Source organism: Melospiza melodia, chromosome 2 (genome assembly GCF_035770615.1).
Source record: "Melospiza melodia melodia isolate bMelMel2 chromosome 2, bMelMel2.pri, whole genome shotgun sequence".
Lineage (NCBI taxonomy): Eukaryota > Metazoa > Chordata > Aves > Passeriformes > Passerellidae > Melospiza > Melospiza melodia.
The window spans coordinates 43,251,901-43,323,790 of NC_086195.1; positions in this window are offsets into that span (position 1 = coordinate 43,251,901).

The following is a 71,890-nucleotide window of genomic DNA, read 5'->3' on the forward strand; positions in this document are numbered from 1 at the left end:
AACAAACCTCGCCTGCCAAATTTTGATGGCAGATTGCCGGAGCCACTTGGTACTATCAAACCAGCCCAACTTGACACTGGTGCCACCATGGGTCTGGTCACCATCCTGCCTATCGTAGCTTTTCAGGAGCCAGCAGGTCACTCCCAGCCATAGGCCCCCAGACAAAAACCTTGGCCCGTTTCCCTGGCAAACAAAAGTAAGTTATCCCGCTTCTGGATGGCAGATTGCAGGAGCCACTTTTCACCATCAAACCAGCCCGACTTGGCACTGGTGCCACCTCTGGTCTGGGAACCATCCTGCGTATCGTGGATTCTAAGGAGCCAGCCGGCCACTCCCAGCCACAGGCCCCCAAACACAAACCACAGCGCTTTTCCCTGGAAAACAAAACTCGCCTGCCAACTTTTTGATGGCAGATTGCAGGAGCCACTTGGTACTATCAAACCAGCCCAACTTGGCACTGGTGCCACCATGGATCTGGTCACCATCCTGCCTATCGTAGCTTTTCAGGACCTAGCCGGTCACTCCAAGCCATAGGCCCCCAGAGAAAAACCTCGGCCCTTTTCCCTGGCAAACAAAAGTAAGTCATCCCGCTTCTGGATGGCAGATTGCAGGAACCACTTGGTACTATCAAACCAGCCCAACTTGGCACTGGTGCCACCATGGGTCTGGTCACCATCCTGCCTATCGTAGCTTTTCAGGAGCCAGCCGGTCCCTCCCTGCCATAGGCCCCCAGAGAAAAACCTCGGCCCGTTTCCCTGGCAAACAAAAGTAAGCTACCCCGCTTCTGGATGGCAGATTGCAGGAGCCACTTTGCACCATCAAACTAGCCCGACTTGGCACTGGTGCCACCTCAGGTCTGGGAACCATCCTGCGTATCGTTCATTGTAAGGAGCCAGCCGGCCACTCCCAGCCACAGGCCCCCAGACACAAACAACGGCGCTTTTCCCTGGAAAATAAAAACTCGCCTGCCAACTTTTTGATGGCAGATTGCAGGAGCCACTTGGTACTATCAAATCAGCCCAACTTGGCACTGGTACCACCATGGGTCTGGTCACCATCCTGCCTATCGTAGCTTTTCAGGAGCCAGCCGGTCACTCGCAGCCATAGGCCCCCAGACACAAACCTCGGCCCGTTTCCCTGGCAAACAAAAGTAAGCTACCCCGCTTCTGGATGGCAGATTGCAGGAGCCACTTTGCACCATCAAACTGGCCCGACTTGGCACTGGTGCGACCTCTGGTCTGGGAACCATCCTGCGTATCGTGGATTCTAAGGAGCCAGCCGGTCACTCCCACCCACAGGCCCCCAAACACAAACAACGGCACTTTTCCCTGGAAAACAAAACTCGCCTGCCAACATTTTGATGGCAGATTGCAGGAGCCACTTGGTACTATCAAACCAGCCCAACTTGGCACTGGTGCCACCATGGGTCTGGTCACCATCCTGCCTATCGTAGCTTTTCAGGAGCCAGCCGGTCACTCCCAGCCATAGGCCCCCAGACAAAAACCTCGGCCCGTTTCCCTGGCAAACAAAAGTAAGTTATCCCGCTTCTGGATGGCAGATTGCAGGAGCCACTTTTCACCATCAAACCAGCCCGACTTGGCACTGGTGCCACCTCTGGTCTGGGAACCATCCTGCGTATCGTGGATTCTAAGGAGCCAGCCGGCCACTCCCAGCCACAGGCCCCCAAACACAAACAACGGCGCTTTTCCCTGGATAACAAACTCGCCTGCCAACTTTTTGATGGCAGATTGCAGGAGCCACTTGGTACTATCAAACCAGCCCAACTTGGCACTGGTGCCACCATGGGTCTGGTCACCATCCTGCCTATCGTAGCTTTTCAGGAGCGAGGCGGTCACTCCCAGCCATAGGCCCCCAGACACAAACCTCGGCCCGTTTCCCTGGCAAACAAAAGTAAGCTGCCCCGCTTCTGGATGGCAGATTGCAGGACGCACTTGGTACTATCAAACCAGCCCAACTTGGCACTGGTGCCACCTCTGGTCTGGGAACCATGCCGCGTATCGTGGATTCTAAGGAGCCAGCCGTCCACTCCCAACCACAGGCCCCCAAATAAAAACAACGGCGCTTTTCCCTGGAAAACAAAACTCGCCTGCCAACATTTTCATGGCAGATTGCAGGAGCCACTTGGTACTATCAAATCAGCCCAACTTGGCACTGGTGCCACCATGGGTCTGGTCACCATCCTGCCTATCGTAGCTTTTCAGGAGCCAGCCGGTCACTCCCAGCCATAGGCCCCCAGACACAAACCTCGGCCCGTTTCCCTGGCAAACAAAAGTAAGCTGCCCCGCTTCTGGATGGCAGATTGCAGGAGCCACTTGGTACTATCAAACCAGCCCAACTTGGCACTGGTGCCACCTCTGGTCTGGGAACCATCCTGCGTAACACAGATTCTAAGGCGCCAGTCGGCCACTCCCAGCCACAAGCCCCCAAACACAAACAACGGCGCTATTCTCTGGCAAACAAAACTCCACTGCCCCTCTTCTGTATGGCAAATTGCAGGACGCACTTGGTACTATAAAAACAGCCCGACTTGGCACTGGTGCCACCTTGGGTCTGGGAACCATCCTGCGTATCGATCTTTTTAATGAGACAGCCGGCCACTCCCAGCCATATGCCCCCAAACACAACCCACGGCCCTTTTCTCTGGCAAACAAAACTCAACTGCACCGCTTCTGGATGGCAGATTGCAGGAGCCACTTGGTACTATCAAACCAGCCCGACTTGGCACTGGTGCCACCTTGGGTCTGGGAACCATCCTGCGTATGGTGGATTCTAAGGAGCCAGCCGGCCACTCCCAGCCACAGGCCCCCAACAAAAACCACGGCCCTTTCCCTGGCAAACAAAAGTAAGCTGCCTCACTTCTGGATGGCAGATTGCAGGAGCCACTTGGTGTAATCAAACCAGCCCGACTTGGCACTGGTGCCACCTTGGGTCTGGGAACCATCCTGCGTATCGTGGATTCTAAGGAGCCAGCCGGCCACTCCCAGCCACAGGCCCCCAAACAAAATCAACGGCGCTGTTCCCTGGAAAACAAAACACGCCTGCCAACTTTTTGATGGAGTTTGCAGGAGCCACTTGGTACTATCAAACCAGCCCGACTTGGCACTGGTGCCACCTTGGGTCTGGGAAACATCCTGCCTATCGTGGATTCTTAGGAGCCAGCCGGCCACTCCTAGCCACAGGCCCCCAGACAAAAACCTAGGCCTATTTCTCTGGCAAACAAAAGTAAGCTGCCCCGCTTCTGGATGGCAGATTGCAGGAGACACTTGGTACTATCAAACCAGCCCAACTTGGCACTGGTGCCACCTTGGATCTGGGAACCATGCTGTGTATCGTGGATATTCAGGGGCCAGCCGGCCACTCTCAGCCATATGTCCCCAAACAGAAACCTCGGCCCGTTTCTCTGGCAAACAAAACTCAACTGCCCCTCTTCTGGATGGCAAATTGCAGGATGAACTTGATACTAAAACCGCAGGCCGACTTGGTAGTGGTGACACCTTGGACCTGGGAACCATCATGCGTATCGAGCATTTTAAGGAGCCAGCCGGCCACTCCCAGCAATATGCCCCCAAAAACAATCCACGGAATTTTTCTCTGGCAAACAAAAATCAGCTGCCCCGCTTCTGGATGGCAGATTGCAGGAGCCACTTTGCACCATCAAACCAGCCCGACTTGGCACTGGTGCCACCTTGCATCTGGGAACCATGCTGCCTAGCGTGGATTTTCAGGAGCCAGCCGGCCACTCTCAGCCATAGGCGCCCAAACAAAACCCACGGCCCGTTTCCCTGGCAAACAAAATTAAGCTGCCCCGCTTCTGGATGGCAGATTGCAGGACGCACTTGGTAGTATCAAACCAGCCCGACTTGGCACTGGTGCCACCTTGGGTCTGGGAACCATCCTGCGTATCGTGGGTTCAAATGAGCCAGCCGGCCACTCCCAGCCACAGGCCCCCAAATACAAACAACGGCGCTTTTCCCTGGAAAACAAAACTCGCCTGACAACTTTTTGATGGCAGATTGCAGGAGCCACTTGGTACTATCAAACCAGCCCAACTTGGCACTGGTGCCACCATGGGTCTGGTCACCATCCTGCCTATCGTAGCTTTTCAGGAGCCAGCCAGCCACCCCCAGCCAGAGGCCCCTAGACAAATATTTCGGCCCGTTTCCCTGGCAAACAAAAGTAAGCTACCCCGCTTCTGGATGGCAGATTGCAGGAGCCACTTTGCACCATCAAACTAGCCCGACTTGGCACTGGTGCCACCTCAGCTCTGGGAACCATCCTGCGTATCGTTCATTGTAAGGAGCCAGCCGGCCACTCCAGCCACAGGCCCCCAGACACAAACAACGGCGCTTTTCCCTGGAAAACAAAACTCGCCTGCCAACTTTTTGATGGCAGATTGCAGGAGCCACTTGCTACTATCAAATCAGCCCAACTTGGCACTGGTGCCACCATGGGTCTGGTCACCATCCTGCCTATCGTAGCTTTTCAGGAGCCAGCCGGTCACTCGCAGCCATAGGCCCCCAGACACAAAACTCGGCCCGTTTCCCTGGCAAACAAAAGTAAGCTGCCCCGCTTCTGGATGGCAGATTGCAGGAGCCACTTTGCACCATCAAACTAGCCCGACTTGGCACTGGTGCCACCTCTGGTCTGGGAACCATCCTGCGTATCGTGGATTCTAAGGAGCCAGCCGGTCACTCCCACCCACAGGCCCCCAAACACAAACAACGGCACTTTTCCCTGGAAAACAAAACTCGCCTGCCAACTTTTTGATGGCAGATTGCAGGAGCCACTTGGTACTATCAAACCAGCCCAACTTGGCACTGGTGCCACCATGGGTCTGGTCACCATCCTGCCTATCGTAGCTTTTCAGGAGCCAGCCGGTCACTCCCAGCCATAGGCCCCCAGACAAAAACCTCGGCCCGTTTCCCTGGCAAACAAAAGTAAGTTATCCCGCTTCTGGATGGCAGATTGCAGGAGCCACTTTTCACCATCAAACCAGCCCGACTTGGCACTGGTGCCACCTCTGGTCTGGGAACCATCCTGCGTATCATGGATTCTAAGGAGCCAGCCGGCCACTCCCAGCCAGAGGCCTCCAAACACAAACAACGACGCTTTTCCCTGGATAACAAACTCGCCTGCCAACTTTTTGATGGCAGATTGCAGGAGCCACTTGGTACTATCAAACCAGCCCAACTTGGCACTGGTGCCACCATGGGTCTGGTCACCATCCTGCCTATCGTAGCTTTTCAGGAGCCAGCCGGTCACTCCAAGCCATAGGCCCTGAGACACAAACCTCGGCCCGTTTCCCTGGCAAACAAAAGTAAGCTGCCCCGCTTCTGGATGGCAGATTGCAGGACGCACTTGGTACTATCAAACCAGCCCAACTTGGCACTGGTGCCACCTCTGGTCTGGGAACCATCCTGCGTATCGTGGATTCTAAGGAGCCAGCCGTCCACTCCCAGCCACAGGCCCCCAAACACAAACAACGGCGCTTTTCCCTGGAAAACAAAACTCGCCTGCCAACATTTAGATGGCAGATTGCAGGAGCCACTTGGTACTATCAAATCAGCCCAACTTGGCACTGGTGCCACCATGGGTCTGGTAAACATCCTGCCTATCGTAGCTTTTCAGGAGCCAGCCGGTCACTCCCAGCCATAGGCCCCCAGACACAAACCTCGGCCCGTTTCCCTGGCAAACAAAAGTAAGCTGCCCCGCTTCTGGATGGCAGATTGCAGGAACCACTTTGCACCATCAAACTAGCCCGACTTGGCACTGGTGCCACCTCTGGTCTGGGAACCATGCTGTGTATCGTGGATTCTAAGGAGCCATCCGTCCACTCCCAGCCACAGGCCCCCAAACACAAACAACGGCGCTTTTCCCTGGAAAACAAAACTCGCCTGCCAACTTTTAGATGGCAGATTGCAGGAGCCACTTGGTACTATCAAACCAGCCCAACTTGGCACTGGTGCCACCATGGGTCTGGTCACCATCCTGCCTATCGTAGCTTTTCAGGAGCCAGCCGGTCACTCCCAGCCATAGGCCCCCAGACACAAACCTCGGCCCGTTTCCCTGGCAAACAAAAGTAAGCTGCCCCGCTTCTGGATGGCAGATTGCAGGACGCACTTGGTAGTATCAAACCAGCCCGACTTGGCACTGGTGCCACCTCTGGTCTGGGAACCATCCTGCGTATCGTGGATTCTAAGCAGCCAGCCGGCCACTCCCAGCCACAGGCCCCCAAACACAAACAACGGCGCTTTTCCCTGGAAAACAAAACTCGCCTGCCAACATTTTGATGGCAGATTGCAGGAGCCACTTGGTACTATCAAATCAGCCCAACTTGGCACTGGTGCCACCATGCGTTTGGTCACCATCCTGCCTATCGTAGCTTTTCAGGAGCCAGCCGGTCACTCCCAGCTATAGGCCCCCAGACAAAAACCTCGGCCCGTTTCCCTGGCATACAAAAGTAAGCTGCCCCGCTTCTGGATGGCAGATTGCAGGAGACACTTGGTACTATCAAACCAGCCCGACTTGGCACTGGTGCCACCTCTGGTCTGGGAACCATCCTGCGTATCGTGGTTCTAAGGAGCCATCCGTCCACTCCCAGCCACAGGCCCCCAAACACAAACAACGGCGCTTTTCCCTGGAAAACAAAACTCGCCTGCCAACTTTTTGATGGCAGATTGCAGGAGCCACTTGGTACTATCAAATCAGCCCAACTTGGCACTGGTGCCACCATGGGTCTGGTCACCATCCTGCCTATCGTAGCTTTTCAGGAGCCAGCCGGTCACTCCCAGCCATAGGCCCCCAGACAAAAACCTTGGCCCGTTTCCCTGGCAAACAAAAGTAAGTTATCCCGCTTCTGGATGGCAGATTGCAGGAGCCACTTTTCACCATCAAACTAGCCCGACTTGGCACTGGTGCCACCTCTGGTCTGGGAACCATCCTGCGTATCGTGGATTCTAAGGAGCCAGCCGGCCACTCCCAGCCACAGGCCCCCAGACACAAACAACGGCGCTTTTCCCTGGAAAACAAAACTCGCCTGCCAAAATTTTGATGGCAGATTGCAGGAGCCACTTGGTACTATCAAACCAGCCCAACTTGGCACTGGTGCCACCATGGATCTGGTCACCATCCTGCCTATCGTAGCTTTTCAGGACCTAGCCGGTCACTCCAAGCCATAGGCCCGCAGAGAAAAACCTCGGCCCGTTTCCCTGGCAAACAAAAGTAAGCTGCCCCGCTTCTGGATGGCAGATTGCAGGAACCACTTGGTACTATCAAACCAGCCCAACTTGGCACTGGTGCCACCTTGGGTCTGGGAACCATCCTGCGTATCGTGGATTCTAAGGAGCCAGCCGGTCACTCCCAGCCACAGGCCACCAAACACAAACAACGGCGCTTTACCCTGGAAAACAAAACTCGCCTGCCAACATTTAGATGGCAGATTGCAGGAGCCACTTGCTACTATCAAATCAGCCCAACTTGGCACTGGTGCCACCATGGGTCTGGTCACCATCCTGCCTATCGTAGCTTTTCAGGAGCCAGCCGGTCACTCCCTGCCATAGGCCCCCTGAGAAAAACCTCGGCCCGTTTCCCTGGCAAACAAAAGTAAGCTACCCCGCTTCTGGATGGCAGATTGCAGGAGCCACTTTGCACCATCAAACTAGCCTGACTTGGCACTGGTGCCACCTCAGGTCTGGGAACCATCCTGCGTATCGTTCATTGTAAAGGAGCCAGCCGGCCACTCCCAGCCACAGGCCCCCAGACACAAACAACGGCGCTTTTCCCTGGAAAACAAAACTCGCCTGCCAACATTTTGATGGCAGATTGCAGGAGCCACTTGGTACTATCAAATCAGCCCAACTTGGCACTGGTGCCACCATGGGTCTGGTCACCATCCTGCCTATCGTAGCTTTTCAGGAGCCAGCCGGTCACTCGCAGCCATAGGACCCCAGACACAAAACTCGGCCCGTTTCCCTGGCAAACAAAAGTAAGCTACCCCGCTTCTGGATGGCAGATTGCAGGAGCCACTTTGCACCATCAAACTGGCCCGACTTGGCACTGGTGCGACCTCTGGTCTGGGAACCATCCTGCGTATCGTGGATTCTAAGGAGCCAGCCGGTCACTCCCACCCACAGGCCCCCAAACACAAACAACGGCACTTTTCCCTGGAAAACAAAACTCGCCTGCCAACATTTTGATGGCAGATTGCAGGAGCCACTTGGTACTATCAAACCAGCCCAACTTGGCACTGGTGCCACCATGGGTCTGGTCACCATCCTGCCTATCGTAGCTTTTCAGGAGCCAGCCGGTCACTCCCAGCCATAGGCCCCCAGACAAAAACCTCGGCCCGTTTCCCTGGCAAACAAAAGTAAGTCATCCCGCTTCTGGATGGCAGATTGCAGGAGCCACTTTTCACCATCAAACCAGCCCGACTTGGCACTGGTGCCACCTCTGGTCTGGGAACCATCCTGCGTATCATGGATTCTAAGGAGCCAGCCGGCCACTCCCAGCCAGAGGCCCCCAAACACAAACAACGGCGCTTTTCCCTGGATAACAAACTCGCCTGCCAACTTTTTGATGGCAGATTGCAGGAGCCACTTGGTACTATCAAACCAGCCCAACTTGGCACTGGTGCCACCATGGGTCTGGTCACCATCCTGCCTATCGTAGCTTTTCAGGAGCCAGCCGGTCACTCCCAGCCATAGGCCCTGAGACACAAACCTCGGCCCGTTTCCCTGGCAAACAAAAGTAAGCTGCCCCGCTTCTGGATGGTAGATTGCAGGACGCACTTGGTACTATCAAACCAGCCCAACTTGGCACTGGTGCCACCTCTGGTCTGGGAACCATCCTGCGTATCGTGGATTCTAAGGAGCCAGCCGTCCACTCCCAGCCACAGGCCCCCAAACACAAACAACGGCGCTTTTCCCTGGAAACCAAAACTCGCCTGACAACTTTTTGATGGCAGATTGCAGGAGCCACTTGGTACTATCAAATCAGCCCAACTTGGCACTGGTGCCACCATGGGTCTGGTCACCATCCTGCCTATCGTAGCTTTTCAGGAGCCAGGCGGTCACTCCCAGCCATAGGCCCCCAGACACAAACCTCGGCCCGTTTCCCTGGCAAACAAAAGTAAGCTGCCCCGCTTCTGGATGGCAGATTGCAGGAACCACTTTGCACCATCAAACTAGCCCGACTTGTCACTGGTGCCACCTCTGGTCTGGGAACCATGCTGTGTATCGTGGATTCTAAGGAGCCATCCATCCACTCCCAGCCACAGGCCCCCAAACACAAACAACGGCGCTTTTCCCTGGAAAACAAAACTCGCCTGCCAACATTTTGATGGCAGATTGCAGGAGCCACTTGGTACTATCAAACCAGCCCAACTTGGCACTGGTGCCACCATGGGTCTGGTCACCATCCTGCCTATCGTAGCTTTTCAGGAGCCAGCCGGTCACTCCCAGCCATAGGCCCCCAGACACAAACCTCGGCCCGTTTCCCTGGCAAACAAAAGTAAGCTGCCCCGCTTCTGGATGGCAGATTGCAGGACGCACTTGGTAGTATCAAACCAGCCCGACTTGGCACTGGTGCCACCTCTGGTCTGGGAACCATCCTGCGTATCGTGGTTCTAAGGAGCCATCCGTCCACTCCCAGCCACAGGCCCCCAAACACAAACAACGGCGCTTTTCCCTGGAAAACAAAACTCGCCTGCCAAATTTTTGATGGCAGATTGCAGGAGCCACTTGGTACTATCAAATCAGCCCAACTTGGCACTGGTGCCACCATGGGTCTGGTCACCATCCTGCCTATCGTAGCTTTTCAGGAGCCAGCCGGTCACTCGCAGCCGTAGGCCCCCAGAAACAATACTCGGCCCGTTTCCCTGGCAAACAAAAGTAAGCTGCCCCGCTTCTGGATGGCAGATTGCAGGAGCCACTTTGCACCATCAAACTAGCCCGACTTGGCACTGGTGCCACCTCTGGTCTGGGAACCATCCTGCGTATCGTGGATTCTAAGGAGCCAGCCGGCCACTCCCACCCACAGGCCCCCAAACAAAAACAACGGCGCTTTTCCCTGGAAAACAAAACTCGCCTGCCAATTTTTTGATGGCAGATTGCAGGAGCCACTTGGTACTATCAAACCAGCCCAACTTGGCACTGGTGCCACCATGGGTCTGGTCACCATCCTGCCTATCGTAGCTTTTCAGGAGCCAGCCGGTCACTCCCAGCCATAGGCCCCCAGACACAAACCTCGGCCCGTTTCCCTGGCAAACAAAAGTAAGCTACCCCGCTTCTGGATGGCAGATTGCAGGACGCACTTGATAGTATCAAACTAGCCCGACTTGGCACTGGTGCCACCTCAGGTCTGGGAACCATGCTGCGTATCGTGGATTCTAATTAGCCATCTGGCCACTCCCACCCACAGGCCCCCAAACAAAAACAACGGCGCTTTTCCCTGGAAAACAAACCTCGCCTGCCAAATTTTGATGGCAGATTGCCGGAGCCACTTGGTACTATCAAACCAGCCCAACTTGACACTGGTGCCACCATGGGTCTGGTCACCATCCTGCCTATCGTAGCTTTTCAGGAGCCAGCCGGTCACTCCCAGCCATAGGCCCCCAGACAAAAACCCTGGCCCGTTTCCCTGGCAAACAAAAGTAAGTTATCCCGCTTCTGGATGGCAGATTGCAGGAGCCACTTTTCACCATCAAACCAGCCCGACTTGGCACTGGTGCCACCTCTGGTCTGGGAACCATCCTGCGTATCGTGGATTCTAAGGAGCCAGCCGGCCACTCCCAGCCACAGGCCCCCAGACACAAACAACGGCGCTTTTCCCTGGAAAACAAAACTCGCCTGCCAAAATTTTGATGGCAGATTGCAGGAGCCACTTGGTACTATCAAACCAGCCCAACTTGGCACTGGTGCCACCATGGATCTGGTCACCATCCTGCCTATCGTAGCTTTTCAGGACCTAGCCGGTCACTCCAAGCCATAGGCCCCCAGAGAAAAACCTCGGCCCGTTTCCCTGGCAAACAAAAGTAAGCTGCCCCGCTTCTGGATGGCAGATTGCAGGAACCACTTGGTACTATCAAACCAGCCCAACTTGGCACTGGTGCCACCTTGGGTCTGGGAACCATCCTGCGTATCCTGTGTTCTAAGGAGCCAGCCGGTCACTCCCAGCCACAGGCCACCAAACACAAACAACGGCGCTTTACCCTGGAAAACAAAACTCGCCTGCCAACATTTAGATGGCAGATTGCAGGAGCCACTTGCTACTATCAAATCAGCCCAACTTGGCACTGGTGCCACCATGGGTCTGGTCACCATCCTGCCTATCGTAGCTTTTCAGGAGCCAGCCGGTCACTCCCTGCCATAGGCCCCCAGAGAAAAACCTCGGCCCGTTTCCCTGGCAAACAAAAGTAAGCTACCCCGCTTCTGGATGGCAGATTGCAGGAGCCACTTTGCACCATCAAACTAGCCCGACTTGGCACTGGTGCCACCTCAGGTCTGGGAACCATCCTGCGTATCGTTCATTGTAAAGGAGCCAGCCGGCCACTCCCAGCCACAGGCCCCCAGACACAAACAACGGCGCTTTTCCCTGGAAAACAAAACTCGCCTGCCAACATTTTGATGGCAGATTGCAGGAGCCACTTGGTACTATCAAATCAGCCCAACTTGGCACTGGTGCCACCATGGGTCTGGTCACCATCCTGCCTATCGTAGCTTTTCAGGAGCCAGCCGGTCACTCGCAGCCATAGGACCCCAGACACAAAACTCGGCCCGTTTCCCTGGCAAACAAAAGTAAGCTACCCCGCTTCTGGATGGCAGATTGCAGGAGCCACTTTGCACCATCAAACTGGCCCGACTTGGCACTGGTGCGACCTCTGGTCTGGGAACCATCCTGCGTATCGTGGATTCTAAGGAGCCAGCCGGTCACTCCCACCCACAGGCCCCCAAACACAAACAACGGCACTTTTCCCTGGAAAACAAAACTCGCCTGCCAACATTTTGATGGCAGATTGCAGGAGCCACTTGGTACTATCAAACCAGCCCAACTTGGCACTGGTGCCACCATGGGTCTGGTCACCATCCTGCCTATCGTAGCTTTTCAGGAGCCAGCCGGTCACTCCCAGCCATAGGCCCCCAGAGAAAAACCTCGGCCCGTTTCCCTGGCAAACAAAAGTAAGTCATCCCGCTTCTGGATGGCAGATTGCAGGAGCCACTTTTCACCATCAAACCAGCCCGACTTGGCACTGGTGCCACCTCTGGTCTGGGAACCATCCTGCGTATCATGGATTCTAAGGAGCCAGCCGGCCACTCCCAGCCAGAGGCCCCCAAACACAAACAACAGCGCTTTTCCCTGGATAACAAACTCGCCTGCCAACTTTTTGATGGCAGATTGCAGGAGCCACTTGGTACTATCAAACCAGCCCAACTTGGCACTGGTGCCACCATGGGTCTGGTCACCATCCTGCCTATCGTAGCTTTTCAGGAGCCAGCCGGTCACTCCCAGCCATAGGCCCTGAGACACAAACCTCGGCCCGTTTCCCTGGCAAACAAAAGTAAGCTGCCCCGCTTCTGGATGGTAGATTGCAGGACGCACTTGGTACTATCAAACCAGCCCAACTTGGCACTGGTGCCACCTCTGGTCTGGGAACCATCCTGCGTATCGTGGATTCTAAGGAGCCAGCCGTCCACTCCCAGCCACAGGCCCCCAAACACAAACAACGGCGCTTTTCCCTGGAAACCAAAACTCGCCTGCCAAAATTTTGATGGCAGATTGCAGGAGCCACTTGGTACTATCAAACCAGCCCAACTTGGCACTGGTGCCACCATGGATCTGGTCACCATCCTGCCTATCGTAGCTTTTCAGGACCTAGCCGGTCACTCCAAGCCATAGGCCCCCAGAGAAAAACCTCGGCCCGTTTCCCTGGCAAACAAAAGTAAGCTGCCCCGCTTCTGGATGGCAGATTGCAGGAACCACTTGGTACTATCAAACCAGCCCAACTTGGCACTGGTGCCACCTTGGGTCTGGGAACCATCCTGCGTATCCTGTGTTCTAAGGAGCCAGCCGGTCACTCCCAGCCACAGGCCACCAAACACAAACAACGGCGCTTTACCCTGGAAAACAAAACTCGCCTGCCAACATTTAGATGGCAGATTGCAGGAGCCACTTGCTACTATCAAATCAGCCCAACTTGGCACTGGTGCCACCATGGGTCTGGTCACCATCCTGCCTATCGTAGCTTTTCAGGAGCCAGCCGGTCACTCCCTGCCATAGGCCCCCAGAGAAAAACCTCGGCCCGTTTCCCTGGCAAACAAAAGTAAGCTACCCCGCTTCTGGATGGCAGATTGCAGGAGCCACTTTGCACCATCAAACTAGCCCGACTTGGCACTGGTGCCACCTCAGGTCTGGGAACCATCCTGCGTATCGTTCATTGTAAAGGAGCCAGCCGGCCACTCCCAGCCACAGGCCCCCAGACACAAACAACGGCGCTTTTCCCTGGAAAACAAAACTCGCCTGCCAACATTTTGATGGCAGATTGCAGGAGCCACTTGGTACTATCAAATCAGCCCAACTTGGCACTGGTGCCACCATGGGTCTGGTCACCATCCTGCCTATCGTAGCTTTTCAGGAGCCAGCCGGTCACTCGCAGCCATAGGACCCCAGACACAAAACTCGGCCCGTTTCCCTGGCAAACAAAAGTAAGCTACCCCGCTTCTGGATGGCAGATTGCAGGAGCCACTTTGCACCATCAAACTGGCCCGACTTGGCACTGGTGCGACCTCTGGTCTGGGAACCATCCTGCGTATCGTGGATTCTAAGGAGCCAGCCGGTCACTCCCACCCACAGGCCCCCAAACACAAACAACGGCACTTTTCCCTGGAAAACAAAACTCGCCTGCCAACATTTTGATGGCAGATTGCAGGAGCCACTTGGTACTATCAAACCAGCCCAACTTGGCACTGGTGCCACCATGGGTCTGGTCACCATCCTGCCTATCGTAGCTTTTCAGGAGCCAGCCGGTCACTCCCAGCCATAGGCCCCCAGAGAAAAACCTCGGCCCGTTTCCCTGGCAAACAAAAGTAAGTCATCCCGCTTCTGGATGGCAGATTGCAGGAGCCACTTTTCACCATCAAACCAGCCCGACTTGGCACTGGTGCCACCTCTGGTCTGGGAACCATCCTGCGTATCATGGATTCTAAGGAGCCAGCCGGCCACTCCCAGCCAGAGGCCCCCAAACACAAACAACAGCGCTTTTCCCTGGATAACAAACTCGCCTGCCAACTTTTTGATGGCAGATTGCAGGAGCCACTTGGTACTATCAAACCAGCCCAACTTGGCACTGGTGCCACCATGGGTCTGGTCACCATCCTGCCTATCGTAGCTTTTCAGGAGCCAGCCGGTCACTCCCAGCCATAGGCCCTGAGACACAAACCTCGGCCCGTTTCCCTGGCAAACAAAAGTAAGCTGCCCCGCTTCTGGATGGTAGATTGCAGGACGCACTTGGTACTATCAAACCAGCCCAACTTGGCACTGGTGCCACCTCTGGTCTGGGAACCATCCTGCGTATCGTGGATTCTAAGGAGCCAGCCGTCCACTCCCAGCCACAGGCCCCCAAACACAAACAACGGCGCTTTTCCCTGGAAACCAAAACTCGCCTGACAACTTTTTGATGGCAGATTGCAGGAGCCACTTGGTACTATCAAATCAGCCCAACTTGGCACTGGTGCCACCATGGGTCTGGTCACCATCCTGCCTATCGTAGCTTTTCAGGAGCCAGCCGGTCACTCCCAGCCATAGGCCCCCAGACACAAACCTCGGCCCGTTTCCCTGGCAAACAAAAGTAAGCTGCCCCGCTTCTGGATGGCAGATTGCAGGAACCACTTTGCACCATCAAACTAGCCCGACTTGTCACTGGTGCCACCTCTGGTCTGGGAACCATGCTGTGTATCGTGGATTCTAAGGAGCCATCCATCCACTCCCAGCCACAGGCCCCCAAACACAAACAACGGCGCTTTTCCCTGGAAAACAAAACTCGCCTGCCAACATTTTGATGGCAGATTGCAGGAGCCACTTGGTACTATCAAACCAGCCCAACTTGGCACTGGTGCCACCATGGGTCTGGTCACCATCCTGCCTATCGTAGCTTTTCAGGAGCCAGCCGGTCACTCCCAGCCATAGGCCCCCAGACACAAACCTCGGCCCGTTTCCCTGGCAAACAAAAGTAAGCTGCCCCGCTTCTGGATGGCAGATTGCAGGACGCACTTGGTAGTATCAAACCAGCCCGACTTGGCACTGGTGCCACCTCTGGTCTGGGAACCATCCTGCGTATCGTGGTTCTAAGGAGCCATCCGTCCACTCCCAGCCACAGGCCCCCAAACACAAACCACAGCGCTTTTCCCTGGAAAACAAAACTCGCCTGCCAAATTTTTGATGGCAGATTGCAGGAGCCACTTGGTACTATCAAATCAGCCCAACTTGGCACTGGTGCCACCATGGGTCTGGTCACCATCCTGCCTATCGTAGCTTTTCAGGAGCCAGCCGGTCACTCGCAGCCGTAGGCCCCCAGAAACAATACTCGGCCCGTTTCCCTGGCAAACAAAAGTAAGCTGCCCCGCTTCTGGATGGCAGATTGCAGGAGCCACTTTGCACCATCAAACTAGCCCGACTTGGCACTGGTGCCACCTCTGGTCTGGGAACCATCCTGCGTATCGTGGATTCTAAGGAGCCAGCCGGCCACTCCCACCCACAGGCCCCCAAACAAAAACAACGGCGCTTTTCCCTGGAAAACAAAACTCGCCTGCCAATTTTTTGATGGCAGATTGCAGGAGCCACTTGGTACTATCAAACCAGCCCAACTTGGCACTGGTGCCACCATGGGTCTGGTCACCATCCTGCCTATCGTAGCTTTTCAGGAGCCAGCCGGTCACTCCCAGCCATAGGCCCCCAGACACAAACCTCGGCCCGTTTCCCTGGCAAACAAAAGTAAGCTACCCCGCTTCTGGATGGCAGATTGCAGGACGCACTTGATAGTATCAAACCAGCCCGACTTGGCACTGGTGCCACCTCAGGTCTGGGAACCATGCTGCGTATCGTGGATTCTAATTAGCCATCTGGCCACTCCCACCCACAGGCCCCCAAACAAAAACAACGGCGCTTTTCCCTGGAAAACAAACCTCGCCTGCCAAATTTTGATGGCAGATTGCCGGAGCCACTTGGTACTATCAAACCAGCCCAACTTGACACTGGTGCCACCATGGGTCTGGTCACCATCCTGCCTATCGTAGCTTTTCAGGAGCCAGCCGGTCACTCCCAGCCATAGGCCCCCAGACAAAAACCCTGGCCCGTTTCCCTGGCAAACAAAAGTAAGTTATCCCGCTTCTGGATGGCAGATTGCAGGAGCCACTTTTCACCATCAAACCAGCCCGACTTGGCACTGGTGCCACCTCTGGTCTGGGAACCATCCTGCGTATCGTGGATTCTAAGGAGCCAGCCGGCCACTCCCAGCCACAGGCCCCCAAACACAAACCACAGCGCTTTTCCCTGGAAAACAAAACTCGCCTGCCAACTTTTTGATGGCAGATTGCAGGAGCCACTTGGTACTATCAAACCAGCCCAACTTGGCACTGGTGCCACCATGGATCTGGTCACCATCCTGCCTATCGTAGCTTTTCAGGACCTAGCCGGTCACTCCAAGCCATAGGCCCCCAGAGAAAAACCTCGGCCCGTTTCCCTGGCAAACAAAAGTAAGCTGCCCCGCTTCTGGATGGCAGATTGCAGGAGCCACTTGGTACTATCAAACCAGCCCAACTTGGCACTGGTGCCACCTCAGGTCTGGGAACCATCCTGCGTATCGTGGATTCTAAGGAGCCAGCCGGTCACTCCCAGCCACAGGCCACCAAACACAAACAACGGCGCTTTTCCCTGGAAAACAAAACTCGCCTGCCAACATTTTGATGGCAGATTGCAGGAGCCACTTGCTACTATCAAATCAGCCCAACTTGGCACTGGTGCCACCATGGGTCTGGTCACCATCCTGCCTATCGTAGCTTTTCAGGAGCCAGCCGGTCCCTCCCTGCCATAGGCCCCCAGAGAAAAACCTCGGCACGTTTCCCTGGCAAACAAAAGTAAGCTGCCCCGCTTCTGGATGGCAGATTGCAGGAGCCACTTTGCACCATCAAACTAGCCCGACTTGGCACTGGTGCCACCTCAGGTCTGGGAACCATCCTGCGTATCGTTCATTGTAAGGAGCCAGCCGGCCACTCCCAGCCACCGGCCCCCAGACACAAACAACGGCGCTTTTCCCTGGAAAACAAAACTCGCCTGCCAACTTTTTGATGGCAGATTGCAGGAGCCACTTGGTACTATCAAATCAGCCCAACTTGGCACTGGTGCCACCATGGGTCTGGTCACCATCCTGCCTATCATAGCTTTTCAGGAGCCAGCCGGTCACTCCCAGCCATAGGCCCCCAGACAAAAACCTCGGCCCGTTTCCCTGGCAAACAAAAGTAAGTTATCCCGCTTCTGGATGGCAGATTGCAGGAGCCACTTTTCACCATCAAACCAGCCCGACTTGGCACTGGTGCCACCTCTGGTCTGGGAACCATCCTGCGTATCGTGGATTCTAAGCAGCCAGCCGGCCACTCCCAGCCACAGGCCCCCAAACACAAACAACGGCGCTTTTCCCTGGATAACAAACTCGCCTGCCAACTTTTTGATGGCAGATTGGAGGAGCCACTTGGTACTATCAAACCAGCCCAACTTGGCACTGGTGCCACCATGGGTCTGGTTACCATCCTGCCTATCGTAGCTTTTCAGGAGCCAGGCGGTCACTCCCAGCCATAGGCCGCCAGACACAAACCTCGGCCCGTTTCCCTGGCAAACAAAAGTAAGCTGCCCCGCTTCTGGATGGCAGATTGCAGGAACCACTTCGTAGTATCAAACCAGCCCGACTTGGCACTGGTGCCACCTCTGGTCTGGGAACCATCCTGCGTATCGTGGTTCTAAGGAGCCATCCGTCCACTCCCAGCCACAGGCCCCCAAACACAAACAACGGCGCTTTTCCCTGGAAAACAAAACTCGCCTGCCAACTTTTTGATGGCAGATTGCAGGAGCCACTTGGTACTATCAAATCAGCCCAACTTGGCACTGGTGCCACCATGGGTCTGGTCACCATCCTGCCTATCGTAGCTTTTCAGGAGCCAGCCGGTCACTCACAGCCATAGGCCCCCAGAAACAATACTCGGCCCGTTTCCCTGGCAAACAAAAGTAAGCTGCCCCGCTTCTGGAGGGCAGATTGCAGGAGCCACTTTGCACCATCAAACTAGCCCGACTTGGCACTGGTGCCACCTCAGCTCTGGGAACCATCCTGCGTATCGTGGATTCTAAGGAGCCAGCCGGCCACTCCCCCCCACAGGCCCCCAAACAAAAACAACGGCGCTTTTCCCTGGAAAACAAAACTCGCCTGCCAATTGTTTGATGGCAGATTGCAGGAGCCACTTGGTACTATCAAACCAGCCCAACTTGGCACTGGTGCCACCATGGGTCTGGTCACCATCCTGCCTATCGTAGCTTTTCAGGAGCCAGCCGGTCACTCCCAGCCATAGGCCCCCAGACACAAACCTCGGCCCGTTTCCCTGGCAAACAAAAGTAAGTTATCCCGCTTCTGGATGGCAGATTGCAGGAGCCACTTTTCACCATCAAACCAGCCCGACTTGGCACTGGTGCCACCTCTGGTCTGGGAACCATCCTGCGTATCGTGGATTCTAAGGAGCCATCCGTCCACTCCCAGCCACAGGCCCCCAAACAAAAACCACAGCGCTTTTCCCTGGAAAACAAAACTCGCCTGCCAACTTTTTGATGGCAGATTGCAGGAGCCACTTGGTACTATCAAACCAGCCCAACTTGGCACTGGTGCCACCATGGATCTGGTCACCATCCTGCCTATCGTAGCTTTTCAGGACCTAGCCGGTCACTCCAAGCCATAGGCCCCCAGAGAAAAACCTCGGCCCGTTTCCCTGGCAAACAAAAGTAAGCTGCCCTGCTTCTGGATGGCAGATTGCAGGACGCACTTGGTAGTATCAAACCAGCCCGACTTGGCACTGGTGCCACCTCTGGTCTGGGAACCATCCTGCGTATCGTGGATTCTAAGCAGCCAGCCGGCCACTCCCAGCCACAGGCCCCCAAACACAAACAACGGCGCTTTTCCCTGGAAAACAAAACTCGCCTGCCAACATTTTGATGGCAGATTGCAGGAGCCACTTGGTACTATCAAATCAGCCCAACTTGGCACTGGTGCCACCATGCGTTTGGTCACCATCCTGCCTATCGTAGCTTTTCAGGAGCCAGCCGGTCACTCCCAGCTATAGGCCCCCAGACAAAAACCTCGGCCCGTTTCCCTGGCATACAAAAGTAAGCTGCCCCGCTTCTGGATGGCAGATTGCAGGAACCACTTGGTACTATCAAACCAGCCCGACTTGGCACTGGTGCCACCTCTGGTCTGGGAACCATCCTGCGTATCGTGGTTCTAAGGAGCCATCCGTCCACTCCCAGCCACAGGCCCCCAAACACAAACAACGGCGCTTTTCCCTGGAAAACAAAACTCGCCTGCCAAATTTTTGATGGCAGATTGCAGGAGCCACTTGGTACTATCAAATCAGCCCAACTTGGCACTGGTGCCACCATGGGTCTGGTCACCATCCTGCCTATCGTAGCTTTTCAGGAGCCAGCCGGTCACTCGCAGCCGTAGGCCCCCAGAAACAATACTCGGCCCGTTTCCCTGGCAAACAAAAGTAAGCTGCCCCGCTTCTGGATGGCAGATTGCAGGAGCCACTTTGCACCATCAAACTAGCCCGACTTGGCACTGGTGCCACCTCTGGTCTGGGAACCATCCTGCGTATCGTGGATTCTAAGGAGCCAGCCGGCCACTCCCACCCACAGGCCCCCAAACAAAAACAACGGCGCTTTTCCCTGGAAAACAAAACTCGCCTGCCAATTTTTTGATGGCAGATTGCAGGAGCCACTTGGTACTATCAAACCAGCCCAACTTGGCACTGGTGCCACCATGGGTCTGGTCACCATCCTGCCTATCGTAGCTTTTCAGGAGCCAGCCGGTCACTCCCAGCCATAGGCCCCCAGACACAAACCTCGGCCCGTTTCCCTGGCAAACAAAAGTAAGCTATCCCGCTTCTGGATGGCAGATTGCAGGACGCACTTGATAGTATCAAACCAGCCCGACTTGGCACTGGTGCCACCTCAGGTCTGGGAACCATGCTGCGTATCGTGGATTCTAATTAGCCATCTGGCCACTCCCACCCACAGGCCCCCAAACAAAAACAACGGCGCTTTTCCCTGGAAAACAAACCTCGCCTGCCAAATTTTGATGGCAGATTGCCGGAGCCACTTGGTACTATCAAACCAGCCCAACTTGACACTGGTGCCACCATGGGTCTGGTCACCATCCTGCCTATCGTAGCTTTTCAGGAGCCAGCCGGTCACTCCCAGCCATAGGCCCCCAGACAAAAACCCTGGCCCGTTTCCCTGGCAAACAAAAGTAAGTTATCCCGCTTCTGGATGGCAGATTGCAGGAGCCACTTTTCACCATCAAACCAGCCCGACTTGGCACTGGTGCCACCTCTGGTCTGGGAACCATCCTGCGTATCGTGGATTCTAAGGAGCCAGCCGGCCACTCCCAGCCACAGGCCCCCAAACACAAACCACAGCGCTTTTCCCTGGAAAACAAAACTCGCCTGCCAACTTTTTGATGGCAGATTGCAGGAGCCACTTGGTACTATCAAACCAGCCCAACTTGGCACTGGTGCCACCATGGGTCTGGTTACCATCCTGCCTATCGTAGCTTTTCAGGAGCCAGGCGGTCACTCCCAGCCATAGGCCCCCAGACACAAACCTCGGCCCGTTTCCCTGGCAAACAAAAGTAAGCTGCCCCGCTTCTGGATGGCAGATTGCAGGAACCACTTTGCACCATCAAACCAGCCCAACTTGGCACTGGTGCCACCTCAGGTCTGGGAACCATCCTGCGTATCGTGGATTCTAAGGAGCCAGCCGGTCACTCCCAGCCACAGGCCACCAAACACAAACAACGGCGCTTTTCCCTGGAAAACAAAACTCGCCTGCCAACATTTTGATGGCAGATTGCAGGAGCCACTTGCTACTATCAAATCAGCCCAACTTGGCACTGGTGCCACCATGGGTCTGGTCACCATCCTGCCTATCGTAGCTTTTCAGGAGCCAGCCGGTCCCTCCCTGCCATAGGCCCCCAGAGAAAAACCTCGGCCCGTTTCCCTGGCAAACAAAAGTAAGCTGCCCCGCTTCTGGATGGCAGATTGCAGGAGCCACTTTGCACCATCAAACTAGCCCGACATGGCACTGGTGCCACCTCAGGTCTGGGAACCATCCTGCGTATCGTTCATTGTAAGGAGCCAGCCGGCCACTCCCAGCCACCGGCCCCCAGACACAAACAACGGCGCTTTTCCCTGGAAAACAAAACTCGCCTGCCAACTTTTTGATGGCAGATTGCAGGAGCCACTTGGTACTATCAAATCAGCCCAACTTGGCACTGGTGCCACCATGGGTCTGGTCACCATCCTGCCTATCATAGCTTTTCAGGAGCCAGCCGGTCACTCCCAGCCATAGGCCCCCAGACAAAAAGCTCGGCCCGTTTCCCTGGCAAACAAAAGTAAGTTATCCCGCTTCTGGATGGCAGATTGCAGGAGCCACTTTTCACCATCAAACCAGCCCGACTTGGCACTGGTGCCACCTCTGGTCTGGGAACCATCCTGCGTATCGTGGATTCTAAGGAGCCAGCCGGCCACTCCCAGCCACAGGCCCCCAAACACAAACAACGGCGCTTTTCCCTGGATAACAAACTCGCCTGCCAACTTTTTGATGGCAGATTGGAGGAGCCACTTGGTACTATCAAACCAGCCCAACTTGGCACTGGTGCCACCATGGGTCTGGTTACCATCCTGCCTATCGTAGCTTTTCAGGAGCCAGGCGGTCACTCCCAGCCATAGGCCCCCAGACACAAACCTCGGCCCGTTTCCCTGGCAAACAAAAGTAAGCTGCCCCGCTTCTGGATGGCAGATTGCAGCAACCACTTCGTAGTATCAAACCAGCCCGACTTGGCACTGGTGCCACCTCTGGTCTGGGAACCATCCTGCGTATCGTGGTTCTAAGGAGCCATCCGTCCACTCCCAGCCACAGGCCCCCAAACACAAACAACGGCGCTTTTCCCTGGAAAACAAAACTCGCCTGCCAACTTTTTGATGGCAGATTGCAGGAGCCACTTGGTACTATCAAATCAGCCCAACTTGGCACTGGTGCCACCATGGGTCTGGTCACCATCCTGCCTATCGTAGCTTTTCAGGAGCCAGCCGGTCACTCACAGCCATAGGCCCCCAGAAACAATACTCGGCCCGTTTCCCTGGCAAACAAAAGTAAGCTGCCCCGCTTCTGGATGGCAGATTGCAGGAGCCACTTTGCACCATCAAACTAGCCCGACTTGGCACTGGTGCCACCTCAGGTCTGGGAACCATCCTGCGTATCGTGGATTCTAAGGAGCCAGCCGGCCACTCCCCCCCACAGGCCCCCAAACAAAAACAACGGCGCTTTTCCCTGGAAAACAAAACTCGCCTGCCAATTGTTTGATTGCAGATTGCAGGAGCCACTTGGTACTATCAAACCAGCCCAACTTGGCACTGGTGCCACCATGGGTCTGGTCACCATCCTGCCTATCGTAGCTTTTCAGGAGCCAGCCGGTCACTCCCAGCCATAGGCCCCCAGACACAAACCTCGGCCCGTTTCCCTGGCAAACAAAAGTAAGTTATCCCGCTTCTGGATGGCAGATTGCAGGAGCCACTTTTCACCATCAAACCAGCCCGACTTGGCACTGGTGCCACCTCTGGTCTGGGAACCATCCTGCGTATCGTGGATTCTAAGGAGCCAGCCGGCCACTCCCAGCCACAGGCCCCCAAACACAAACCACAGCGCTTTTCCCTGGAAAACAAAACTCGCCTGCCAACTTTTTGATGGCAGATTGCAGGAGCCACTTGGTACTATCAAACCAGCCCAACTTGGCACTGGTGCCACCATGGATCTGGTCACCATCCTGCCTATCGTAGCTTTTCAGGAGCCAGACGGTCACTCCAAGCCATAGGCCCCCAGAGAAAAACCTCGGCCCGTTTCCCTGACAAACAAAAGAAAGCTGCCCCGCTTCTGGATGGCAGATTGCAGGAACCACTTGGTACTATCAAACCAGCCCAACTTGGCACTGGTGCCACCTTGGGTCTGGGAACCATCCTGCGTATCGTGGATTCTAAGGAGCCAGCCGGTCACTCCCACCCACAGGCCCCCAAACACAAACAACGGCACTTTTCCCTGGAAAACAAAACTCGCCTGCCAACATTTTGATGGCAGATTGCAGGAGCCACTTGGTACTATCAAACCAGCCCAACTTGGCACTGGTGCCACCATGGGTCTGGTCACCATCCTGCCTATCGTAGCTTTTCAGGAGCCAGCCGGTCACTCCCAGCCATAGGCCCCCAGACAAAAACCTCGGCCCGTTTCCCTGGCAAACAAAAGTAAGTTATCCCGCTTCTGGATGGCAGATTGCAGGAGCCACTTTTCACCATCAAACCAGCCCGACTTGGCACTGGTGCCACCTCTGGTCTGGGAACCATCCTGCGTATCGTGGATTCTAAGGAGCCAGCCGGCCACTCCCTGCCACAGGCCCCCAAACACAAACAACGGCGCTTTTCCCTGGATAACAAACTCGCCTGACAACTTTTTGATGGCAGATTGCAGGAGCCACTTGGTACTATCAAACCAGCCCAACTTGGCACTGGTGCCACCATGGGTCTGGTCACCATCCTGCCTATCGTAGCTTTTCAGGAGCCAGGCGGTCACTCCCAGCCATAGGCCCTGAGACACAAACCTCGGCCCGTATCCCTGGCAAACAAAAGTAAGCTGCCCCGCTTCTGGATGGCAGATTGCAGGACGCACTTGGTACTATCAAACCAGCCCAACTTGGCACTGGTGCCACCTCTGGTCTGGGAACCATGCCGCGTATCGTGGATTCTAAGGAGCCAGCCGGCCACTCCCCCCCACAGGCCCCCAAACAGAAACAACGGCGCTTTTCCCTGGAAAACAAAACTCGCCTGCCAACATTTTCATGGCAGATTGCAGGAGACACTTGGTACTATCAAATCAGCCCAACTTGGCACTGGTGCCACCATGGGTCTGGTCACCATCCTGCCTATCGTAGCTTTTCAGGAGCCAGCCGGTCACTCCCAGCCATAGGCCCCCAGACACAAACCTCGGCCCGTTTCCCTGGCAAACAAAAGTAAGCTACCCCGCTTCTGGATGGCAGATTGCAGGAACAACTTGGTACTATCAAACCAGCCCGACTTGGCACTGGTGCCACCTCTGGTCTGGGAACCATCCTGCGTATCGTGGTTCTAAGGAGCCATCCGTCCACTCCCAGCCACAGGCCCCCAAACACAAACAACGGCGCTTTTCCCTGGAAAACAAAACTCGCCTGCCAACATTTTGATGGCAGATTGCAGGAGCCACTTGGTACTATCAAACCAGCCCAACTTGGCACTGGTGCCACCATGGATCTGGTCACCATCCTGCCTATCGTAGCTTTTCAGGACCTAGCCGGTCACTCCAAGCCATAGGCGCCCAGACAAAAAGCTCGGCCCGTTTCCCTGGCAAACAAAGTAAGCTGCCCCGCTTCTGGATGGCAGATTGCAGGAACCACTTGGTACTATCAAACCAGCCCGACTTGGCACTGGTGCCACCTTGGGTCTGGGAACCATCCTGCGTATCGTGGATTCTAAGGAGCCAGCCGGTCACTCCCAGCCACAGGCCCCCAAACACAAACAACGGCGCTTTTCCCTGGAAAACAAAACTCGCCTGCCAATATTTTGATGGCAGATTGCAGGAGCCACTTGCTACTATCAAATCAGCCCAACTTGGCACTGGTGCCACCATGGGTCTGGTCACCATCCTGCCTATCGTAGCTTTTCAGGAGCCAGCCGGTCACTCACAGCCATAGGCCCCCAGAGAAAAACCTCGGCCAGTTTCCCTGGCAAACAAAAGTAAGCTACCCCGCTTCTGGATGGCAGATTGCAGGAGCCACTTTGCACCATCAAACTAGCCCGACTTGGCACTGGTGCCACCTCAGGTCTGGGAACCATCCTGCGTATCGTTCATTCTAAGGAGCCAGCCGGCCACTCCAGCCACAGGCCCCCAGACACAAACAACGGCGCTTTTCCCTGGAAAACAAAACTCGCCTGCCAACTTTTAGATGGCAGATTGCAGGAGCCACTTGGTACTGTCAAATCAGCCCAACTTGGCACTGGTGCCACCATGGGTCTGGTCACCATCCTGCCTATCGTAGCTTTTCAGGACCTAGACGGTCACTCCCAGCCATAGGCGCCCAGACACAAAGCTCGGCCCGTTTCCCTGGCAAACAAAAGTAAGCTGCCCCGCTTCTGGATGGCAGATTTCCGGAGCCACTTGGTACTATCAAACCAGCCCAACTTGGCACTGGTGCCACCTCTGGTCTGGGAACCATGCTGCGTATCGTGGATTCTAAGGAGCCATCCGTCCACTCCCAGCCACAGGCCCCCAAACACAAACAACGGCGCTTTTCCCTGGAAAACAAAACTCGCCTGCCAACATTTTGATGGCAGATTGCAGGAGCCGCTTGCTACTATCAAATCAGCCCATCTTGGCACTGGTGCCACCATGGCTCTGGTCACCATCCTGCCTATGGTAGGTGTTCAGGCGCCAGCCGGTCACTCCCAGCCATAGGCCCCCAGAGAAAAACCTCGGCCCGTTTCCCTGGCAAACAAAAGTAAGCTGCCCCGCTTCTGGATGGCAGATTGCAGGAGCCACTTTGCACAATCAAACCAGCCCAACTTGGCACTGGTGCCACCTCTGGTCTGGGAACCATGCTGTGTATCGTGGATTCCAATTAGCAAGCCGGCCACTCCCAGCCACAGGCCTCCAAACACAAACAACGGCGCTTTTCCCTGGAAAACAAAACTCGCCTGCCAACTTTTTGATGGCAGATTGCAGGAGCCACTTGGTACTATCAAACCAGCCCAACTTGGCACTGGTGCCACCATGGGTCTGGTCACCATCCTGCCTATCGTAGCTTTTCAGGACCTAGACGGTCACTCCCAGCCATAGGCCCCGTGACACAAAGCTCGGCCCGTTTCCCTGGCAAACAAAAGTAAGCTGTCCCGCTTCTGGATGGCAGATTGCAGGATCCACTAGGTATTACCAAACCAGCCCGACTTGGCACTGGTGCCACCTCTGGTCTGGGAACCATGCTGCGTATCGTGGATTCTAAGCAGCCAGCCGTCCACTCCCAGCCACAGGCCCCCAAACACAAACAACGGCGCTTTTCCCTGGAAAACAAAACTCGCCTGCCAACATTTTGATGGCAGATTGCAGGAGCCACTTGGTACTATCAAACCAGCCCAACTTGGCACTGGTGCCACCATGGGTCTGGTCACCATCCTGCCTATCGTAGCTTTTCAGGAGCCAGCCGGTCACTCCAAGCCATAGGCCCCCAGACAAAAACCTCGGCCCGTTTCCCTGGCAAAGAAAAATAAGCTACCCCGCTTCTGGATGGCACATTGCAGGAGCCACTTTGCACCATCAAACCAGCCCGACTTGGCACTGGTGCCACCTCTGGTCTGGGAACCATCCTGCGTATCGTGGATTCTAATTAGCCATCCGTCCACTCCCAGCCACAGGCCCCCAAACAAAATCAACGGCGCTTTTCCCTGGAAAACAAAACTCGCCTGCCAAATTTTGATGGCAGATTGCCGGAGCCACTGGGTACTATCAAATCAGCCCAACTTGACACTGGTGCCACCATGGGTCTGGTCACCATCCTGCCTATCGTAGCTTTTCAGGAGCCAGCCGGTCACTCCCAGCCATAGGCCCCCAGACAAAAAGCTCGGACCGTTTCCCTGGCAAACAAAAGTAAGTTATTCCGCTACTGGATGGCAGATTGCAGGAGCCACTTTTCACCATCAAACCAGCCCGACTTGGCACTGGTGCCACCTCTGGTCTGGGAACCATCCTGCGTATCGTGGATTCTAAGCAGCCAGCCGGCCACTCCCAGCCACAGGCCCCCAAACACAAACAACGGCGCATTTCCCTGGATAACAAACTCGCCTGCCAACTTTTTGATGGCAGATTGCAGGAGCCACTTGGTACTATCAAACCAGCCCAACTTGGCACTGGTGCCACCATGGGTCTGGTCACCATCCTGCCTATCGTAGCTTTTCAGGAGCCAGCCGGTCACTCCCAGCCATAGGCCCCGAGACACAAACCTCGGCCCGTTTCCCTGGCAAACAAAAGTAAGCTACCCCGCTTCTGGATGGCAGATTGCAGGACGCACTTGGTACTATCAAACCAGCCCAACTTGGCACTGGTGCCACCTCTGGTCTGGGAACTATGGTGCGTATCGTGGATTCTAAGGAGCCAGCCGGCCACTCCCAGCCACAGGCCCCCAAACAAAAACAACGGCGCTTTTCCCTGGAAAACAAAACTCGCCTGCCAACATTTTGATGGCAGATTGCAGGAGCCACTTGGTACTATCAAATCAGCCCAACTTGGCACTGGTGCCACCATGGGTCTGGTCACCATCCTGCCTATCTTAGCTTTTCAGGAGCCAGCCGGTCACTCCCAGCCATAGGCCCCCAGACACAAACCTCGGCCCGTTTCCCTGGCAAACAAAAGTAAGCTGCCCCGCTTCTGGATGGCAGATTGCAGGAACCACTTGGTACTATCAAACCAGCCCAACTTGGCACTGGTGCCACCTCAGGTCTGGGAACCATCCTGCGTATCGTGGATTCTAAGGAGCCAGCCGGTCACTCCCAGCCACAGGCCCCCAAACACAAACCACAGCGCTTTTCCCTGGAAAACAAAACCCGCCTGCCGACATTTTGATGGCAGATTGCAGGAGCCACTTGCTACTATCAAATCAGCCCAACTTGGCACTGGTGCCACCATGGGTCTGGTCACCATCCTGCCTATCGTAGCTTTTCAGGAGCCAGCCGGTCGCTCGCAGCCATAGGCCCCCAGACACAAAGCTCGGCCCGTTTCCCTGGCAAACAAAAGTAAGCTGCCCCGCTTCTGGATGGCAGATTGTAGGACGCACTTGGTACTATCAAACCAGCCCGACTTGGCACTGGTGCCACCTCTGGTCTGGGAACCATGGTGCGTATCGTGAATTCTAAGGAGCCAGCCGGCCACTCCCAGCCATAGGCACCCAAACACAAACAACGGCGCTTTTCCCTGGAAAACAAAACTCGCCTGCCAACTTTTTGATGGCAGATTGCAGGAGCCACTTGGTACTATCAAACCAGCTCAACTTGGCACTGGTGCCACCATGGGTCTGCTCACCATCCTGCCTATCGTAGCTTTTCAGGAGCCAGACGGTCACTCGCAGCCATAGGCCCCCAGACACAAACCTCGGCCCGTTACCCTGGCAAACAAAAGTAAGCTGCCCCGCTTCTGCATGGCAGATTGCAGGAGCTATTTAGTACTATCAAACCAGCCCGACTTGGCACTGGTGCCACCTCAGGTCTGGGAACCATCCTGCGTATCGTGGATTCTAAGGAGCCAGCCGGCCACTCCCATCCACAGGCGCCCAAACACAAACAACGGCGCTTTTCCCTGGAAAACAAAACTCGCCTGCCAAATTTTGACGGCAGATTGCAGGAGCCACTTGGTACTATCAAATCAGCCCAACTTGGGACTGGTGCCACCATGGGTCTGGTCACCATCCTGCCTATCGTAGCTTTTCAGGAGCCAGCCGGTCACTCCCAGCCATAGGCCCCCAGACACAAACCTCGGCCCGTTTCCCTGGCAAACAAAAGTAAGCTACCCCGCTTCTGGATGGCAGATTGCAGGACGCACTTGATAGTGTCAAACCAGCCCGACTTGGCACTGGTGCCACCTCAGGTCTGGGAACCATGCTGCGTATCGTGGATTCTAATTAGCCATCTGGCCACTCCCACCCACAGGCCCCCAAACAAAAACAACGGCGCTTTTCCCTGGAAAACAAACCTCGCCTGCCAAATTTTGATGGCAGATTGCCGGAGCCACTTGGTACTATCAAACCAGCCCAACTTGACACTGGTGCCACCATGGGTCTGGTCACCATCCTGCCTATCGTAGCTTTTCAGGAGCCAGCCGGTCACTCCCAGCCATAGGCCCCCAGACAAAAACCTTGGCCCGTTTCCCTGGCAAACAAAAGTAAGTTATCCCGCTTCTGGATGGCAGATTGCAGGAGCCACTTTTCACCATCAAACCAGCCCGACTTGGCACTGGTGCCACCTCTGGTCTGGGAACCATCCTGCGTATCGTGGATTCTAAGGAGCCAGCCGGCCACTCCCAGCCACAGGCCCCCAAACACAAACCACAGCGCTTTTCCCTGGAAAACAAAACTCGCCTGACAACATTTAGATGGCAGATTGCAGGAGCCACTTGGTACTATCAAACCAGCCCAACTTGGCACTGGTGCCACCATGGATCTGGTCACCATCCTGCCTATCGTAGCTTTTCAGGACCTAGCCGGTCACTCCAAGCCATAGGCCCCCAGTCACAAACCTCGGCCCGTTTCCCTGGCAAACAAAAGTAAGCTGCCCCGCTTCTGGATGGCAGATTGCAGGAACCACTTGGTACTATCAAACCAGCCCAACTTGGCACTGGTGCCACCTTGGGTCTGGGAACCATCCTGCGTATCGTGGATTCTAAGGAGCCAGCCGGTCACTCCCAGCCACAGGCCACCAAACACAAACAACGGCGCTTTTCCCTGGAAAACAAAACTCGCCTGCCAACATTTTGATGGCAGATTGCAGGAGCCACTTGCTACTATCAAATCAGCCCAACTTGGCACTGGTGCCACCATGGGTCTGGTCACCATCCTGCCTATCGTAGCTTTTCAGGAGCCAGCCGGTCCCTCCCTGCCATAGGCCCCCAGAGAAAAACCTCGGCCCGTTTCCCTGGCAAAAAAAAGTAAGCTACCCCGCTTCTGGATGGCAGATTGCAGGAGCCACTTTGCACCATCAAACTAGCCCGACTTGGCACTGGTGCCACCTCAGGTCTGGGAACCATCCTGCGTATCGTTCATTGTAAGGAGCCAGCCGGCCACTCCAGCCACAGGCCCCCAGACACAAACAACGGCGCTTTTCCCTGGAAAACAAAACTCGCCTGCCAACTTTTTGATGGCAGATTGCAGGAGCCACTTGGTACTATCAAATCAGCCCAACTTGGCACTGGTGCCACCATGGGTCTGGTCACCATCCTGCCTATCGTAGCTTTTCAGGAGCCAGCCGGTCACTCCCAGCCATAGGCCCCCAGACACAAACCTCGGCCCGTTTCCCTGGCAAACAAAAGTAAGCTGCCCCGCTTCTAGATGGCAGATTGCAGGAACCACTTTGCACCATCAAACTAGCCCGACTTGGCACTGGTGCCACCTCTGGTCTGGGAACCATCCTGCGTATCGTGGATTCTAAGGAGCCATCCGTCCACTCCTAGCCACAGGCCCCCAAACACAAACAACGGCGCTTTTCCCTGGAAAACAAAACTCGCCTGCCAACTTTTTGATGGCAGATTGCAGGAGCCACTTGGTACTATCAAACCAGCCCAACTTGGCACTGGTGCCACCATGGGTCTGGTCACCATCCTGCCTATCGTAGCTTTTCAGGAGCCAGCCGGTCACTCCCAGCCATAGGCCCCCAGACACAAACCTCGGCCCGTTTCCCTGGCAAACAAAAGTAAGCTGCCCCGCTTCTGGATGGCAGATTGCAGGACGCACTTGGTAGTATCAAACCAGCCCGACTTGGCACTGGTGCCACCTCTGGTCTGGGAACCATCCTGCGTATCGTGGATTCTAAGCAGCCAGCCGGCCACTCCCAGCCACAGGCCCCCAAACACAAACAACGGCGCTTTTCCCTGGATAACAAACTCGCCTGCCAACATTTTGATGGCAGATTGCAGGAGCCACTTGGTACTATCAAACCAGCCCAACTTGGCACTGGTGCCACCATGGGTCTGGTCACCATCCTGCCTATCGTAGCTTTTCAGGAGCCAGGCGGTCACTCCCAGCCATAGGCCCCCAGACACAAACCTCGGCCCGTTTCCCTGGCAAACAAAAGTAAGCTGCCCCGCTTCTGGATGGCAGATTGCAGGAACCACTTGGTAGTATCAAACCAGCCCGACTTGGCACTGGTGCCACCTCTGGTCTGGGAACCATCCTGCGTATCGTGGATTCTAAGGAGCCAGCCGGCCACTCCCAGCCACAGGCCCCCAAACACAAACAACGGCGCTTTTCCCTGGATAACAAACTCGCCTGCCAACTTTTTGATGGCAGATTGCAGGAGCCACTTGGTACTATCAAACCAGCCCAACTTGGCACTGGTGCCACCATGGGTCTGGTCACCATCCTGCCTATCGTAGCTTTTCAGGAGCCAGCCGGTCACTCCCAGCCATAGGCCCTGAGACACAAACCTCGGCCCGTTTCCCTGGCAAACAAAAGTAAGCTGCCCCGCTTCTGGATGGCAGATTGCAGGACGCACTTGGTACTATCAAACCAGCCCAACTTGGCACTGGCGCCACCTTGGGTCTGGGAACCATCCTGCGTATCGTGGATTCTAAGGAGCCAGCCGGCCACTCCCAGCCACAGGCCCCCAAACCGAAACAACGGCGCTTTTCCCTGGAAAACAAAACTCGCCTGCCAACTATTTGATGGCAGATTGCAGGAGCCACTTGGTACTATCAAACCAGCCCAACTTGGCACTGGTGCCACCATGGGTCTGGTCACCATCCTGCCTATCGTAGCTTTTCAGGAGCCAGCCGGTCACTCCCAGCCATAGGCCCCCAGACACAAACCTCGGCACGTTTCCCTGGCAAACAAAAGTAAGTTACCCCGCTTCTGGATGGCAGATTGCAGGAACCACTTTGCACAATCAAACTAGCCCGACTTGGCACTGGTGCCACCTCTGGTCTGGGAACCATGCTGCGTATCGTGGATTCTAAGGAGCCATCCGTCCACTCCCAGACACAGGCCCCCAAACACAAACAACGGCGCTTTTCCCTGGAAAACAAAACTCGCCTGCCAACTTTTTGATGGCAGATTGCAGGAGCCACTTGGTACTATCAAACCAGCCCAACTTGGCACTGGTGCCAGCATGGGTCTGGTCACCATCCTGCCTATCGTAGCTTTTCAGGAGCCAGCCGGTCACTCGCAGCCATAGGCCCCCAGACACAAAGCTCGGCCCGTTTCCCTGGCAAACAAAAGTAAGCTGCCCCGCTTCTGGATGGCAGATTGCAGGACGCACTTGGTAGTATCAAACCAGCCCGACTTGGCACTGGTGCCACCTCTGGTCTGGGAACCATCCTGCGTATCGTGGATTCTAAGCAGCCAGCCGGCCACTCCCAGCCACAGGCCCCCAAACACAAACAACGGCGCTTTTCCCTGGAAAACAAAACTCGCCTGACAACTTTTTGATGGCAGATTGCAGGAGCCACTTGGTACTATCAAATCAGCCCAACTTGGCACTGGTGCCACCATGCGTTTGGTCACCATCCTGCCTATCGTAGCTTTTCAGGAGCCAGACGGTCACTCCCAGCTATAAGGCCCCAGACAAAAACCTCGGCCCGTTTCCCTGGCATACAAAAGTAAGCTGCCCCGCTTCTGGATGGCAGATTGCAGGAACAACTTGGTACTATCAAACCAGCCCGACTTGGCACTGGTGCCACCTCTGGTCTGGGAACCATCCTGCGTATCGTGGTTCTAAGGAGCCATCCGTCCACTCCCAGCCACAGGCCCCCAAACAAAAACAACGGCGCTTTTCCCTGGAAAACAAAACTCGCCTGCCAACTTTTTGATGGCAGATTGCAGGAGCCACTTGGTACTATCAAACCAGCCCAACTTGGCACTGGTGCCACCATGGATCTGGTCACCATCCTGCCTATCGTAGCTTTTCAGGACCTAGCTGGTCACTCCAAGCCATAGGCGCCCAGACAAAAAGCTCGGCCCGTTTCCCTGGCAAACAAAGTAAGATGCCCCGCTTCTGGATGGCAGATTGCAGGAACCACTTGGTACTATCAAACCAGCCCGACTTGGAACTGGTGCCACCTTGGGTCTGGGAACCATCCTGCGTATCGTGGATTCTAAGGAGCCAGCCGGTCACTCCCAGCCACAGGCCCCCAAACACAAACAACGGCGCTTTTCCCTGGAAAACAAAACTCGCCTGCCAACATTTTGATGGCAGATTGCAGGAGCCACTTGGTACTATCAAATCAGCCCAACTTGGCACTGGTGCCACCATGGGTCTGGTCACCATCCTGCCTATCGTAGCTTTTCAGGAGCCAGCCGGTCCCTCCCTGCCATAGGCCCCCAGAGAAAAACCTCGGCCCGTTTCCCTGGCAAACAAAAGTAAGCTACCCCGCTTCTGGATGGCAGATTGCAGGAGCCACTTTGCACCATCAAACTAGCCCGACTTGGCACTGGTGCCACCTCAGGTCTGGGAACCATCCTGCGTATCGTTCATTCTAAGGAGCCAGCCGGCCACTCCAGCCACAGGCCCCCAGACACAAACAACGGCGCTTTTCCCTGGAAAACAAAACTCGCCTGCCAACTTTTTGATGGCAGATTGCAGGAGCCACTTGGTACTATCAAATCAGCCCAACTTGGCACTGGTGCCACCATGGGTCTGGTCACCATCCTGCCTATCGTAGCTTTTCAGGACCTAGCAGGTCACTCCCAGCCATAGGCGCCCAGACACAAAGCTCGGCCCGTTTCCCTGGCAAACAAAAGTAAGCTGCCCCGCTTCTGGATGGCAGATTGCAGGAGCCACTTTGCACCATCAAACCAGCCCGACTTGGCACTGGTGCCACCTCTGGTCTGGGAACCATGCTGCGTATCGTGGATTCTAAGGAGCCATCCGTCCACTCCCAGCCACAGGCCCCCAAACACAAACAACGGCGCTTTTCCCTGGAAAACAAAACTCGCCTGCCAACATTTTGATGGCAGATTGCAGGAGCCACTTGCTACTATCAAATCAGCCCATCTTGGCACTGGTGCCACCATGGGTCTGGTCACCATCCTGCCTATCGTAGCTGTTCAGGCGCCAGCCGGTCACTCCCAGCCATAGGCCCCCAGAGAAATCCTCGGCCCGTTTGCCTGGCAAACAAAAGTAAGCTGCCCCGCTTCTGGATGGCAGATCGCAGGAGCCACTTTGCACCATCAAACCAGCCCAACTTGGCACTGGTGCCACCTCTGGTCTGGGAACCATGCTGCGTATCGTGGATTCCAATTAGCAAGCCGGCCACTCCCAGCCACAGGCCTCCAAACACAAACAACGGCGCTTTTCCCTGGAAAACAAAACTCGCCTGCCAACTTTTTGATGGCAGATTGCAGGAGCCACTTGGTACTATCAAACCAGCCCAACTTGGCACTGGTGCCACCATGGGTCTGGTCACCATCCTGCCTATCGTAGCTTTTCAGGACCTAGACGGTCACTCCCAGCCATAGGCCCCGTGACACAAAGCTCGGCACGTTTCCCTGGCAAACAAAAGTAAGCTGTCCCGCTTCTGGATGGCAGATTGCAGGATCCACTAGGTATTATCAAACCAGCCCGACTTGGCACTGGTGCCACCTCAGGTCTGGGAACCATCCTGCGTATCGTGGATTCTAAGGAGCCAGCCGGCCACTCCCAGCCACAGGCCCCCAAACACAAACAACGGCGCTTTTCCCTGGAAAACAAAACTCGCCTGCCAACATTTTGATGGCAGATTGCAGGAGCCACTTGGTACTATCAAACCAGCCCAACTTGGCACTGGTGCCACCATGGGTCTGGTCACCATCCTGCCTATCGTAGCTTTTCAGGAGCCAGCCGGTCACTCCAAGCCATAGGCCCCCAGACAAAAACCTCGGCCCGTTTCCCTGGCATACAAAAATAAGCTGCCCCGCTTCTGGATGGCAGATTGCAGGAGCCACTTTGCACCATCAAACCAGCCCGACTTGGCACTGGTGCCACCTCTGGTCTGGGAACCATGCTGCGTATCGTGGATTCTAAGGAGCCAGCCGGCCACTCCCAGCCAGAGGCCCCCAAACACAAACAACGGCGCTTTTCCCTGGATAACAAACTCGCCTGCCAACTTTTTGATGGCAGATTGCAGGAGCCACTTGGTACTATCAAACCAGCCGAACTTGGCACTGGTGCCACCTTGGGTCTGGATACCATGCTGCGTATCGTGGATTCTAAGGAGCCAGCCGGCCACTCCCAGCCACAGGCCCCCAAACACAAACAACGGCGCTTTTCCCTGCGAAACAAAACTCTCCTGCCAACTTTTTGATGGGAGATTGCAGGAGCCACTTGGTTTTATCAAATCAGACCAACTTGGCACTGGTGCCACCATGGGTCTGGTCACCATCCTGCCTATCGTAGCTTTTCAGGAGCCAGCCGGTCACTCCCAGCCATAGGCCCCCAGACACAAACCTCGGCCCGTTTCCCTGACAAACAAAAGTAAGTTATCCCGCTTCTGGATGGCAGATTGCCGGAGCCACTTGGTACTATCAAACCAGCCCGACTTGGCACTGGTGCCACCATGGGTCTGGTCACCATCCTGCCTATCGTGGATTCTAAGGAGCCATCCGTCCACTCCCAGCCACAGGCCCCCAAACAAAAACAACGGCGCTTTTCCCTGGAAAACAAAACTCGTCTGCCAACATTTTGATGGCAGATTGCAGGACGCACTTGGTACTATCAAACCAGCTCAACTTGGCACTGGTGCCACCATGGATCTGCTCACCATCCTGCCTATCGTAGCTTTTCAGGAGCCAGACGGTCACTCGCAGCCATAGGCCCCCAGACAAAAACCTCGGCCCGTTTCCCTGGCAAACAAAAGTAAGCCTCCCCGCTTCTGCATGGCAGATTGCAGGAGCTATTTAGTACTATCAAACCAGCCCGACTTGGCACTGGTGCCACCTCAGGTCTGGGAACCATCCTGCGTATCGTGGATTCTAAGGAGCCAGCCGGCCACTCCCAGCCACAGGCCCCCAAACACAAACAACGGCGCTTTTCCCTGGAAATCAAAACTCGCCTGCCAAATTTTGACAGCAGATTGCAGGAGCCACTTGGTACTATCAAATCAGCCCAACTTGGGACTGGTGCCACCATGGGTCTGGTCACCATCCTGCCTATCGTAGCTTTTCAGGAGCCAGCCGGTCACTCCCAGCCATAGGCCCCCAGACAAAAACCTCGGCCCGTTTCCCTGGCAAACAAAAGTAAGCTGCCCTGCTTCTGGATGGCAGATTGCAGGAACCACTTGGTACTATCAAACCAGCCCAACTTGGCACTGGTGCCACCTTGGGTCTGGGAACCATCCTGCGTATCGTGGATTATAAGGAGCCAGCCGGCCACTCCCAGCCACAGGCCCCCAAACACAAACCACAGCGCTTTTCCCTGGAAAACAAAATTCGCCGGCCAACTTTTTGATGGCAGATTGCTGGAGCCACTTGGTACTATCAAATCAGCCCAACTTGGCACTGGTGCCACCATGGGTCTGGTCACCATCCTGCTTATCGTAGCTTTTCAGGAGCCAGCCGGTCACTCCCAGCCATAGGCGCCCAGACACAATGCTCTGCCCTTTTCCCTGGCAAACCAAAGTAAGCTGCCCCGCTTCTGGATGGCAGATTGCAGGAACCACTTGGTACTATAAAACCAGCCCGACTTGGCACTGGTGCCACCTCTGGTCTGGGAACCATGCTGCGTATCGTGGATTCTAAGGAGCCAGCCGGCCACTCCCAGCCACAGGCCCCCAAACAAAAACAACGGCGCTTTTCCCTGGAAAACAAAACTCGCCTGCCAAATTTTTGATGGCAGATTGCAGGAGCCACTTGCTGCTATCAAATCAGCCCAACTTGGCACTGGTGCCACCATGGGTCTGGTCACCATCCTGCCTATCGTAGCTTTTCAGGAGCCAGCCGGTCACTCCCAGCCATAGGCCCTGAGACACAAAGCTCGGCCCGTTTCCCTGGCAAACAAAAGTAAGCTGCCCCGCTTCTGGATGGCAGATTGTAGGACGCACTTGGTACTATCAAACCAGCCCGACTTGGCACTGGTGCCACCTCTGGTCTGGGAACTATGGTGCGTATCGTGGATTCTAAGGAGCCAGCCGGCCACTCCCAGCCATAGGCACCCAAACACAAACAACGGCGCTTTTCCCTGGAAAACAAAACTCGCCTGCCAACTTTTTGATGGCAGATTGCAGGAGCCACTTGGTACTATCAAACCAGCCCAACTTGGCACTGGTGCCACCATGGGTCTGGTCACCATCCTGCCTATCGTAGCTTTTCAGGAGCCAGCCGGTCACTCCCAGCCATAGGTCCCGAGACATAAACCTCGGCCCGTTTCCCTAGCAAACAAAAGTAAGCTACCCCGCTTCTGAATGGCAGATTGCAGGACGCACTTGGTGCTATCAAACCAGCCCAACTTGGCACTGGTGCCACCTCTGGTCTGGGAACCATGCTGCGTGTCATGGGTTCTAAGGAGCCGGCCGGCCACTCCCAGCCACAGGCCCCAAACACAAACAACGGCGCTTTTCCCTGGAAAACAAAACTCGCCTGCCAACTATTTGATGGCAGATTGCAGGAGCCACTTGGTACTATCAAACCAGCCAAACTTGGCACTGGTGCCACCATGGGTCTGGTCACCATCCTGCCTATCGTAGCTTTTCAGGACCTAGCCGGTCACTCCCAGCCATAGGCCCCCAGACACAAAGCTCGGCCCGTTTCCCTGGCAAACAAAAGTAAGCTGCCCCGCTTCTGGATGGCAGATTGCAGGAACCACTTGGTACTATCAAACCATCCCGACTTGGCACTGGTGCCACCTCTGGTCTGGGAACCATCTTGCGTATCGTGGATTCTAAGGAGCCAGCCGGCCATTCCCAGCCACAGGCCCCCAAAAACAAACAACGGCGCTTTTCCCTGGAAAACAAAACTCGCCTGCCAACTTTTTGATGGCAGATTGCAGGAGCCACTTGGTACTATCAAATCAGCCCAACTTGGCACTGGTGCCACCTCTGGTCTGGTCACCATCCTGCCTATCGTAGCTTTTCAGGAGCCAGCCGGTCATTCCCAGCTATAGGGCCCCAAACAAAAACCTCGGCCCGTTTCCCTGGCAAACAAAAGTAAGCTACCCCGCTTCTGGATGGCAGATTGCAGGAGCCACTTGGTACTATCAAACCAGCCCGACTTGGCACTGGTGCCACCTCAGGTCTGGGAACCATCCTGCGTATCGTGGATTCTAAGGAGCCAGCCGGCCACTCCCAGCCACAGGCCCCCAAACACAAACAACGGCGCTTTTCCCTGGAAAACAAAACTCGCCTGCCAACTTTTTGATGGCAGATTGCAGGAGCCACTTGGTACTATCAAACCAGCCCAACCTGGCACTGGATGGATCTGGTCACCATCCTGCCTATCGTAGCTTTTCAGGACCTAGCCGGTCACTCCCAGCCATACGCGCCCAGACAAAAACCTCGGAGGTTTTCCCTGGCAAACAAAAGTAAGCTGCCCTGCTTCGGGATGGCAGATTGCAGGAGCCACTTTGCACCATCAAACTAGCCCGACTTGGCACTGGTGCCACCTCTGGTCTGGGAAACATCCTGCGTATCGTGGATTCTAATTAGCCAGCCGGCCACTCCCAGCCACAGGCCCCCAAACACAAACAACGGCGCTTTTCCCTGGAAAACAAAACTCGCCTGCCAAATTTTTGATGGCAGATTGCAGGAGCCACTTGGTACTATCAAACCAGCCCAACTTGGCACTGGTGCCACCATGGGTCTGGTCACCATCCTGCCTATCGTAGCTTTTCAGGACCTAGCCGGTCACTCCCAGCCATAGGCCCCCAGACACAAAGCTCGGCCCGTTTCCCTGGCAAACAAAAGTAAGCTGCCCCGCTTCTGGATGGCAGATTGCAGGAACCACTTGGTACTATCAAACCAGCCCGACTTGGCACTGGTGCCACCTCTGGTCTGGGAACCATCTTGCGTATCGTGGATTCTAAGGAGCCAGCCGGCCATTCCCAGCCACAGGCCCCCAAACACAAACAACGGCGCTTTTCCCTGGAAAAGAAAACTCGCCTGCCAACTTTTTGATGGCAGATTGCAGGAGCCTCTTGGTACTATCAAATCAGCCCAACTTGGCACTGGTGCCACCATGGGTCTGGTCACCATCCTGCCTATCGTAGCTTTTCAGGAGCCAGTCGGTCACTCCCAGCCATAGGCCCCCAGACACAAACCTCGGGCCTTTTCCCTGGCAAACAAAAGTAAGCTGCCCGGCTTCTGGATGGCAGATTGCAGGACGCACTTGGTACTATCAAACGAGCCCAACTTGGCACTGGTGCCACCTTGGGTCTGGGAACCATCCTGCGTATCGTGGATTCTAAGGAGCCAGCCAGCCACTCCCAGCCACAGGCCCCCAAACACAAACAACGGCGCTTTTCCCTGGAAAACAAAATTCGCCGGCCAACATTTTGATGGCAGATTGCTGGAGCCACTTGGTACTATCAAATCAGCCCAACTTGGCACTGGTGCCACCATGGGTCTGGTCACCATCCTGCTTATCGTAGCTTTTCAGGAGCCAGCCGGTCACTCCCAGCCATAGGCGCCCAGACACAATGCTCTGCCCTTTTCCCTGGCAAACCAAAGTAAGCTGCCCCGCTTCTGGATGGCAGATTGCAGGAACCACTTGGTACTATAAAACCAGCCCGACTTGGCACTGGTGCCACCTCTGGTCTGGGAACTATGGTGCGTATCGTGGATTCTAAGGAGCCAGCCGGCCACTCCCAGCCATAGGCACCCAAACACAAACAACGGCGCTTTTCCCTGGAAAACAAAACTCGCCTGCCAACTTTTTGATGGCAGATTGCAGGAGCCACTTGGTACTATCAAACCAGCTCAACTTGGCACTGGTGCCACCATGGATCTGCTCACCATCCTGCCTATCGTAGCTTTTCAGGAGCCAGACGGTCACTCGCAGCCATAGGCCCCCAGACAAAAACCTCGGCCCGTTTCCCTGGCAAACAAAAGTAAGCCTCCCCGCTTCTGGATGGCAGATTGCAGGAGCTATTTAGTACTATCAAACCAGCCCGACTTGGCACTGGTGCCACCTCAGGTCTGGGAACCATCCTGCGTATCGTGGATTCTAAGCAGCCAGCCGGCCACTCCCAGCCACAGGCCCCCAAACACAAACAACGGCGCTTTTCCCTGGAAAACAAAACTCGCCTGCCAAATTTTGACGGCAGATTGCAGGAGCCACTTGGTACTATCAAATCAGCCCAACTTGGGACTGGTGCCACCATGGGTCTGGTCACCATCCTGCCTATCGTAGCTTTTCAGGAGCCAGCCGGTCACTCCCAGCCATAGGCCCCCAGACAAAAACCTCGGACCGTTTCCCTGGCAAACAAAAGTAAGCTGCCCTGCTTCTGGATGGCAGATTGCAGGAACCACTTGGTACTATCAAACCAGCCCAACTTGGCACTGGTGCCACCTTGGGTCTGCGAACCATGCTGCGTATCGTGGATTATAAGGAGCCAGCCGGCCACTCCCAGCCACAGGCCCCCAAACACAAACCACAGCGCTTTTCCCTGGAAAACAAAATTCGCCGGCCAACTTTTTGATGGCAGATTGCAGGAGCCACTTGGTACTATCAAATCAGCCCAACTTGGCACTGGTGCCACCATGGGTCTGGTCACCATCCTGCTTATCGTAGCTTTTCAGGAGCCAGCCGGTCACTCCCAGCCATAGGCGCCCAGACACAATGCTCTGCCCTTTTCCCTGGCAAACCAAAGTAAGCTGCCCCGCGTCTGGATGGCAGATTGCAGGAACCACTTTTCACCATCAAATAGCCCGACTTGGAACTGGAGCCACCTCTGGTCTGGGAACCATGCTGCGTATCGTGGATTCTAAGGAGCCAGCCGGCCACTCCCAGCCACAGGCCCCCAAACACAAACAACGGCGCTTTTCCCTGGAAAACAAAACTCGCCTGACAACTTTTTGATGGCAGATTGCAGGAGCCACTTGCTACTATCAAATCAGCCCAACTTGGGACTGGTGCCACCATGGGTCTGGTCACCATCCTGCCTATCGTAGCTTTTCAGGAGCCAGCCGGTCACTCCCAGCCATAGGCTCCCAGACAAAATCCTCGGCCCGTTTCCCTGGCAAACAAAAGTAAGCTGCCCCGCTTCTGGATGGCAGATTGCAGGAACCACTTGGTACTATAAAACCAGCCCGACTTGGCACTGGTGCCACCTCTGGTCTGGGAACCATGCTGCGTATCGTGGATTCTAAGGAGCCAGCCGGCCACTCCCAGCCAAAGGCCCCCAAACACAAACAACGGCGCTTTTCCCTGGAAAACAAAACTCGCCTGCCAACTTTTTGATGGCAGATTGCAGGAGCCACTTGGTACTATCAAACCAGCCCAACTTGGCACTTGTGCCACCATGGGTCTGGTCACCATCCTGCCTATCGTAGCTTTTCAGGACCTAGCCGGTCACTCCCAGCCATAGGCCCCCAGACACAAAGCTCGACCCGTTTCCCTGGCAAACAAAAGCAAGCTGTCCCGCTTCTGGATGGCAGATTGCAGGACGCACTCGGTACTATCAAACCAGCCCGACTTGGCACTGGTGCCACCTCTGGTCTGGGAACCATGGTGCGTATCGTGGATTCTAAGGAGCCAGCCGGCCACTCCCAGCCATAGGCACCCAAACACAAACAACGGCGCTTTTCCCTGGAAAACAAAACTCGCCTGCCAACTTTTTGATGGCAGATTGCAGGAGCCACTTGGTACTATCAAACCAGCTCAAGTTGGCACTGGTGCCACCATGGGTCTGCTCACCATCCTGCCTATCGTAGCTTTTCAGGAGCCAGCCGGTCACTCCCAGCCATAGGCCCCCAGACACAAACCTCGGCCCGTTTCCCTGGCAAACAAAAGTAAGCTGCCCCGCTTCTGCATGGCAGATTGCAGGAGCTATTTAGTACTATCAAACCAGCCCGACTTGGCACTGGTGCCACCTCAGGTCTGGGAACCATCCTGCGTATCGTGGATTCTAAGGAGCCAGCCGGCCACTCCCAGCCACAGGCCCCCAAACACAAACAACGGCGCTTTTCCCTGGAAAACAAAACTCGCCTGCCAAATTTTGACGGCAGATTGCAGGAGCCACTTGGTACTATCAAATCAGCCCAACTTGGGACTGGTGCCACCATGGGTCTGGTCACCATCCTGCCTATCGTAGCTTTTCAGGAGCCAGCCGGTCACTCCCAGCCATAGGCCCCCAGACAAAATCCTCGGCCCGTTTCCCTGGCAAACAAAAGTAAGCTGCCCTGCTTCTGGATGGCAGATTGCAGGAACCACTTGGTACTATCAAACCAGCAAAACTTGGCACTAGTGCCACCTTCGGTCTGGATACCATGCTGCGTATCGTGGATTCTAAGGAGCCAGCCGGCCACTCCCAGCCACAGGCCCCCAAACACAAACAACGGCGCTTTTCCCTGGGAAACAAAACTCTCCTGCCAACTTTTTGATGGGAGATTGCAGGAGCCACTTGGTTTTATCAAATCAGACCAACTTGGCACTGGTGCCACCATGGGTCTGGTCACCATCCTGCCTATCGTAGCTTTTCAGGAGCCAGCCGGTCACTCCCAGCCATAGGCCCCCAGACACAAACCTCGGCCCGTTTCCCTGACAAACAAAAGTAAGTTATCCCGCTTCTGGATGGCAGATTGCCGGAGCCACTTGGTACTATCAAACCAGCCCAACTTGGCACTGGTGCCACCATGGGTCTGGTCACCATCCTGCTTATCGTAGCTTTTCAGGAGCCAGCCGGTCACTCCCAGCCATAGGCGCCCAGACACAATGCTCTGCCCTTTTCCCTGGCAAACCAAAGTAAGCTGCCCCGCTTCTGGATGGCAGATTGCAGGAACCACTTTTCACCATCAAATAGCCCGACTTGGAACTGGAGCCACCTCTGGTCTGGGAACCATGCTGCGTATCGTGGATTCTAAGGAGCCAGCCGGCCACTCCCAGCCACAGGCCCCCAAACACAAACAACGGCGCTTTTCCCTGGAAAACAAAACTCGCCTGCCAACATTTTGATGGCAGATTGCAGGAGCCACTTGGTACTATCAAACCAGCCCAACTTGGCACTTGTGCCACCATGGGTCTGGTCACCATCCTGCCTATCGTAGCTTTTCAGGACCTAGCCGGTCACTCCCAGCCATAGGCCCCCAGACACAAAGCTCGACCCGTTTCCCTGGCAAACAAAAGCAAGCTGTCCCGCTTCTGGATGGCAGATTGCAGGACGCACTCGGCACTATCAAACCAGCCCGACTTGGCACTGGTGCCACCTCTGGTCTGGGAACCATCCTGCGTATCGTGGATTCTAAGGAGCCAGCCGGCCACTCCCAGACATAGGCACCCAAACACAAACAACGGCGCTTTTCCCTGGAAAACAAAATTCGCCGGCCAACATTTTGATGGCAGATTGCTGGAGCCACTTGGTACTATCAAATCAGCCCAACTTGGCACTGGTGCCACCATGGGTCTGGTCACCATCCTGCTTATCGTAGCTTTTCAGGAGCCAGCCGGTCACTCCCAGCCATAGGCGCCCAGACACAATGCTCTGCCCTTTTCCCTGGCAAACCAAAGTAAGCTGCCCCGCTTCTGGATGGCAGATTGCAGGAACCACTTGGTACTATAAAACCAGCCCGACTTGGCACTGGTGCCACCTCTGGTCTGGGAACTATGGTGCGTATCGTGGATTCTAAGGAGCCAGCCGGCCACTCCCAGCCATAGGCACCCAAACACAAACAACGGCGCTTTTCCCTGGAAAACAAAACTCGCCTGCCAACTTTTTGATGGCAGATTGCAGGAGCCACTTGGTACTATCAAACCAGCTCAACTTGGCACTGGTGCCACCATGGATCTGCTCACCATCCTGCCTATCGTAGCTTTTCAGGAGCCAGACGGTCACTCGCAGCCATAGGCCCCCAGACAAAAACCTCGGCCCGTTTCCCTGGCAAACAAAAGTAAGCCTCCCCGCTTCTGGATGGCAGATTGCAGGAGCTATTTAGTACTATCAAACCAGCCCGACTTGGCACTGGTGCCACCTCAGGTCTGGGAACCATCCTGCGTATCGTGGATTCTAAGCAGCCAGCCGGCCACTCCCAGCCACAGGCCCCCAAACACAAACAACGGCGCTTTTCCCTGGAAAACAAAACTCGCCTGCCAAATTTTGACGGCAGATTGCAGGAGCCACTTGGTACTATCAAATCAGCCCAACTTGGGACTGGTGCCACCATGGGTCTGGTCACCATCCTGCCTATCGTAGCTTTTCAGGAGCCAGCCGGTCACTCCCAGCCATAGGCCCCCAGACAAAAACCTCGGACCGTTTCCCTGGCAAACAAAAGTAAGCTGCCCTGCTTCTGGATGGCAGATTGCAGGAACCACTTGGTACTATCAAACCAGCCCAACTTGGCACTGGTGCCACCTTGGGTCTGCGAACCATGCTGCGTATCGTGGATTATAAGGAGCCAGCCGGCCACTCCCAGCCACAGGCCCCCAAACACAAACCACAGCGCTTTTCCCTGGAAAACAAAATTCGCCGGCCAACTTTTTGATGGCAGATTGCAGGAGCCACTTGGTACTATCAAATCAGCCCAACTTGGCACTGGTGCCACCATGGGTCTGGTCACCATCCTGCTTATCGTAGCTTTTCAGGAGCCAGCCGGTCACTCCCAGCCATAGGCGCCCAGACACAATGCTCTGCCCTTTTCCCTGGCAAACCAAAGTAAGCTGCCCCGCGTCTGGATGGCAGATTGCAGGAACCACTTTTCACCATCAAATAGCCCGACTTGGAACTGGAGCCACCTCTGGTCTGGGAACCATGCTGCGTATCGTGGATTCTAAGGAGCCAGCCGGCCACTCCCAGCCACAGGCCCCCAAACACAAACAACGGCGCTTTTCCCTGGAAAACAAAACTCGCCTGACAACTTTTTGATGGCAGATTGCAGGAGCCACTTGCTACTATCAAATCAGCCCAACTTGGGACTGGTGCCACCATGGGTCTGGTCACCATCCTGCCTATCGTAGCTTTTCAGGAGCCAGCCGGTCACTCCCAGCCATAGGCTCCCAGACAAAAACCTCGGCCCGTTTCCCTGGCAAACAAAAGTAAGCTGCCCCGCTTCTGGATGGCAGATTGCAGGAACCACTTGGTACTATAAAACCAGCCCGACTTGGCACTGGTGCCACCTCTGGTCTGGGAACCATGCTGCGTATCGTGGATTCTAAGGAGCCAGCCGGCCACTCCCAGCCAAAGGCCCCCAAACACAAACAACGGCGCTTTTCCCTGGAAAACAAAACTCGCCTGCCAACTTTTTGATGGCAGATTGCAGGAGCCACTTGGTACTATCAAACCAGCCCAACTTGGCACTTGTGCCACCATGGGTCTGGTCACCATCCTGCCTATCGTAGCTTTTCAGGACCTAGCCGGTCACTCCCAGCCATAGGCCCCCAGACACAAAGCTCGACCCGTTTCCCTGGCAAACAAAAGCAAGCTGTCCCGCTTCTGGATGGCAGATTGCAGGACGCACTCGGTACTATCAAACCAGCCCGACTTGGCACTGGTGCCACCTCTGGTCTGGGAACCATGGTGCGTATCGTGGATTCTAAGGAGCCAGCCGGCCACTCCCAGCCATAGGCACCCAAACACAAACAACGGCGCTTTTCCCTGGAAAACAAAACTCGCCTGCCAACTTTTTGATGGCAGATTGCAGGAGCCACTTGGTACTATCAAACCAGCTCAAGTTGGCACTGGTGCCACCATGGGTCTGCTCACCATCCTGCCTATCGTAGCTTTTCAGGAGCCAGCCGGTCACTCCCAGCCATAGGCCCCCAGACACAAACCTCGGCCCGTTTCCCTGGCAAACAAAAGTAAGCTGCCCCGCTTCTGCATGGCAGATTGCAGGAGCTATTTAGTACTATCAAACCAGCCCGACTTGGCACTGGTGCCACCTCAGGTCTGGGAACCATCCTGCGTATCGTGGATTCTAAGGAGCCAGCCGGCCACTCCCAGCCACAGGCCCCCAAACACAAACAACGGCGCTTTTCCCTGGAAAACAAAACTCGCCTGCCAAATTTTGACGGCAGATTGCAGGAGCCACTTGGTACTATCAAATCAGCCCAACTTGGGACTGGTGCCACCATGGGTCTGGTCACCATCCTGCCTATCGTAGCTTTTCAGGAGCCAGCCGGTCACTCCCAGCCATAGGCCCCCAGACAAAATCCTCGGCCCGTTTCCCTGGCAAACAAAAGTAAGCTGCCCTGCTTCTGGATGGCAGATTGCAGGAACCACTTGGTACTATCAAACCAGCAAAACTTGGCACTAGTGCCACCTTCGGTCTGGATACCATGCTGCGTATCGTGGATTCTAAGGAGCCAGCCGGCCACTCCCAGCCACAGGCCCCCAAACACAAACAACGGCGCTTTTCCCTGGGAAACAAAACTCTCCTGCCAACTTTTTGATGGGAGATTGCAGGAGCCACTTGGTTTTATCAAATCAGACCAACTTGGCACTGGTGCCACCATGGGTCTGGTCACCATCCTGCCTATCGTAGCTTTTCAGGAGCCAGCCGGTCACTCCCAGCCATAGGCCCCCAGACACAAACCTCGGCCCGTTTCCCTGACAAACAAAAGTAAGTTATCCCGCTTCTGGATGGCAGATTGCCGGAGCCACTTGGTACTATCAAACCAGCCCAACTTGGCACTGGTGCCACCATGGGTCTGGTCACCATCCTGCTTATCGTAGCTTTTCAGGAGCCAGCCGGTCACTCCCAGCCATAGGCGCCCAGACACAATGCTCTGCCCTTTTCCCTGGCAAACCAAAGTAAGCTGCCCCGCTTCTGGATGGCAGATTGCAGGAACCACTTTTCACCATCAAATAGCCCGACTTGGAACTGGAGCCACCTCTGGTCTGGGAACCATGCTGCGTATCGTGGATTCTAAGGAGCCAGCCGGCCACTCCCAGCCACAGGCCCCCAAACACAAACAACGGCGCTTTTCCCTGGAAAACAAAACTCGCCTGCCAACATTTTGATGGCAGATTGCAGGAGCCACTTGGTACTATCAAACCAGCCCAACTTGGCACTTGTGCCACCATGGGTCTGGTCACCATCCTGCCTATCGTAGCTTTTCAGGACCTAGCCGGTCACTCCCAGCCATAGGCCCCCAGACACAAAGCTCGACCCGTTTCCCTGGCAAACAAAAGCAAGCTGTCCCGCTTCTGGATGGCAGATTGCAGGACGCACTCGGCACTATCAAACCAGCCCGACTTGGCACTGGTGCCACCTCTGGTCTGGGAACCATCCTGCGTATCGTGGATTCTAAGGAGCCAGCCGGCCACTCCCAGACATAGGCACCCAAACACAAACAACGGCCCTTTTCCCTGGAAAACAAAACTCGCCTGCCAACTTTTTGATGGCAGATTGCAGGAGCAACTTGGTACTATCAAACCAGCCCAACTTGGCACTGGTGCCACCATGGGTCTGCTCACCATTCTGCCTAACGTAGCTTTTCAGGAGCCAGCCGCTCACTCCCAGCCATAGGCCCCCAGACAAAAACCTCGGCCCGTTTCCCTGGCAAACAAAAGTAAGCTGCCCCGCTTCTGGATGGCAGATTGCAGGAACCACTTGGTACTATCAAACCAGCCCGACTTGGCACTGGTGCCACCTCAGGTCTGGGAACCATCCTGCGTATCGTGGATTCTAAGGAGCCAGCCGGCCACTCCCAGCCACAGGCCCCCAAACACAAACAACGGCGCTTTTCCCTGGAAAAAAAAACTCGCCTGCCGACATTTTGATGGCAGATTGCAGGAGCCACTTGGTACTATCAAACCAGCCCAACTTGGCACTGGTGCCACCATGGGTCTGGTCACCATCCTGCCTATCGTAGCTTTTCAGGAGCCAGCCGGTCACTCCCAGCCATAGGCCCCGAGACACAAAGCTCGGCCCTTTTCCCTGGCAAACAAAAGTAATCTGCCCTGCTTCTGGATGGCAGATTGCAGGAACCACTTGGTAGTATCAAACCAGCCCGACTTGGCACTGGTGCCACCTTGGGTCTGGGAACCATGCTGCGTATCGTGGATTCTAATTAGCCAGCCGGCCACTCCCAGCCACAGGCCCCCAAACACAAACAACGGCGCTTTTCCCTGGAAAACAAAACTCGCCTGCCAAATTTTGACGGCAGATTGCAGGAGCCACTTGGTACTATCAAATCAGCCCAACTTGGGACTGGTGCCAGCACGGGTCTGGTCACCATCCTGCCTATCGTAGCTTTTCAGGAGCCAGCCGGTCACTCCCAGCCATAGGCCCCCAGACAAAAACCTCGGACCGTTTCCCTGGCAAACAAAAGTAAGCTGCCCTGCTTCTGGATGGCAGATTGCAGGTACCACTTGGTACTATCAAACCAGCAAAACTTGGCACTGGTGCCACCTTGGGTCTGGATACCATGCTGCGTATCGTGGATTCTAAGGAGCCAGCCGGCCACTCCCAGCCACAGGCCCCCAAACACAAACAACGGCGCTTTTCCCTGGAAAACAAAACTCTCCTGCCAACTTTTTGATGGCAGATTGCAGGAGCCACTTGGTTTTATCAAATCAGCCCAACTTGGCACTGGTGCCACCATGGGTCTGGTCACCATCCTGCCTATCGTAGCTTTTCAGGAGCCAGCCGGTCACTCGCAGCCATAGGCCCCCAGACAAAAAGCTCGGCCCGTTTCCCTGGCAAACAAAAGTAAGCTACCCCGCTTCTGGATGGCAGATTGCAGGAGCCACTTTGCACCATCAAACTAGCCCGTCTTGGCACTGGTGCCACCTCTGGTCTGGGAACCATCCTGCGTATCGTGGATTTTAAGGAGCCAGTCGGCCACTCCCAGACATACGCCTCCAAACACAAACAACGGTCCGTTTCCCTGGCAAAGAAAAGTAAGCTGCCCCGCTTCTGGATGTCAGATTGCAGGAACCACTTGTTGCCAAGTTGGGCTGATTTGATAGTACCAAGTGGCTCCTGCAATCTTCCATCAAAAAGTTGGCAAGCGAGTTTTGTTTTCCAGGGAAAAGCGCCGTTGTTTGTGTTTGGGGGCCTGTGGCTGGGAGTGGCCAGCTGTCTCCTTAGAATCCACGATACGCAGGATGGGTCCCAGACCAGAGGTGGCACCAGTGCCAAGTCGGGCTGGTTTGATGGTGCAAAGTGACTCCTGCAATCTGCCATCCAGAAGCGGGGTAGCTTACTTTTGTTTGCCAGGGAAACGGGCAGAGCTTTGTGTCTGGGGGCCTATGGCTGGGAGTGACCGGCTGCCTCCTGAAAAGCTACGATAGGCAGGATGGTGACCAGACCCATGGTGGCACCAGTGCCAAGTTGGGCTGGTTTGATAGTACCAAGTGGCTCCTGCAATCTGCCATCAAAATGTTGGCAGGCGAGTTTTGTTTTCCAGGGAAAAGCGCCGTTGTTTGTGTTTGGGGGCCTGTGGCTGGGAGTGGCCAGCTGGCTCCTTAGAATCCACGATACGCAGGATGGTTACCAGACCAGAGGTGGCACCAGTGCCAAGTCGGGCTGGTTTGATGGTACAAAGTGGCTCCTGCAATCTGCCATCCAGAAGCGGGGTAGCTTACTTTTGTTTGCCAGGGAAACGGGCCGAGGTTTGTGACTGGGGGCCTATGGCTGGGAGTGACCGGCTGGCGCCTGAAAAGCTACGATAGGCAGGATGGTGACCAGACCCATGGTGGCACCAGTGTCAAGTTGGGCTGGTTTGATAGTACCAAGTGGCTCCTGCAATCTGCCATCAAAAAGTTGGCAGGCGAGTTTTGTTTTCCAGGGAAAAGCGCCGTTGTTTGTGTTTGGAGGCCTGTGGCTGGGAGTGGCCGGCTGCCTCCTTTGAACCCAGGATACGCAGGATGGTTCCCAGAGCCAAGGTGGCGCCAGTGCCAAGTTGGGCTGGTTTGATAGTACCAAGCGGCTCCTGCAATCTGCCATCCAGAAGCGGGACAGCTTAATTTTATTTCCCTGAGAAACGGGCCGAGGTATTTGTCTGGGGGCCTATGGCTGGGAGTGACTGGCTGGCTACTGAAAAGCTACGATAGGCAGGATGGTTACCAAACTCATGGTGGCACCAGTGCCAAGTCGGGCTGGTTTGATAATACTAAATAGCTCCTGCAATCTGCCATCCAGACGGGGGGCAGCGGATTTTTGTTTGCTGGAGAAAAGTTCCGTGGTTTTTTTTTGGGGGTATATGGCTGGACGTGGCCGGCTGGCTCCTTAAAAGATCGATACGCAGGATTGTTCCCTGACCCAAGGTGGCATCAGTGCCAAGTCGGGCTGTTTTCGTAGTACCAAGTGCGTCCTGCAATTTGCCATCCAGAAGAGGGGCAGTTGAGTTTTGTTTGCCAGAGAAAAGGGCCGTGGTATATGTTTGGGGGCATATGGTTGAGAGTGGCCGGCTGGCCCCTGAAAATCCACGATAAGCAGGATGGTTCCCACACCAGAGGTGTCACCAGTGCCAAGTCGGGGTGGTTTGATAGTACTAAATAGCTCCTGCAATCTGCCATGCAGAAGCGGGGCAGCTTACTTTTGTTTGCCAGGGAAACGGGCCGAGATATTTGTCTGGGGGCCTATGGCTGGGAGTGAGCGGCTGGCTCCTGAAAAGTTACGATAGGCAGGATGGTGACCAGACCCATGGTGGCACCAGTGCCAAGTTGGGCTGGTTTGATAGTACCAAGTGGCTCCTGCAATCTGCCATCAAAAAGTTGTCAGGCGAGTTTTGTTTTCCAGGGAAAAGCGCCGTTGTTCTTGTTTAGAGGCCTGTGGCTGGGAGTGGCCGGCTGCCTCCTTTGAACCGAGGATACGCAGGATGGTTCCCAGACCCAAGGTGGCACCAGTGCCAAGTTGGGCTGGTTTGATAGTACCAAGTGGCTCCTGCAATCTGCCATCCAGAAGCGGGGTAGCTTACTTTTGTTTGCCAGGGAAACGGGCCGAAATATTTGTCTAGGGGCCTCTGGCTGGGGGTGACTGGGTGGCACCTGAAAAGCTACGATAGGCAGGATGGTGACCAGACCCATGGTGGCACCAGTGCCAAGTTGGGCTGATTTGATAAAACCAAGTAGCTCCTGCAATCTGCCATCAAATGTTTGGCAGGCGAGTTTTGTTTTCCAGGGAAAAGCACCGTTGTGTGTGTTTTGGGGCCTGTGGCTGGGAGTGGCCATCTGGCTCCTTAGAATCCACGATACGCAGGATGGTTCCCAGACCCAAGGTGGCACCAGTGCCAAGTCGGGCTGGTTTGATAGTACCAAGTGGTTCCTGCAATCTGCCATCCAGAAGCGGGGCAGCTGAATTTTGTTTGCCAGAGAAAAAGGCTGTTGTTTGTGTATCAGGGCCTGTGGCTGGCAGTGGCCGGCTGGCTCCTGAAAATCCATGATACGCAGCATGGTTCCCAGACCCAAGGTGGCACCAGTGCCAAGTAGGGCTGGTTTCATAGTACCCAGTGGCTCCTGCAATCTCCCATCAGGAAGAGGGGCAGTTGAGTTTTGTTTTCCAGGGAAAAGGGCCGTGGTTTGTGTTTGGGGCCTATGGCTGAGAGTGACCGGCTGGCCCCTCAAAATCCACGATAGGAAGGATGGTTCCCAGATCCAAGGTGGCAGCAGTGCCATGTTGTGCTGGTCTAATAGTCCCAAGTGGCTCCTGCAATCTGCCATCCAGAAGCGGGGCAGCTGAATTTTGTTTGCCAGAGAAAAATGCTGTGGTTTGTGTTTGGGGGCCTGTGGCTGGGAGTGGCCGGCTGGCTCCTGAAAATCCATGATACGCAGCATGGTTCCCAGACCCAAGGTGGCACCAGTGCCAAGTTGGGCTGGTTTGATAGTACCAAGTGCGTCCTGCAATTTGCCATCCAGAAGAGGGGCAGTTGAGTTTTGTTTGCCAGAGAATAGCGCCGTTGTTTGTGTTTGGGGGCTTGTGGCTGGGAGTGGCCGACTGGCGCCTTAGAATCTGTGTTACGCAGCATGGTTCCCAGACCAGAGGTGGCACCAGTGCCAAGTTGGGCTGGTTTGATAGTACCAAGTGGCTCCTGCAATCTGCCATCCAGAAGCGGGGCAGCTTACTTTTGTTTGCCAGTGAAACGGGCCGAGGTTTGTGACTTGGGACCTATGGCTGGGAGTGGCCGGCTGGCTCCTTTGAACCCACGATACGCAGGATGGTTCCCAGACCCAAGGTGGCACCAGTGCCAAGTCGGGCTGGTTTGATACTACCAAGTGCGTCCTGCAATCTGCCATCCAGAAGCGGGGCAGCTTAATTTTGTTTGCCAGGGAAACGGGCCGTGGGTTTTGTATGGGGGCCTATGGCTGAGAGTGGCCGGCTGGCTCCTGAAAATCCACGCTAGGCAGCATGGTTCCCAGATGCAAGCTGGCACCAGTGCCAAGTCGGGCTGGTTTGATGGTGCAAAGTGGCTCCTGCAATCTGCCATCCAGAAGCGGGGCAGCTGATTTTTGTTTGCCAGAGAAAAATTCCGTGGATTGTTTTTGGGGGCATATTGCTGGGAGTGGCCGGCTGGCTCCTTAAAATGCTCGATACGCATGATGGTTCCCAGGCCCAAGGTGTCACCACTACCAAGTCGGCCTGCGGTTTTAGTATCAAGTTCATCCTGCAATTTGCCATCCAGAAGAGGGGCAGTTGAGTTTTGTTTGCCAGAGAAACGGGCCGAGGTTTCTGTTTGGGGACATATGGCTGAGAGTGGCCGGGTGGCCCCTGAATATCCACGATACACAGCATGGTTCCCAGATCCAAGGTGGCACCAGTGCCAAGTTGGGCTGGTTTGATAGTACCAAGTGTCTCCTGCAATCTGCCATCCAGAAGCGGGGCAGCTTACTTTTGTTTGCCAGAGAAATAGGCCAAGGTTTTTGTCTGGGGGCCTGTGGCTAGGAGTGGCCGGCTGGCTCCTAAGAATCCACGATACGCAGGATGTTTCCCAGACCCAAGGTGGCACCAGTGCCAAGTCGGGCTGGTTTGATAGTACCAAGTGGCTCCTGCAAACTCCATCAAAATGTTGGCAGACGTGTTTTGTTTTCCAGGGAACAGCGCCGTTGATTTTGTTTGGGGGCCTGTGGCTGGGAGTGGCCGGCTGGCTCCTTAGAATCCACGATACGCAGGATGGTTCCCAGACCCAAGGTGGCACCAGTGCCAAGTCGGGCTGGTTTGATTACACCAAGTGGCTCCTGCAATCTGCCATCCAGAAGTGAGGCAGCTAAGTTTTGTTTGCCAGAAAAAAGGGCCGTGGTTTTTGTTGGGGGCCTGTGGCTGGGAGTAGCCGGCTGGCTCCTTAAAATCCACGATAGGCTGGATGGTTCCCAGACCCAAGGTGGCACCAGTGCCAAGTCGGGCTGGTTTGATAGTACCAAGTGGCTCCTGCAATCTGCCATCCAGAAGCGGTGCAGTTGAGTTTTGTTTGCCAGAGAAAAGGGCCGTGGGTTGTGTTTGGGGGCATACGGCTGGGAGTGGCCGGCTGTCTCATTAAAAAGATCGATACGCAGGATGGTTCCCAGACCCAAGGTGGCACCAGTGCCAAGTAGGGCTGTTTTTATAGTACCAAGTGCGTCCTGCAATTTGCCATCCAGAAGAGGGGCAGTGGAGTTTTGTTTGCCAGAGAATAGCGCCGTTGTTTCTGTTTGGGGGCTTGTGACTGGGAGTGGCCGACTGGCGCCTTAGAATCTGTCTTACGCAGCATGGTTCCCAGACCAGAGGTGGCACCAGTGCCAAGTTGGGCTGGTTTGATAGTACCAAGTGGCTCCTGCAATCTGCCATCCAGAAGCGGGGCAGCTTACTTTTGTTTGCCAGGTAAACGGGCCGAGGTTTGTGACTGGGGACGTATGGCTGGGAGTGACCGGCTGGCTCCTGGAAAGCTACAATAGGCAGGATGGTGACCAGACCCATGGTGGCACCAGTGCCAAGTTGGGCTGGTTTGATAGTACCAAGTGGCTCCTGCAATCTGCCATCAAAAAGTTGGCAGGCGAGTTTTGTTTTCCAGGGAAAAGCGCCGTTGTTTGTATTTGGGGGCCTGTGGCTGGGAGTGGCCGGCTGGCTCCTTTGAACCCACGATACGCAGGATGGTTCCCAGACCCAAGGTGGCACCAGTGCCAAGTCGGGCTGGTTTGATACTACCAAGTGCGTCCTGCAATCTGCCATCCAGAAGCGGGGCAGCTTAATTTTGTTTGCCAGGGAAACGGGCCGTGGGTTTTGTTTGGGGGCCTATGGCTGAGAGTGGCCGGCTGGCTCCTGAAAATCCACGCTAGGCAGCATGGTTCCCAGATGCAAGGTGGCACCAGTGCCAAGTCGGGCTGGTTTGATGGTGCAAAGTGGCTCCTGCAATCTGCCATCCAGAAGCGGGGCAGCTGATTTTTGTTTGCCAGAGAAAAATTCCGTGGATTGTTTTTAGGGGCATATTGCTGGGAGTGGCCGGCTGGCTCCTTAAAATGCTCGATACGCCTGATGGTTCCCAGGTCCAAGGTGTCACCACTACCAAGTCGGCCTGCGGTTTTAGTATCAAGTTCATCCTGCAATTTGCCATCCAGAAGAGGGGCAGTTGAGTTTTGTTTGCCAGAGAACAGGGCCGAGGTTTCTGTTTGGGGACATATGGCTGAGAGTGGCCGGCTGGCCCCTGAATATCCACGATACACAGCATGGTTCCCAGATCCAAGGTGGCACCAGTGCCAAGTTGGGCTGGTTTGATAGTACCAAGTGTCTCCTGCAATCTGCCATCCAGAAGCGGGGCAGCTTAATTTTGTTTGCCAGAGAAATAGGCCTAGGTTTTTGTTTGGGGGCCTGTGGCTAGGAGTGGCCGGCTGGCTCCTAAGAATCCACGATACGCAGGATGTTTCCCAGACCCAAGGTGGCACCAGTGCCAAGTCGGGCTGGTTTGATAGTACCAAGTGGCTCCTGCAAACTCCATCAAAAAGTTGGCAGGCGTGTTTTGTTTTCCAGGGAAAAGCGCCGTTGATTTTGTTTGGGGGCCTGTGGCTGGGAGTGGCCGGCTGGCTCCTTAGAATCCACGATACGCAGGATGGTTCCCAGACCCGAGGTGGCACCAGTGCCAAGTCGGGCTGGTTTGATTACACCAAGTGGCTCCTGCAATCTGCCATCAAATGTTTGGCAGGCGAGTTTTGTTTTCCAGGGAAAAGCACCGTTGTGTGTGTTTTGGGGCCTGTGGCTGGGAGTGGCCATCTGGCTCCTTAGAATCCACGATACGCAGGATGGTTCCCAGACCCAAGGTGGCACCAGTGCCAAGTCGGGCTGGTTTGATAGTACCAAGTGGTTCCTGCAATCTGCCATCCAGAAGCGGGGCAGCTGAATTTTGTTTGCCAGAGAAAAAGGCTGTTGTTTGTGTATCAGGGCCTGTGGCTGGCAGTGGCCGGCTGGCTCCTGAAAATCCATGATACGCAGCATGGTTCCCAGACCCAAGGTGGCACCAGTGCCAAGTAGGGCTGGTTTCATAGTACCCAGTGGCTCCTGCAATCTCCCATCAGGAAGAGGGGCAGTTGAGTTTTGTTTTCCAGGGAAAAGGGCCGTGGTTTGTGTTTGGGGCCTATGGCTGAGAGTGACCGGCTGGCCCCTCAAAATCCACGATAGGAAGGATGGTTCCCAGATCCAAGGTGGCAGCAGTGCCATGTTGTGCTGGTCTAATAGTCCCAAGTGGCTCCTGCAATCTGCCATCCAGAAGCGGGGCAGCTGAATTTTGTTTGCCAGAGAAAAATGCTGTGGTTTGTGTTTGGGGGCCTGTGGCTGGGAGTGGCCGGCTGGCTCCTGAAAATCCATGATACGCAGCATGGTTCCCAGACCCAAGGTGGCACCAGTGCCAAGTTGGGCTGGTTTGATAGTACCAAGTGCGTCCTGCAATTTGCCATCCAGAAGAGGGGCAGTTGAGTTTTGTTTGCCAGAGAATAGCGCCGTTGTTTGTGTTTGGGGGCTTGTGGCTGGGAGTGGCCGACTGGCGCCTTAGAATCTGTGTTACGCAGCATGGTTCCCAGACCAGAGGTGGCACCAGTGCCAAGTTGGGCTGGTTTGATAGTACCAAGTGGCTCCTGCAATCTGCCATCCAGAAGCGGGGCAGCTTACTTTTGTTTGCCAGTGAAACGGGCCGAGGTTTGTGACTTGGGACCTATGGCTGGGAGTGGCCGGCTGGCTCCTTTGAACCCACGATACGCAGGATGGTTCCCAGACCCAAGGTGGCACCAGTGCCAAGTCGGGCTGGTTTGATACTACCAAGTGCGTCCTGCAATCTGCCATCCAGAAGCGGGGCAGCTTAATTTTGTTTGCCAGGGAAACGGGCCGTGGGTTTTGTATGGGGGCCTATGGCTGAGAGTGGCCGGCTGGCTCCTGAAAATCCACGCTAGGCAGCATGGTTCCCAGATGCAAGCTGGCACCAGTGCCAAGTCGGGCTGGTTTGATGGTGCAAAGTGGCTCCTGCAATCTGCCATCCAGAAGCGGGGCAGCTGATTTTTGTTTGCCAGAGAAAAATTCCGTGGATTGTTTTTGGGGGCATATTGCTGGGAGTGGCCGGCTGGCTCCTTAAAATGCTCGATACGCATGATGGTTCCCAGGCCCAAGGTGTCACCACTACCAAGTCGGCCTGCGGTTTTAGTATCAAGTTCATCCTGCAATTTGCCATCCAGAAGAGGGGCAGTTGAGTTTTGTTTGCCAGAGAAACGGGCCGAGGTTTCTGTTTGGGGACATATGGCTGAGAGTGGCCGGGTGGCCCCTGAATATCCACGATACACAGCATGGTTCCCAGATCCAAGGTGGCACCAGTGCCAAGTTGGGCTGGTTTGATAGTACCAAGTGTCTCCTGCAATCTGCCATCCAGAAGCGGGGCAGCTTACTTTTGTTTGCCAGAGAAATAGGCCAAGGTTTTTGTCTGGGGGCCTGTGGCTAGGAGTGGCCGGCTGGCTCCTAAGAATCCACGATACGCAGGATGTTTCCCAGACCCAAGGTGGCACCAGTGCCAAGTCGGGCTGGTTTGATAGTACCAAGTGGCTCCTGCAAACTCCATCAAAATGTTGGCAGACGTGTTTTGTTTTCCAGGGAACAGCGCCGTTGATTTTGTTTGGGGGCCTGTGGCTGGGAGTGGCCGGCTGGCTCCTTAGAATCCACGATACGCAGGATGGTTCCCAGACCCAAGGTGGCACCAGTGCCAAGTCGGGCTGGTTTGATTACACCAAGTGGCTCCTGCAATCTGCCATCCAGAAGTGAGGCAGCTAAGTTTTGTTTGCCAGAAAAAAGGGCCGTGGTTTTTGTTGGGGGCCTGTGGCTGGGAGTAGCCGGCTGGCTCCTTAAAATCCACGATAGGCTGGATGGTTCCCAGACCCAAGGTGGCACCAGTGCCAAGTCGGGCTGGTTTGATAGTACCAAGTGGCTCCTGCAATCTGCCATCCAGAAGCGGTGCAGTTGAGTTTTGTTTGCCAGAGAAAAGGGCCGTGGGTTGTGTTTGGGGGCATACGGCTGGGAGTGGCCGGCTGTCTCATTAAAAAGATCGATACGCAGGATGGTTCCCAGACCCAAGGTGGCACCAGTGCCAAGTAGGGCTGTTTTTATAGTACCAAGTGCGTCCTGCAATTTGCCATCCAGAAGAGGGGCAGTGGAGTTTTGTTTGCCAGAGAATAGCGCCGTTGTTTCTGTTTGGGGGCTTGTGACTGGGAGTGGCCGACTGGCGCCTTAGAATCTGTCTTACGCAGCATGGTTCCCAGACCAGAGGTGGCACCAGTGCCAAGTTGGGCTGGTTTGATAGTACCAAGTGGCTCCTGCAATCTGCCATCCAGAAGCGGGGCAGCTTACTTTTGTTTGCCAGGTAAACGGGCCGAGGTTTGTGACTGGGGACGTATGGCTGGGAGTGACCGGCTGGCTCCTGGAAAGCTACAATAGGCAGGATGGTGACCAGACCCATGGTGGCACCAGTGCCAAGTTGGGCTGGTTTGATAGTACCAAGTGGCTCCTGCAATCTGCCATCAAAAAGTTGGCAGGCGAGTTTTGTTTTCCAGGGAAAAGCGCCGTTGTTTGTATTTGGGGGCCTGTGGCTGGGAGTGGCCGGCTGGCTCCTTTGAACCCACGATACGCAGGATGGTTCCCAGACCCAAGGTGGCACCAGTGCCAAGTCGGGCTGGTTTGATACTACCAAGTGCGTCCTGCAATCTGCCATCCAGAAGCGGGGCAGCTTAATTTTGTTTGCCAGGGAAACGGGCCGTGGGTTTTGTTTGGGGGCCTATGGCTGAGAGTGGCCGGCTGGCTCCTGAAAATCCACGCTAGGCAGCATGGTTCCCAGATGCAAGGTGGCACCAGTGCCAAGTCGGGCTGGTTTGATGGTGCAAAGTGGCTCCTGCAATCTGCCATCCAGAAGCGGGGCAGCTGATTTTTGTTTGCCAGAGAAAAATTCCGTGGATTGTTTTTAGGGGCATATTGCTGGGAGTGGCCGGCTGGCTCCTTAAAATGCTCGATACGCCTGATGGTTCCCAGGTCCAAGGTGTCACCACTACCAAGTCGGCCTGCGGTTTTAGTATCAAGTTCATCCTGCAATTTGCCATCCAGAAGAGGGGCAGTTGAGTTTTGTTTGCCAGAGAACAGGGCCGAGGTTTCTGTTTGGGGACATATGGCTGAGAGTGGCCGGCTGGCCCCTGAATATCCACGATACACAGCATGGTTCCCAGATCCAAGGTGGCACCAGTGCCAAGTTGGGCTGGTTTGATAGTACCAAGTGTCTCCTGCAATCTGCCATCCAGAAGCGGGGCAGCTTAATTTTGTTTGCCAGAGAAATAGGCCTAGGTTTTTGTTTGGGGGCCTGTGGCTAGGAGTGGCCGGCTGGCTCCTAAGAATCCACGATACGCAGGATGTTTCCCAGACCCAAGGTGGCACCAGTGCCAAGTCGGGCTGGTTTGATAGTACCAAGTGGCTCCTGCAAACTCCATCAAAAAGTTGGCAGGCGTGTTTTGTTTTCCAGGGAAAAGCGCCGTTGATTTTGTTTGGGGGCCTGTGGCTGGGAGTGGCCGGCTGGCTCCTTAGAATCCACGATACGCAGGATGGTTCCCAGACCCGAGGTGGCACCAGTGCCAAGTCGGGCTGGTTTGATTACACCAAGTGGCTCCTGCAATCTGCCATCCAGAAGTGAGGCAGCTAAGTTTTGTTTGCCAGAAAAAAGGGCCGTGGTTTTTGTTGGGGGCCTGTGGCTGGGAGTGGCCGGCTGGCTCCTTAGAATCCACCATACGCAGGATGGTTCCCAGACCCAAGGTGGCACCAGTGCCAAGTCGGGCTGGTTTGATAGTCCCAAGTGGCTCCTGCAAACTGCCATCCAGAAGCGGGGCCGCTGAGTTTTGTTTGCCAGGGAAATGGGCCGTTGTTTGTGTTTGGGGGCCTTTGGCTGGGAGTGTTCGGCTGGTTCCTGAATATGTACGATACGCAGGATTGTTCCCAGACCCAAGGTGGCACCAGTGCCAAGTCGGGCTGGTTTGATGGTGCAAAGTGGCTCCTGCAATCTGCCATCCAGACGCGGGGCAGCGGATTTTTGTTTCCATGAGAAATGGTCCGTGGTTTGTTTTTGGGGGTATATGGCTGGGCCTGGCCGGCTGGCTCCTTAAAAAGCTCGATATGCAGGATGGTTCCCTGACACAAGGTGGCACCAGTGCCACGTCGGGCGGTTTTGTAGTACAAAGTGCGTCCTAAAATTTGCCATCCAGAAGAGGGGCAGTTGAGTTTTGTTTGCCAGAGAAAAGGTCCGTGGTTTGGTTTTGGGGGCATATGGCTGAGAGTGGCTGGCTGGCCCCTGAAAATCCACGATACACAGGATGGTTCCCAGATCCAAGGTGGCACCTGTGCCAAGTCGGGCTGATTTGATAGTACTAAGTAGCTCCTGCAATCTGCCATCCAGAAGCGGGGCAGCTTACTTTTGTTTGCCAGGTAAACGGGCCGAGGTTTGTGACTTGGGACCTATGGCTGGGAGTGGCCGGCTGGCTCCTTTGAACCCACGATACGCAGGATGGTTCCCAGACCCAAGGTGGCACCAGTGCCAAGTCGGGCTGGTTTGATACTACCAAGTGCGTCCTGCAATCTGCCATCCAGAAGCGGGGCAGCTTAATTTTGTTTGCCAGGGAAACGGGCCGTGGGTTTTGTATGGGGGCCTATGGCTGAGAGTGGCCGGCTGGCTCCTGAAAATCCACGCTAGGCAGCATGGTTCCCAGATGCAAGCTGGCACCAGTGCCAAGTCGGGCTGGTTTGATGGTGCAAAGTGGCTCCTGCAATCTGCCATCCAGAAGCGGGGCAGCTGATTTTTGTTTGCCAGAGAAAAATTCCGTGGATTGTTTTTGGGGGCATATTGCTGGGAGTGGCCGGCTGGCTCCTTAAAATGCTCGATACGCATGATGGTTCCCAGGCCCAAGGTGTCACCACTACCAAGTCGGCCTGCGGTTTTAGTATCAAGTTCATCCTGCAATTTGCCATCCAGAAGAGGGGCAGTTGAGTTTTGTTTGCCAGAGAAACGGGCCGAGGTTTCTGTTTGGGGACATATGGCTGAGAGTGGCCGGGTGGCCCCTGAATATCCACGATACACAGCATGGTTCCCAGATCCAAGGTGGCACCAGTGCCAAGTTGGGCTGGTTTGATAGTACCAAGTGTCTCCTGCAATCTGCCATCCAGAAGCGGGGCAGCTTACTTTTGTTTGCCAGAGAAATAGGCCAAGGTTTTTGTCTGGGGGCCTGTGGCTAGGAGTGGCCGGCTGGCTCCTAAGAATCCACGATACGCAGGATGTTTCCCAGACCCAAGGTGGCACCAGTGCCAAGTCGGGCTGGTTTGATAGTACCAAGTGGCTCCTGCAAACTCCATCAAAATGTTGGCAGACGTGTTTTGTTTTCCAGGGAACAGCGCCGTTGATTTTGTTTGGGGGCCTGTGGCTGGGAGTGGCCGGCTGGCTCCTTAGAATCCACGATACGCAGGATGGTTCCCAGACCCAAGGTGGCACCAGTGCCAAGTCGGGCTGGTTTGATTACACCAAGTGGCTCCTGCAATCTGCCATCCAGAAGTGAGGCAGCTAAGTTTTGTTTGCCAGAAAAAAGGGCCGTGGTTTTTGTTGGGGGCCTGTGGCTGGGAGTAGCCGGCTGGCTCCTTAAAATCCACGATAGGCTGGATGGTTCCCAGACCCAAGGTGGCACCAGTGCCAAGTCGGGCTGGTTTGATAGTACCAAGTGGCTCCTGCAATCTGCCATCCAGAAGCGGTGCAGTTGAGTTTTGTTTGCCAGAGAAAAGGGCCGTGGGTTGTGTTTGGGGGCATACGGCTGGGAGTGGCCGGCTGTCTCATTAAAAAGATCGATACGCAGGATGGTTCCCAGACCCAAGGTGGCACCAGTGCCAAGTAGGGCTGTTTTTATAGTACCAAGTGCGTCCTGCAATTTGCCATCCAGAAGAGGGGCAGTGGAGTTTTGTTTGCCAGAGAATAGCGCCGTTGTTTCTGTTTGGGGGCTTGTGACTGGGAGTGGCCGACTGGCGCCTTAGAATCTGTCTTACGCAGCATGGTTCCCAGACCAGAGGTGGCACCAGTGCCAAGTTGGGCTGGTTTGATAGTACCAAGTGGCTCCTGCAATCTGCCATCCAGAAGCGGGGCAGCTTACTTTTGTTTGCCAGGTAAACGGGCAGAGGTTTGTGACTGGGGACGTATGGCTGGGAGTGACCGGCTGGCTCCTGGAAAGCTACAATAGGCAGGATGGTGACCAGACCCATGGTGGCACCAGTGCCAAGTTGGGCTGGTTTGATAGTACCAAGTGGCTCCTGCAATCTGCCATCAAAAAGTTGGCAGGCGAGTTTTGTTTTCCAGGGAAAAGCGCCGTTGTTTGTATTTGGGGGCCTGTGGCTGGGAGTGGCCGGCTGGCTCCTTTGAACCCACGATACGCAGGATGGTTCCCAGACCCAAGGTGGCACCAGTGCCAAGTCGGGCTGGTTTGATACTACCAAGTGCGTCCTGCAATCTGCCATCCAGAAGCGGGGCAGCTTAATTTTGTTTGCCAGGGAAACGGGCCGTGGGTTTTGTTTGGGGGCCTATGGCTGAGAGTGGCCGGCTGGCTCCTGAAAATCCACGCTAGGCAGCATGGTTCCCAGATGCAAGGTGGCACCAGTGCCAAGTCGGGCTGGTTTGATGGTGCAAAGTGGCTCCTGCAATCTGCCATCCAGAAGCGGGGCAGCTGATTTTTGTTTGCCAGAGAAAAATTCCGTGGATTGTTTTTAGGGGCATATTGCTGGGAGTGGCCGGCTGGCTCCTTAAAATGCTCGATACGCCTGATGGTTCCCAGGTCCAAGGTGTCACCACTACCAAGTCGGCCTGCGGTTTTAGTATCAAGTTCATCCTGCAATTTGCCATCCAGAAGAGGGGCAGTTGAGTTTTGTTTGCCAGAGAACAGGGCCGAGGTTTCTGTTTGGGGACATATGGCTGAGAGTGGCCGGCTGGCCCCTGAATATCCACGATACACAGCATGGTTCCCAGATCCAAGGTGGCACCAGTGCCAAGTTGGGCTGGTTTGATAGTACCAAGTGTCTCCTGCAATCTGCCATCCAGAAGCGGGGCAGCTTAATTTTGTTTGCCAGAGAAATAGGCCTAGGTTTTTGTTTGGGGGCCTGTGGCTAGGAGTGGCCGGCTGGCTCCTAAGAATCCACGATACGCAGGATGTTTCCCAGACCCAAGGTGGCACCAGTGCCAAGTCGGGCTGGTTTGATAGTACCAAGTGGCTCCTGCAAACTCCATCAAAAAGTTGGCAGGCGTGTTTTGTTTTCCAGGGAAAAGCGCCGTTGATTTTGTTTGGGGGCCTGTGGCTGGGAGTGGCCGGCTGGCTCCTTAGAATCCACGATACGCAGGATGGTTCCCAGACCCGAGGTGGCACCAGTGCCAAGTCGGGCTGGTTTGATTACACCAAGTGGCTCCTGCAATCTGCCATCCAGAAGTGAGGCAGCTAAGTTTTGTTTGCCAGAAAAAAGGGCCGTGGTTTTTGTTGGGGGCCTGTGGCTGGGAGTGGCCGGCTGGCTCCTTAGAATCCACCATACGCAGGATGGTTCCCAGACCCAAGGTGGCACCAGTGCCAAGTCGGGCTGGTTTGATAGTCCCAAGTGGCTCCTGCAAACTGCCATCCAGAAGCGGGGCCGCTGAGTTTTGTTTGCCAGGGAAATGGGCCGTTGTTTGTGTTTGGGGGCCTTTGGCTGGGAGTGTTCGGCTGGTTCCTGAATATGTACGATACGCAGGATTGTTCCCAGACCCAAGGTGGCACCAGTGCCAAGTCGGGCTGGTTTGATGGTGCAAAGTGGCTCCTGCAATCTGCCATCCAGACGCGGGGCAGCGGATTTTTGTTTCCATGAGAAATGGTCCGTGGTTTGTTTTTGGGGGTATATGGCTGGGCCTGGCCGGCTGGCTCCTTAAAAAGCTCGATATGCAGGATGGTTCCCTGACACAAGGTGGCACCAGTGCCACGTCGGGCGGTTTTGTAGTACAAAGTGCGTCCTAAAATTTGCCATCCAGAAGAGGGGCAGTTGAGTTTTGTTTGCCAGAGAAAAGGTCCGTGGTTTGTTTTTGGGGGCATATGGCTGAGAGTGGCTGGCTGGCCCCTGAAAATCCACGATACACAGGATGGTTCCCAGATCCAAGGTGGCACCTGTGCCAAGTCGGGCTGATTTGATAGTACTAAGTAGCTCCTGCAATCTGCCATCCAGAAGCGGGGCAGCTTACTTTTGTTTGCCAGGTAAACGGGCCGAGGTTTGTGACTTGGGACCTATGGCTGAGAGTGACCGGCTGGCTCCTGAAAAGCTACAATAGGCAGGATGGTGACCAGACCCATGGTGGCACCAGTGCCAAGTTGGGCTGGTTTGATAGTACCAAGTGGTTCCTGCAATCTGCCATCCAGAAGCAGGGCAGCTGAGTTTTGTTTGCCAGAGAAAAGGGCCTTGGTTTGTGTTTGGGGGCATATGGCCGGGTGTGGCCAGCTGGCTCCTTAAAATGCACGATATGCAACATGGCTCCCAGACCCAAGGTGGCACCAGTGCCAAGTTGGGCTGGTTTGATAGTACCAAGTGGCTCCTGCAATCTTCCATGATCACGTGGAGAAATACTTTCTGGTTTCAGCCTCATGCTCTTTCTTCTCTCCCTCAACTTCTCTATCACCTCTCATCTGGTTCACATGCGCTGTCTTCAAGGTCCACAGGCTACTTTTCACAGAATCTTCTGGCCTGATGAAGTAAGAATGATGAATAGAACAGAGCTGGGATCTATTTTCCAGTTTGGATAAAATGCATTCTGCACACAAATCCAAGGAGAACGGGCTGCCCCGATGCCCAGAAAATCTTTCACTCCTGCTAGTGTTCTACGTCAACCGCAACTTAGTCTGAAAGAAAAGCTTTTTCTCTGAGAGCATCTGAGAGGTTTGCATGAAGCACTGATATCTGACATATGCAATTTTGAATAGGAGAGGAAAAAGAAAATGGCAAGGAGTTTTTAATTTTAGTGGTTTCAATTTTAATTTCCGTGCACTTTTTCAAAACTTGTCAGCTCAAATGCCCATCAACATCTTTTAGTCATCTGTAAGTCAGTATTCATATAAAATGTGCTTCAAATCCAAAGAATTTCAAATTTGCACTCCAAGCTTCTATGCCTAGATTTATGATTTCCTACACATATTAGATGAAAGGAAGGCCTTTTTTACTGTGGGAGTGCTGGAACACTGGAACAGGTTGCCCAGAGAAGTTGTGGGTGTCCCATCCCTGAAAGTATTCAAGGTCACCTTGGACGGGGCTTGGAGCAGCAACAAAGGAGAAGCTTGATGGTAGAGAAACAAAGTCGGACTATAGAAGAAACTCGGATTGAAGTATAGGATCAAGTTTTCTCTCAGCTCTTGGGGTAAATTCAAAGTTGTACAAAATGACATTTATCTGTGCTATTCACTACTGTAACAGAAAGTTTCATGAAAACTGTACAGAAGATAGTAAATTTTAAAAGAGATAAGAATTACAGCATAAAATCCATGGGATAGGTTACAACATGAGACACTCTCTAAGAGAAAATCTCTTTGTTTCAGCACTTCATCGGGGTAAGATTTCATGAAGTGCCAAAGAAGGCGGCAAAATATCATTCGGGACATTATTTACTGGAATTCAGCCTGGCCATTAGTAGGAACTGCCTTTGAACATATCATGTAGATATACCACACACACTTTCCCTTCACTGAAAAATTACTGTTTACAACAAATAAGCAATTGACGATCAAAATTGATTGAAAGCATCTTAAACATGTCAAGTATTTCATTGTAGATGATCTGTGATCCAAATGCTTCTTCCACCTTCGAGAGGGACAGAAGAATTCTTCCATATCATGATGGTTTAAAATTGTATCAACCAATGTTTTCTGCTGAAAAGATATCATCTATTTTTTTCTATTTTTGGAAGAAAATATTCCTAGACATACAACAGGTGAGAACTAAGTAATTTTAAAGAAACAAATGAAATGAAAATATTCTGTAAATAGAATGAAATGAAAAGCTGTGTTTTAAATAGGAGCTAAATATTAAACAGAATTTTTGTACCAGGCATTTGAATTACTGCACCAGCTCTTTTGCCCATCAAGAGAGGCATTTAGCATTTCAGTCTTTTCCAAGGTGTTCATGATCTGCTATGCTGATCTCTGTGTGTGCCTAGGTGTGTGTGGAGGGGGGGGCATATGAAGGGGAGTGTGTATGTTTGCTTTACAATTGTTGTGGCAGATTCATGCCTCAGCTCCACATTTTGTTTTAAAAAGGTCACACCGAGTGGATATGAAGTTTACTATCAACAAGAGATCGATTCCCAAATCATCCATTTGACTCTCCCTTATAAATCATGTGCTTTGTTGCATATTTTATCAAATATACTTTCAAGCCAGATGGAGGAAGGAGGATGTGGGAATCCCTCCACCATCTTGCAACTTTTATGTAAGTAGGTTTTCAAGAAAATCATCATTTCTCTTTTAAATATGTCTGGAACAGGCATGATGGTAGTGTCAACCTGTTGGAGTTTTTGTTGCTGGAAGAAGTTGTACAAAAGGATTGGTTTTTACATTGACCAGTTACTGAATCAAGCGCAGGAATACATTGGAAATTTAGCTGGGGGTTCCTTTTCCCAGCAGACTACTTCTAGAACGAGCTTGTACACTGAAGCTGACTCCTTTGCTCTCTTTTTGTTTCTTTCCTATTTTCTTGGCTTCTTTGCCACTATCTAGACAATTTTGGAACTTTGTTCCCAACTAAAATGGTTTCAATAGTCTGATTGTGATCATACATTTTTACAAGGAATTTTTAAAATCTTTCCTCGAGTCCAGAAAGTCAAGGACTTAGATCTTTTTCTTCCCTTATCAATATTGCCATGAAATTGATAAATAAAGACCAACTCTTTATTTTTGTTTTTAACCCACGTAGATAATTCCCATCCATTAATCCATTTTGTGGACCAATAGCTGCCATTCTGATGGAAGCTGTCACTTCTTAACAATAGGCATTCTGTGACTATGTTGACTGCACTTTGGGTGAAGATCCTAACTGGTCTTAGATATACATAGGGAGAAATTTGCTCAGCCAGTGTCAGTCTTAAGCATGCGTATCAGAAGATCTTTCTAGAGCTGGGAATTTTCCCATGAAAGGGATTCAGTTAGGGAAGAGACACTTGTGCCAGAGTTTTACATTCTTCTTGAACACTGCTTAAGGAACTTAGATGCCATGTCCATTTGGATCTCTGTCTGCACAGAACTTTGTCATGCCAGTGCTTTGAAATGCATCTTGAAGAGAATTCACTAGCACAGAATGAAAGAGAGTGGAAGGGGTTGGTGGGGCTAACCAGGCCCAACCCCCCTGCCTAAACCAGGATACCTAGAGCCTCTTGCCCAGGATTCTATCTGGGTGTACTTTTAATGTCTTTAAAGATCCAGGCTCCACAATCTTTCTGGGCAGTCTGTGCCGTGGTTCAGTCACCCTGACAGTAAAGAAACATTTACTGATGTTCAAAGGCAATCTCCTGTATTTCAGTGTGTGCCCACTGCCTCTTGTCTTTTCCCTCAGCATCACTGAAAAGACACTGATTCCCTCCCCTTTGCACTATTGCTTCCATATGTATGTGTGATGCCATGTAGAGGTATGTCAAAAACCTCCCTGAAGCCCAGGCAGATAATATTCCCTTCATCTACCAGTCAAGTTGATTCATCAGAGGAGTTTAAAGTGATGTTCAGCATGAAATTCCCCTGAAAAATCATGCTAACTACATTATTTGGTCATCTGTCATGTGCCTGGCAAGGATTTCCAGGAAGAGCTGCTTCATCAACTTCCTGGGGATAAAAAAGAGGCTGGCTGGTTTGTACTATGGCGAGTCCTCTTAATTGCCTTTTTTGAAGATGGGTGTCATTTGCTAACATCCACTCTTTAGCTCCTCTTCTCATCTACACCTCGGCAAAAAGCTTTTCCACTATGTCTGGCTAGGAAAAACTGTGCCAGCACAGAAAACATCTCCCATCGTGTTCTAGAAGTTGCACGGATGTCTGCCAAGTGTTTGGCAGGAAGAAAAGAAAAGTTGTCCAAAACAGCTTCCAATCGAATGTTCCTGTGATTGGAAAAGTCAGGAGAGTGCAAAGGTACTGTTTTCTATCAGTTGGCAAGGTGCGCACACAATCCCAGTGTTGTACAGCTTGCTTCTTCACCTTCCCGAAGCTGCCGCTCTCGCCGGCTGCCGGAGCCCAAGAAGCGGCTTCTTCGCGCAAAGACGATTGTGCCGCTCACAGTGCTCTCCTTAGCGCGGCTTCTGCCGAAAGACGCCCGGCAGCGGCTCTTACCTCCGGAGAGCATCCTACCTTCGTCTTTCGCGTCTTTTGTAGTCTACATCTTAGCAAAACGCTTTTCCACTATGTCTGGCTAGGAAAAACTGTGCCAGCACAGAAAACATCTCCCATCGTGTTCTAGAAGTTGCACGGATGTCTGCCAAGTGTTTGGCAGGAAGAAAAGAAAAGTTGTCCAAAACAGCTTCCAATCGAATGTTCCTGTGATTGGAAAAGTCAGGAGAGTGCAAAGGTACTGTTTTCTATCAGTTGGCAAGGTGCGCACACAATCCCAGTGTTGTACAGCTTGCTTCTTCACCTTCCCGAAGCTGCCGCTCTCGCCGGCTGCCGGAGCCCAAGAAGCGGCTTCTTCGCGCAAAGACGATTGTGCCGCTCACAGTGCTCTCCTTAGCGCGGCTTCTGCCGAAAGACGCCCGGCAGCGGCTCTTACCTCCGGACAGCATCCTACCTTCGTCTTTCGCGTCTTTTGTAGTCTACATCTTAGCAAAACGCTTTTCCACTATGTCTGGCTAGGAAAAACTGTGCCAGCACAGAAAACATCTCCCATCGTGTTCTAGAAGTTGCACGGATGTCTGCCAAGTGTTTGGCAGGAAGAAAAGAAAAGTTGTCCAAAACAGCTTCCAATCGAATGTTCCTGTGATTGGAAAAGTCAGGAGAGTGCAAAGGTACTGTTTTCTATCAGTTGGCAAGGTGCGCACACAATCCCAGTGTTGTACAGCTTGCTTCTTCACCTTCCCGAAGCTGCCGCTCTCGCCGGCTGCCGGAGCCCAAGAAGCGGCTTCTTCGCGCAAAGACGATTGTGCCGCTCACAGTGCTCTCCTTAGCGCGGCTTCTGCCGAAAGACGCCCGGCAGCGGCTCTTACCTCCGGACAGCATCCTACCTTCGTCTTTCGCGTCTTATGTAGTCTACACCTCGGCAAAACGCTTTTCCACTATGTCTGGCTAGGAAAAACTGTGCCAGCACAGAAAACATCTCCCATCGTGTTCTAGAAGTTGCACGGATGTCTGCCAAGTGTTTGGCAGGAAGAAAAGAAAAGTTGTCCAAAACAGCTTCCAATCGAATGTTCCTGTGATTGGAAAAGTCAGGAGAGTGCAAAGGTACTGTTTTCTATCAGTTGGCAAGGTGCGCACACAATCCCAGTGTTGTACAGCTTGCTTCTTCACCTTCCCGAAGCTGCCGCTCTCGCCGGCTGCCGGAGCCCAAGAAGCGGCTTCTTCGCGCAAAGACGATTGTGCCGCTCACAGTGCTCTCCTTAGCGCGGCTTCTGCCGAAAGACGCCCGGCAGCGGCTCTTACCTCCGGAGAGCATCCTACCTTCGTCTTTCGCGTCTTTTGTAGTCTACATCTTAGCAAAACGCTTTTCCACTATGTCTGGCTAGGAAAAACTGTGCCAGCACAGAAAACATCTCCCATCGTGTTCTAGAAGTTGCACGGATGTCTGCCAAGTGTTTGGCAGGAAGAAAAGAAAAGTTGTCCAAAACAGCTTCCAATCGAATGTTCCTGTGATTGGAAAAGTCAGGAGAGTGCAAAGGTACTGTTTTCTATCAGTTGGCAAGGTGCGCACACAATCCCAGTGTTGTACAGCTTGCTTCTTCACCTTCCCGAAGCTGCCGCTCTCGCCGGCTCCCGGAACCGAAGAATCGGCTTCTTCGCGCAAAGACGATTGTGCCGCTCACAGTGCTCTCCTTAGCGCGGCTTCTGCCGAAAGACGCCCGGCAGCGGCTCTTAACTCCGGAGAGCATCCTACCTTCGTCTTTCGCGTCTTATGTAGTCTACATCTTAGCAAAACGCTTCTCCACTAGGTCTGGCTAGGAAAAACCGTGCCAGCCCAGAAAACATCTCCCATCGTTTTCTAGAAGTTGCAGATATGTCTGCCAAGTGTTTGGGAGGAAGAAAAGAAAAGTTGTCCAAAACAGCTTCCAATCGAATGTTCCTGTGATTGGAAGAGTCAGGAGAGTGCAAAGGTACTGTTTTCTATCAGTTGGCAAGGTGCGCACACAATCCCAGTGTTGTACAGCTTGCTTCTTCACCTTCCCGAAGCTGCCACTCTCAGGAGGTAAGAGCCGCTGCCGGGCGTCTTTCGGCAGAAGCCGCGCTAAGGGGAGCACTGTGAGCGGCACAATCGTCTTTGCGCGAAGAAGCCGCTTCTTGGGCTCCGGCAGCCGGCGAGAGCGGCAGCTTCGGGAAGGTGAAGAAGCAAGCTGTACAACACTGGGATTGTGTGCGCGCCTTGCCAACTGATAGAAAACAGTACCTTTGCACTCTCCTGACTTTTCCAATCACAGGAACATTCGATTGGAAGCTGTTTTGGACAACTTTTCTTTTCTTCCTGCCAAACACTTGGCAGACATCCGTGCAACTTCTAGAACACGATGGGAGATGTTTTCTGTGCTGGCACAGTTTTTCCTAGCCAGACATAGTGGAAAAGCTTTTTGCCGAGGTGTAGACTACATAAGACGCGAAAGACGAAGGTAGGATGCTCTCCGGAGGTAAGAGCCGCTGCCGGGCGTCTTTCAGCAGAAGCCGCGCTAAGGAGAGCACTGTGAGCGGCACAATCGTCTTTGCGCGAAGAAGCCGCTTCTTGGGCTCCGGCAGCCGGCGAGAGCGGCAGCTTCGGGAAGGTGAAGAAGCAAGCTGTACAACACTGGGATTGTGTGCGCACCTTGCCAACTGATAGAAAACAGTACCTTTGCACTCTCCTGACTTTTCCAATCACAGGAACATTCGATTGGAAGCTGTTTTGGACAACTTTTCTTTTCTTCCTGCCAAACACTTGGCAGACATCCGTGCAACTTCTAGAACACGATGGGAGATGTTTTCTGTGCTGGCACAGTTTTTCCTAGCCAGACATAGTGGAAAAGCGTTTTGCTAAGATGTAGACTACAAAAGACGCGAAAGACGAAGGTAGGATGCTCTCCGGAGGTAAGAGCCGCTGCCGGGCGTCTTTCGGCAGAAGCCGCGCTAAGGAGAGCACTGTGAGCGGCACAATCGTCTTTGCGCGAAGTAGCCGCTTCTTCGGTTCCGGGAGCCGGCGAGAGCGGCAGCTTCGGGAAGGTGAAGAAGCAAGCTGTACAACACTGGGATTGTGTGCGCGCCTTGCCAACTGATAGAAAACAGTACCTTTGCACTCTCCTGACTTTTCCAATCACAGGAACATTCGATTGGAAGCTGTTTTGGACAACTTTTCTTTTCTTCCTGCCAAACACTTGGCAGACATCCGTGCAACTTCTAGAACACGATGGGAGATGTTTTCTGTGCTGGCACAGTTTTTCCTAGCCAGACATAGTGGAAAAGCTTTTTGCCGAGGTGTAGACTACATAAGACGCGAAAGACGAAGGTAGGATGCTCTCCGGAGGTAAGAGCCGCTGCCGGGCGTCTTTCAGCAGAAGCCGCGCTAAGGAGAGCACTGTGAGCGGCACAATCGTCTTTGCGCGAAGAAGCCGCTTCTTGGGCTCCGGCAGCCGGCGAGAGCGGCAGCTTCGGGAAGGTGAAGAAGCAAGCTGTACAACACTGGGATTGTGTGCGCACCTTGCCAACTGATAGAAAACAGTACCTTTGCACTCTCCTGACTTTTCCAATCACAGGAACATTCGATTGGAAGCTGTTTTGGACAACTTTTCTTTTCTTCCTGCCAAACACTTGGCAGACATCCGTGCAACTTCTAGAACACGATGGGAGATGTTTTCTGTGCTGGCACAGTTTTTCCTAGCCAGACATAGTGGAAAAGCGTTTTGCCGAGGTGTAGACTACATAAGACGCGAAAGACGAAGGTAGGATGCTCTCCGGAGGTAAGAGCCGCTGCCGGGCGTCTTTCGGCAGAAGCCGCGCTAAGGAGAGCACTGTGAGCGGCACAATCGTCTTTGCGCGAAGAA